The sequence below is a fragment of the Silene latifolia genome, chromosome Y (assembly GCF_048544455.1).
Source record: "Silene latifolia isolate original U9 population chromosome Y, ASM4854445v1, whole genome shotgun sequence".
Classification (NCBI taxonomy): Eukaryota; Viridiplantae; Streptophyta; class Magnoliopsida; order Caryophyllales; family Caryophyllaceae; genus Silene; species Silene latifolia.
The window spans coordinates 16,613,016-16,685,104 of record NC_133538.1 but is presented as its reverse complement, the minus strand read 5'-3'; the positions used below and the strand labels follow the sequence as shown (position 1 = coordinate 16,685,104).

The following is a 72,089-nucleotide window of genomic DNA, read 5'->3' as shown; positions in this document are numbered from 1 at the left end:
ATGTTCCAAAATTTACTGCCTAGTGCCAATATTCTCAGAATATACATTGATACCCGTCGTTGTGAGTACCAAAAATAAAATTTATAATCTCCTATTAAGACTAACCTAGGCTAGTGGTAACAGGGTCGAACCACAAGGAGGCAGTTGTAAACTCTAGTTGATTTATGATCAGTCAAAAGTAACAATTATGGGGGTTGGTTTGAATTGATCTATAGCTAATAGTAAATAAAGGCAATAAACTAAATGAAAGATTTAAACAGATAAAAGAAGGGTACTAGGATGGTCGGGTTATTATAGCTTCGGCGGCAGCAAACTAAGTCGGTCTGAATCAAACACAGGTAAGGCGGGAAATAAAGAGGTCCTCTCGGTCCACTCTTAACAGATAGCATCTCTCGATCTGGCTATAGTTCCCTAATGTCACTAATACTAACTCTCGTCCCGAAAAGTGACTAATGGTCTAAACTATACCTATCTTTCGATCTTAGCACAGTCTAGTCGATTTAATTGACGGTCTAATAACCTCCCCTATCTTTCGATCTAATGGGTCAGTCACAAAAAAGGTATCTAACTGGTCGCATGCATTCGATTTGTTAAATACAAGATTAAGAACAATTAAAACGAAGGATAACCTTACAAGGTCAGTCGATCGACCAACAATGTCAATCGATCGACTGACACGCGGGTTCAGTCCGTGTTCAATCTAATGCCGCCTATGCTACAATTCCCCTACATCCTAGCACTATAGATTTAGCTACTCATGCTAAGGGTAGAAACAATAACATAAACGATAAAACTAGCTACTGAATTCATGCTTAAAACAGGAAAGGAAGCAATTAACATGCAATAATGAAGATGGTTTCGGGAATCTACTAGCAATTCTAATCTATTAGCAAAATAAATGAACAGAAAGTAAACAGGAGAATACCGAATTGCAGGGGAAAGATTGATTAATAAGAACCGAAATTCCGATGCTCACAATAATCCCAAACCCTAACTATTCGATAAAGAACTTGAATGAAAACTTAATGCTAAAACTTGATGTAAAAATTCTGAATAAAAGACTTGATGTATAAACTGATGATCTAGGTTACGTTATATAGGACATATACGTAACATCTTCTTCCAAAACCTAAACACAATGGGCTTTAAGTTCCTCGATATTTTAATTCTCGTCTGAAGCAGCGATGTGGTCGATCGACTAAGCAGGGAGGTCGATCGACTGGATCTCAGCAACAGTAGCTTCTGGATCCCGATAGTTGGTCGATCGACTGATGGGTCTAGTCGATCGACTGCTTGAGCTGCTAGTTGACTGCTTTATTCTCGTGGATTCGTCTTTGGGCCTTGGATCGCGCACCAAGCTCGTTCCTTAAGCAATTCCTTTACGTCATTTGCAATGCAGATTACTCGGGGACGGATTTGGCTTGATTTCCCGTTAAATTCTCCATATTTCTGCAATAAAGACAAAAACACAAAAGTAGAGGAGAATAGGGAAATAATGGCATATATTGCACATTTGAGCTCTGAAATGCGTGTAGAATAAAGTGTGAAACATCATATTTTAGACACGCATCAAATCTCCCCAAACCAAACCTTGCTTGTCCCCAAGCAAGAACTAGACTCGATCTAATGACCTAATGGAACGAGTTCGATCTCAGAGCGAAATGCAAACTGTTAAGCCCAAACCAATTTAATGCACAACCAACAATCAATTAGTAATGTGAATCATGCAAGCGAGTTATGTAGTCGTCAAAGACATACTGAACTGCCAACTGTAAAGACTTATCAAATTGGACTCTCGCGGGTCGCTCAAATCACTCAATTAAGCACAGGTGATATATTTGTAAGATAGAAAGAATTAATCTTGTAGTGACTCTCACCTACTACGACCTATGAGGACATGCCAGCAATAAAGTATGAAAATGATCTCTATAACCGTACATATGCATTCCAACCAAACAGATGACCAATGACACATGCCGAGGTATATATGGGATATGTGAGGTATGGGTAAGAAGAGGCAAAACATTTTATGGTAAAGTGGGGGTACAGGTGATCAAGCTAGTACCAGAACGGAACCAAAGGACAACATCCAACTTCTTGCTCATAGGCAAACAACACGGTGCTATAGCAAGCACAAATCTCACAATCTCCAGATGTAAAAGTAATCAACTAACTCCCCATAAAATAAGAATAAAACATGGGAGCAAAAAATCGCCAAAAGATAAGGATTAAAGTATGCGAATTAATTTCTTCCTCGGATCTTGATCGATCGACCAAAAGGAGCGATCGATCGATGCTTTGAACAAGACTGAGGACATTTTTTCTTTTCTTTTTCCGAATCATTTTTCTTCCATCTTTTTTTTTTCTTTTTTTGTTTCTTTATTTACTTTTTTTTTTCATTCTCCCAACGAAATCTCATAAGAGCCAATGCTACCAAAAACGAGTAACAATCCCAAAAACTAGGCTACTAGCTTGACAAAGGCAAGCTATGTGTAGGATGTAGAAATAGGACAAAAAGGATATTTTTGGCAGTGAAGCTTATGGGTAAAATGAGAAAAGGAAACCTCTACCACATGTGTCAACAAACCACAGACCGAATGCATATAGGTATTAAGTAGATCAAATTCATAATTATGCAAATTAAGGAAACATGTCTCATAAGGAGTACTACTCACATTCCTAAATAAACTGGTCATGAATGTCACCAGTTATAGGCTCTAATAACTCAGAAATATGATGTAGGTTGCCAATTATTAAAGTCAAGTCTCAAGTTCAGCAAGATAACTTAACGAAAACTCGTAGACTATGCATATATGATTCTACTAATAACATGTTAATTAAACAAGGCTCAGGCAGAACAGGTGCAAATGCGATATCATCCTTGAAATACTACCGTTCCGACTCGACCTATATGCTAAAATAAACGTGCATTTTATGAGAATTTTTTTGAAATTTTTTCAATTTTTTGAAATTTTGTATATATGAAAGAAATGAAATAAACAATGCAAAACAAAAAGTAAACGTGAATGCAAGCAAGTGAATGAAGTGCGACGCAAAACCCTTCCCCAAACCAAATCGCACAATGTCCCCATTGTGCAAAATCATGTAATGAAAGAAAGGAGAAATGGGAATTTGCGATAAAGTAAATAAGCAAGACACAAAGGAAAGATATGGAACTCACAAGACTTTAAGCGCAGCAAAAAGGAAACCTCCCCAAACCAGCGTTAGCTAGGAGGTTTCAGTAGCTAGCAGTGCTACCGATAAAGACCTAAAAAGGCAATTGAAAACCACGCATAAGACCGAAGGAAACAATTTTGAAACGTAAAAGTTGTGCACAAATGAGACAAATAGAAGAAATAGATAAATCGACGGAAAATAGAGTGGAGTAGAAGACTCCCTTAGGTCCGCATATCGACCAAACACAGCAGGGGAGAGGTCGTAAACGAATATAGTAAGCGGCGGTGGTCGATCGACCAAGAAGGTAAGTCGATCGACCATATGGGCATGAACAAAGAGCTCTGTAAACCTGCAATTGAGTCGATCGACCAATGGTGCCAGTCGATCGACTGAAAACACTGCTGCAGCGTCTTATTTCTTCGTAATTGCTCAATGATTTGAGCTAACAAGCTCTAGATACCTGCAAAAGCACAATAATACGCGCCCAAAAATTGCGTAAAACCCATGGCAAAGTCTAAAGTACTTAAAAATCCTAAGCAAAAAGAATAAAAGCGAAGTTTCGCGCACACAAAAGCAATAAAAATGTCTTAACAAAGCAAAAAGAATGAAGTTTATAACGAGCATGATCAACTAGTAGTTGATCAAGAAGGACCACGGTATGGCCCACTTAGCTTCGGCTTCGGCTACTAGAGGTAGCCTCAATGGTGCTCATCTTATCGGTTGCACCCTTCTTAGTTTCAACGATCGGAGAGCTCGGTGATCGCCTTCGTCACCTCCCCAATCAAGGACTCCCTCGGAATCGTCGGAATCCGGATCGCCCCATCTCACCTAGGTTGGCTCATCTTCCACTTCCTCATCAGTCCCATAGCTTAGGCATCCAAGACCTCCTCTTTGAATGATAGGCTTTGTCGCAGCTGGAGCATCCAACGGCTCTTCCTTCCCCAAACCAGCTCCTGCATTATCTAAAATAGAAGATTCTTTCTCCTTCTTGCTCCCAATCCGGGGCGGAGGGGTTAACACAGCAGTAGTAATAGGGACAGTTGATTCAGGAAGCACAAAGTACGATCTCTTTTCGGAGACCGTATTACAAGTAATGTGAGCCACATGGCGTCCTTCTTTTTAGCGAGGTTGGGCAAAAATGATAGAGTGTTTCCCAACTTTGAAGGTCAAGGTTCCTAGACCGACATCAATAATCGCACCGTGTGTGAGAAATGGCCTACCCAAAATAATGGGAATATGGTCATCCTCGGGCATGTCAAGGACAACAAAGTCGACAGGGAAGAAAAACTTCCCTATCTCGGGACGGTATGTCCTCTAGGACTCCTATAGGCTCGACCGCAGATCGGTCGACCATCGAACTGTCATCTCGATTATTGCAAACTGGTCAACTTAAGCTTTCTAGCTAGACTCAAGGGCATGACACTTATGCTAGCTCCTAAGTCACATAATGCCTTTTCGATAGAAAAGGTACCTATGTTGCAAGGAACGAAAAAGCGCCCGGGTCTTCTAATTTATGGGGCGCGAGTGTGAGACAAGTAGGAGCAAGACTCTTTAGTTAACGCAACAATGTGAACATGTTCAAGAGATTTTTCTTTGACAATAATGTTTGTTTCATAAATTTAGTGTATCTTTGGCACTTGGTTAACTAACTCAAGGAAGGGTACTGAACATTTAAGCTACGAATAACTTTCTCAAATTTCTTTGAAAGATACCTGTTCCTTCGTCGGCACGAGTCTCTCCGGATATGGGGCTGTAAGGAGTACCTTAGCCCTCTCCTCTAAGTCGCGTGTGCCGGTATCCTTGGACTTAGGCTGAAAGTCTGTCACCTTTTCTTTGTTGAAGCTAGACCCCTCCTCAGACCGTCTCAAATGAGAACCATTGACCGTCATTGGATCGAACTTGAGCCCGGGATCGACCCATCGCATTCGGTGTCGCCCCAAACTTTTCGGGACGGTGGTTCCCGAAACAAGTGGTCTCGTAGATTATTTGGCATTAAAGGACGAAATTCTTCAACATCGTGAGTGATTTTGGTCGATCGACCAACATCCTCGATCGATCGATCAAGGTTTGCAGTTCTTAAGCTCCTGGAACCCGTGTTTCAGTCGATCGACTAGGTACTTCAGTCGATCGACTGAAATGCCTGGCAGACGTCTTTTTCTTTGATTTGTTCGTTGAAGCTTTCTCTTGACTTGTTTCCGGCTCATCTTTCTCAACAGCATCCTCAATCATGGCAGGACCATCAAGGGTGGACCCGCTCCTCAAAGTGATGGCATTTAGGGTCTCCTTTTGTTCGGGTTGAGTGGGTAAGTGTCCGGGAGCTCGAGTGTTACTTTTACTAGCCAGTTGAGCAATTTGGCTCTCTAGTAACTTCATCCCGGCCTCTCTTGCTTGGGACTCCTTTAGCAACAGATTCTTAAGCTCGGAGAACTCAGAGTTTTGTGATTGTTGCTGCTGCGGCACATAAGGAGGCTTAAATGCACCGCTTTGTTGCTTTTGATGAGGCGGGACATATGGTCTGCTTTGTGGCGGATGTTGGGTTGGATTTTGGACATTTTGGCTTCTCCAACTCAAGTTCGGATGCGGTGGCTCGTAGTAGGTGTTTGTCTGCCTATAGTGTTGAAAGGCAGCACAAGATTCAAAGGAGCTGGGGCAATTTTTCGAGACATGGCCCTCAACTCCACACCTTTCACAGACGAAGGGACCGTTCGACACAGCATTGACTTGGTATATCCCACCTTTAGAAGCTCCTCCTAGCTCATACTTGTCAAATCTCGCGGTGAGAGCCTCAAGTGCAGCAACAGAAGAGGATTCAGCAGCTCTCCTCTGGTTCCCTCTCGAATTCCCATATTCGGCCTTGTGGGTAGCTAGGTCGTCAATGATCTTCCACCCCTTGGTTGCTCCCAGATTTTCAGCGAATCTTCCATTGGCTGTAGCATCCAAAATGGCCCTCTGATCGTCGTACAACCCATTGTAGAAATGATTGCACAGACTCCATTTTGCAAACCCATGGTGCGGTATGGTTCGCACTAACTTCTTGAATCGGACCCATGCCTCGTGGAACTTCTCATCTGGCCCTTGTTTAAAGCCCGTGATTTGAGCTCTAATAGCGATCGTCCTTGAAGCAGAGAAGTACTTCTTGTAGAACGCTAATGCCAATGTATTCCAATCAGTGATCTCTTGAGCGGTCCGGTCCAAATCTCTATACCACTCCCTTGCAAAGATCACGAAGAGAGAAGATGAACATGGTCTCTTTGATTTGATCCTGGGTCACGCCGGTGGTGGGGGTATGGAGCAAGCATAGTCAATAAAGGTCTCCATATGCCTTCTTTGCATCTTCATTTGCAGCTCCCCAAACCGATTTCTCTCGACCATAGTAATGTAAGCGAGGCTTTGGTTCGAATTTCGGCATCTCCGTAATTCGAACCCCTTGTATAAATTGTCTGTCGGCTCGAAAAACTAGCTATACTTGCTTCCTCGGCCATGACTGGAATTTCCGGAGAAGCAATCTGTCTCGGGGTGAAGAAGTGGAAACGGGTGAAGACTGTGGGTCTTCTTCGAACAGATCGTTCTCGTGATAGCTTGACAGAGTACTCAGCTCTTCCTCTGTCGGTAATACTCTTCGTGTTCGCCTCAACTCGCGCAAGGATCTCTCAAGCTCAGGGTTCAACGGTACTAATTCTCCACCCTGTGACCTGCGCATAAGAAGAAACTACAAAAGAATATAAGACAAGTTTAAGGAACGGATGTCCCTTAAACTAAGAAAGACTAAAAATAAAAACTACTAAAGTTAGGACTATTGCCTCCCCCTAAGAACGGCGCCAAAATTTGATACCCGTCGTTGTGAGTACCAAAAATAAAATTTATAATCTCCTATTAAGACTAACCTAGGCTAGTGGTAACAGGGTCGAACCACAAGGAGGCGGTTGTAAACTTTAGTTGATTTATGATCGATCAAAAGTAACAATTATGGGGTTGGTTTGAATTGATCTATAGCTAATAGTAAATAAAGGCAATAAACTAAATGAAAGATTTAAACAGATAAAAGAAGGGTACTAGGATGGTCGGGTTATTATAGCAAGGCGGCAAAGCAAAAACTAAGTCGGTCCAATCAAACACGGGTAAGGCGGGAAATAAAGAGGTCCTCTCGGTCCACTCTTAACAGATAGCATCTCTCGATCTCGCTATAGTTCCCTAATGTCACTAATACTAACTCTCGTCCCGAAAAGTGACTAATGGTCTAAACTATACCTATCTTTCGATCTTAGCACAGTCTAGTCGATTTAATTGACGGTCTAATAACCTCCCCTATCTTTCGATCTAATGGGTCAGTCACAAAAAAGGTATCTAACTGGTCGCATGCATTCGATTTGTTAAATACAAGATTAAGAACAATTAAAACGAAGGATAACCTTACAAGGTCAGTCGATCGACCAACAATGTCAATCGATCGACTGACACGCGGGTTCAGTCCGTGTTCAATCTAATGCCGCCTATGCTACAACTCCCCTACATCCTAGCACTATAGATTTAGCTACTCATGCTAAGGGTAGAACCAATAACATAAACGATAAAACTAGCTACTGAATTCATGCTTAAAACAGGAAAGGAAGCAATTAACATGCAATAATGAAGATGGTTTCGGGAATCTACTAGCAATTCTAATCTATTAGCAAAATAAATGAACTGAAAGTAAACAGGGAGAATACCAAATTGCAGGGGAAAGATTGATTAATAAGAACCGAAATTCCGATGCTCACAATAATCCCAAACCCTAACTATTCGATAAAGAACTTGAATGAAAACTTAATGCTAAAACTTGATGTAAAAATTTTGAATAAAAGACTTGATGTATAAACTGATGATCTAGGTTACGTTATATAGGACATATACGTAACATCTTCTTCCAAAACCTAAACACAATGGGCTTTAAGTTCCTCGATCTTTTAATTCTCGTCTGGAAACGATGATGTGGTCGATCGACTAAGCGGAGGTCGATCGACTGGATCTCAAGCAACGTGAGCTTCGGATCCCGATAGTTGGTCGATCGATTGATGGGTCTAGTCGATCGACTGCTTGAGCTGCTAGTTATTTCGCTTTATTCTCGTGGATTCGTCTTTGGGCCTTGGATCGCGCACCAAGCTCGTTCCTTAAGCAATTCCTTTACGTCATTTGCAATGCAGATTACTCGGGGACGGATTTGGCTTGATTTCCCGTTAAATTCTCCATATTTCTGCAATAAAGACAAAAACACAAAAGTAGAGGAGAATAGAGAAATAATGGCATATATTGCACATTTGAGCTCTGAAATGCGTGTAGAATAAAGTGTGAAACATCATATTTTAGACACGCATCATACATTTTGTTGGATTATGTTCCAACTTGTTGATCTTTGAGAACTGATTGCTGGACTATTTTCTTGTGAAACATGGATCAAATTAACAGTAAACTACAAAAATTAGTTTTATGTTCTCATATGAATCACCAGCAGTAGTTATTACGTTATTTGTTGAGTAAATGTTTTCTTCTTTGATGTTTTTAGAGATGGACTGAAATTGGATGTATTATATGAAACGCTCTACACTCTTGAGTTTAGGATTTTAGTGAGGAGATATTTGTGAAATGTGATGCTGAGAATACAATTAAAAAAGGAGAGACACGTATATTATGCCCTTTATATTGATTGTGATTTGTAAAAATTTAAAATGTCAAAAGTTACCTTGATTACCTAGCCTTAATGCGGCCTGAGACAAAGGTATTTGAACTGTTTGAATTTGTACTCCCATTGATTTATTTGGTACCATATTATACACACAGGAATTGAGGGTCATTAATAGGTCGCAATATACTTTCTGAATTTTTGTTTTCCTGCAGACTAATAATCCGATTGAGCATTTTCTTTGTCCATAACTTTCAATATCTTGAATAATGCAGGCACTATAGTTACACACAGGAAGTGAAGTACTGAATTTTGTATGTTGTATTGATGATTTGGTGTTTGCCATTAATTAATTCATTTGTAAATTTGGTGATTGAATGAAGTTGTTACTTGTTATCTGCCCTGCTCATAAATCTTAATTCAAGTTGGTTAATTGTGTTAGTAAACAATTTACTCATTTGCAGAACTCCCACGCAAAAGACGGGATAGAAGGCGAAGAAGAAATGTCAGAGTCGTATCTTGTAAGTTGTATGTTCATTGCTTTTTCCCAAGTTCTTATACTCCTTACTATTTATCTAGATCTCAGTGAGTACAGTGATCTACAACTAGGAATTAGCATAAAATTTCAGCGGATTAACTGTTATGTGCATTATGGATACTACTTTTCAAGAGGGTAACCTATGTCTTGTCTCCTGCAGTTGGTTTGAGGTTTGGCATCTTGAGTTGATTGCAGGTTTGTTTGTGCTAATATCCGTATCCAGATACACCTTACTAAACACCTGGCCAGATTTTGCCAAATCAAGTGAATCAACCAACATGCAGGTACTCCCAATTCTCTCTAGAGAAAAGGGACTATTTCCCCTACAACATTGTCTCGTTACACCTTAATGGCTCCTAAAAATGATTGTATATTACTATAGCTCGAGTAACAGATGGAATATATGAAGGTACTTCAGTTAAACACGACGTTGTTAATTTCTCTCCTTCTCACATGGCTGTTCTTCCAACTTTCATTTTAATGATCTTCTGAAACTTTTCAGGAATCGCTATCGGAGGAGATGTCTTTCCTGGTTCAACTCTCTCAGATGACGTATTAAGGTTCAACATTATCCCACAGGTAACTAGGTTCCTACTCGCATAATCATTTTTCACTGTTCTATGGGTAGACTTGAAGTTGTTGAAGCTGCGGAAGGAGTTCTAATTACTTTCATAATTTGGACAGGTTAAGGCAGTAAGGCTTATGGAAGGGCTATGACGATTTATTGCTAATGAAGATCTATTATGCAAAATAAGTAGTACTAATTGCCGCCATTTGGCCGAGGAGCTATGTTTTATATCGAGTTATGTTACAACTTGGTTTCTATTTTTGTTGATAGGTTAGTTGTCTTAATATATTTGTATCTTTTCGTAATTGACTTTAGATAATCGATTGATTGTATAAACATATTTGTTGATTATTGAATCATCTTTTGCATTTGTGATCATGTGTAGTAATAATGTATTGGGTAATAATATAGTAATATAGTAATATAGTAATATATATATATATATATATATATATATATTTATAAAAATTAATAATTATAAACATCGGATTTTTATAAAAAACCGATGTCTATATTTTACAATAGACATCAGACTATTTAGATATCTGATGCCTATGGCAAAGAATGGACATCAGACTTCCAAAAAGGCTGATGTCTATATGTCATATGGACATCAGATATATAGAGAAATCCGTTGTGCAAATTTTAATGGACATCGGTTTAAAATCCGATGTGCATTACTCCATAATGGACATGACCAAACTCTACATCGGGTGTGTATCTGATGTCCATATACAAAAAAGTCCGATGTGCATAACAGGTTTTGTAGTGCTGACGGTAAATTATACCATGCACCCAGGAGTATGGTGCATGGTACTCTCTCCTTTAAACTTTTCTAATAATAAATAGTTATTAAATTTAATAAATTATAAAATTATAAAAAATATATTATTATTCATAATTTTTTTTTTTTTTTTTTTTGGTGATGAGGGGTTGAATCCCCCCGGGCACATGCAATACCCTGCAAACCACGTGTGCCATGTAAGACATCCTTTAGGATGACAGGTAACCGCAGCACTCCCGTGTAGGGAGTCGAACCCGGGACCTCTCAATTCGTTGCCATTGCAACGCTTTGAGGCACTCCAGCACTCCACTACACTCAAGCCCCTTTGGTTATAAAAAATATATTATTATTCATAATTTTTATTCCTCTACAAATAGATATCATATTTGATATATTTTGTTATTTATTTCAATTTTTCTCAGATATTCACATCACGTAATTGACATATTCATATCATATCACATAATTATTTTTATTCCTTTAAATTATTTTGTATTATGCGATTTTAATACGGAATAAAACGTTCAAGATCGTCATTGTTCAATATATTTGAACAAATAAAGTCATATTCACTAAACTATAATGCCATATTCACTAAACTAAAAGTAAATATAATAGAGGCATGAGATGAATATCACGCTACATAATACATATTCATCAAACTATACTGTCATATTCACTAAACTAAAAGTGAATATAATAGTGTTATATTGTGAAAATCACACTATAAAGCGCATATTCATTATACAATATTGTCATATTTACTAAAATTAAAGTGAATATGATAGTGTCATATCTTGAATGCAATACTACAAAACACTTAAATTGAATATGATAGTGGTAACTGCTTCTTAAAATTGGAAGTTAATTTATTTATTTTTTTTTAAAAAAGGAGGAAGTTGAGGTTGAGTGGGGAGTGGGAGGGAGTATAGAGTATCCTACACATGGGTGTAGGATATAAGAATTGCCTCACAGCCGCTTAAACCCTCTTTTGTCATCTCTCTCTCTGTTCGGTAAACTTTCTTCTATTTCTTTCTCTCTTCAAATTAACTAACTCACTAATTACTAATTAACTCTTCAAATTAACACAATATTTTTCAATTATTTTCATTGCTTAAGCTTTCAGGTACCAAGCTAATTGCATCAATGGCGACAACGCCATGGAGAGCTCTTGGAAAATGCATGTTATTGATGAACGCTGTCAAAGCCAAAGTCCCCGCCGCCCCTCCGACAAAGAAATTAACAGGGATAATGAAGCCGATGCCGGTTTCGCCCATTCGCAAAGATTTTCTTGGGGGTACTCCTGAAGCTTCTAGGGGTGAAGCTGTTAAGAAAGTTTGGGCATATATCAAGCTCCACAATCTCCGGGTATGTATATGTAAAGTATATTGTAAAACGGGTTCTGTAATAAGTACTTGCCCCAGTATCGTCATGTTTTATCGTGATTTATATCCATAAAACCGCCATACGCAAGACTAATTGATCTATTGAATGAGGGTTCTAGGGTTTTGGATATTTCTGGAATTAGGGTTTTAGGGGGTTTACTGTATTGGTTTTTATTCTTGTTTTTTTGTTGCAGATAGTTGCTGTTTAAGGTTGGGCGTTTTGCCGTAGTGTATGATGAATGATAGTATATGGTTTGGTTTTAAATGTTGGTTTTGATTAAATTAAAACACTGATTTTCTTGCTATTTATTGAATGAGGGTTTATTGATAATCGATTTTTGCTAATAACCGTTGTTAAGGTTAGGCATTTTTTTGTTGTGTATGATGAAGGGTTGCTTATGATATTGTTGCTTTCGGATGAGATGATACACTGTCGGTTTTCATTTAACTTTTCTGGGTGGTTTTAGAGATGAGAAATGTTTTATTATGGTTTTACCCCTTGTTTGGAATGAAAGGGAGTGGAGAGCAGGGTTGGCATGTGATTTCACTTGTTCGGGTAATAAATAGGGTTCGATGGAAGGATAATTTTGTCCTTGTACGAGGCGAATTTAATTATATTCCTATGTTAGGGTAGTTTGTTAGGAAAATACCCCTGCATTATTCATTCTTCTTTCCTCCCTCTGTTAGTTCTTAATATTCTATCCTTGCAATGGTCTTGTGTCTGGCATTTTGGTGTGTGTACTATGGCATTAGGGATTAAGCCATTTAGTTTTTTTAAGTATCGGCTTTCTTTCACATGTGGATAAGGCAGTTAGTTTTCGGAAATATTTATCAAGTTTATTGCACAAGTTGATGAAGCTATGGAGGCTCATGGACGGAAAAGGTGGACGCATTCCTAGTTGGTTATGTTTTCATTTTGAAGAATTAAGTGGTTCCTAGTGAAAGAATTTAAATTCTCATTCTTTTCAGCCTGAATGTAATTTGAAGTTGCACGTGGCTTCTAGTTTATCTCCCAATTAAAGGATGCAGTTAGTATACTATACCTCCTGTGGTATGTTGTTATTATACAACTAAGGCTAGTTTAGTCTTTTTCCTCTATATTTTTTGTTTCCCTAATTTATGTAACCTAAATCAAATATTCAACTCTCTCTCTCTCTCTCTCTCTCTCTCTCTCTCTCTCTCTCTCTCTCTCTCTCTCTCTCTCTCTCTCTCTCTCTCTCTCTCTCTCCATATTTTTCCAACTAACTAGTTTTAAACCCGTGCAAAATTGCACGGGTATGTATTTGGGCAGGTATTAATGTTTTTGGATGTATTTTTTTTTTTTTTTTGCTTTTCTATTGTACTTATCTAGTTGTTCTTAATCAGCGATCTACATAATTAATGTTTAAACATGTTACAAATACGTGTTCACATGCAATGGTTTAAGAGGAAATAACAAAGGATATTTTTTTAAAAAAAAAATATATCGTACTATCTAGTTTATAAAAATTATGCATGTAATTTATTCGCATTATATGTAATTCTATCCCGTTATTAAATGTAATTCCTTCTCGTAATTATGAAATTTTATTATTATTATTTTTTAAATTATGGAATTCATTTATTTGTAATTAGTTTCATTTATTCCGATTTGTAATTCATTTCGCTTATATGCCATTCATTTCATTTATTCGAAATGTATAAAATTATTTCATAAAATTATTTCATAGTATTTGTTCTAAGACGGAATTTGTCGCATGTTTGTATAGCCGGAATTCTGAAGAAATAAATACATTACACACTAACGGGTCCCACCATAACATGTATTTCCAAAAAAAAGGTTGAATTAATGACGTGGCACGCCCTGGATTGAGTATTGTCTTCTGAATTAATAAAGATAAGATTTCATAATATTAATTCATAGAATTTTTTCATAATATTATTTCATAGAATTTATTGCAAGACGGAATTTATCCCATGTTTGAAAAGACGGAAATCTGAAGAATTAAATACATTGCACACTAACGGGTCCCACCATAACATGAATTTCCAAAAAAAAAAGTGGTTGCATTAATGATGTGGCACGCTGAGGATTGAGTATTGTCTTTTGTATTAATATAGATAAGATTCTCAATTAAATTTCTCAATTATCTATTCCTTCAATATTATTTTTTCAGCTATATTAAATCACGATTTTTAATCAGAATCAAAGATCTATACAAGAATTACAACAATTTATGGATGATGAAGCTTTTGTACATAGTCATGATTTATTGCAATTTAGCGTATAAATTACAGTGCTCGATACCTTTCTTACGGAACTCGAATAGTTAAGTACGGAGCTCGAACTTTCTTACAAAAAATTCTACATAGTCTTGGTTGTATAAAATTACAGAGCTCGCAATCTTTCTTACGGAGCTCGAATAGTTACATATGGAGCTCGAAATCTTTCTTAAAAAAAATTTGTACATAGTCTTGCTTTATTGCAATTTTTGCGTATAAAATTACAAAGCTCTAAACCTTTCTTACGGAGCTCGAACAGTCACGTACGGAGCGCGAAACCTTTCTTATGGAGCCCAAATCATCGTCATCATCAGTGTCTTCTTCTTCACCATTTATTTGTCTTTTCAAAGGCTTAAAAGAGGGAATAGACAAGATGTCAAGATGTATAATTGTTCTGCGAAAGCGTTTATGAACTCGATGTTTTTGTAGATTACCTAGGGTTATGCCTTTAGATTTTTCTTGATTACCAAGGTTTACCAAAACCCGGAACGAAAAATGAAAATAATAACATAAGATATCATATTATTTCAGTAAAAACCCAAATCATCAAGAACATAAAACCTAAATATATTGTTGATTGCATATCTTTTTCCATTATAAAATGAAAGAACATAAAACCTAAATATATTGTTGATTGCATATCTTTTCCATTATAGAATGAATTAAGTTCAATTGTTTTTTAAGAGGTTTTTTTTTTAATAAATTAGATTGGATAATTGGGCCAGTTGTATAATGCTATTATACAACTGGTTGTAGGATGATATTTGTGTAAAGGATGTTGGGGGGGGGGGGGGAGGTGGGTGTTTAAGATCTTATGTTTTGGGGGTTTATGTAGTGGGTGTTTGTTATTTTATTGTTTTTTTCTATGATAATTGTTGTAAAGGTTGAGCATTTTGCTTAGTTTAATGGTAGTATATGATTTTGTTTTAAATTTTGTTTTAATTAAATTAACACACCCCATCTCTTGCTATTTATTGAATGAGGGGTTTATGGTTGTTTGCTAATAATTGTGAAGTTTTGGAGTAATACTTTTTTTTTAATGAAATGCTTTTAGATTTGTTGAGGTGACATTGTTGGTTGTCATTTATTCATTCTTGATGGTTTGAGTGATGAGAAAGGGTTTATGATTTTACCCCTTGTTTGGAATTAAAGAAAGTGGAGGGCAGGGTCGGCATGCGATTCCACATGTTTGGGCAGAAAATAGGAATGGACGGAAATTGAGGGATTCTGTTTTCCTCGTAAGAGGCAAATCAAAATCAAAATATTCCCTATGTTAGGGTAGTTTGATAGGAATACACTCTTGTTTTTTTCATTCCCCCTCCTGGCTTCCGTTCCCTTTATTCTATGTTAATATTAATTAATATCCTACCCAAACAAGGCCTTGGACTTGTGTGTGGTATTTTGGTGTATTTGTGTGCTCACTGCTCAGTAACTAGAAATGCACGTACAATGGTAGCTTAGCATTATGACATTAGGGCTTGATTCGTTATGACGCATTTAGTTTTTGGAACTATTTTCAACTTTCTTGAACATGTGGATAAAGCAGCTTTTTTGGAAATATTTATCAAGTTTCTTGCACGTTCTGATTAGGTTATGCATTTTCATGGGCAGAGAAGGCTGATACAATGTCTAGATTTATATGTTTTAACCGATGCTATAGCTAGATAGTTATGTTTTAACTATTATTAAGGAAGTGGTTCTAGTGGAAGGTTTTTATTTTGTCAATTATTTTGGGTCTGAATGTAAGTTGAAGTTGCATTCGGCTTGTACCCATCTCCCAATAAAGGATGATCATGGTAAGTCGGTGGAATATCAATATATTGTGACAACTTGTGGACACGGGGGCCCACGGGGGCGCTTGGAAAAACAAGCGTTTGTATTTGTGGAGTCGCCACCAATTTATTGTGGAAAATTGGAAACCGTTCGAATACCTCGTGCCATGTCAAGACACAAAGTAGTGACATGAACACTAAGAACTCGTTACTCTTAGCATTCTATGTCTAGAATGACTGTCGTGGATGCCAATGAACAAGGATGTTCACAGAGATCTGGAGTAAGGGGTGAGGGTACGTATTAGGAAGCTCTTTTGATCGAACACCTAATCCCGCCCGCCTCGATAGCGACCTCTACTAATGATTAGGGAAAATCATCTATACTTGATATGTTGTCGATTATATGCATGCAATGCAACAAACAACGTTTTAATCCTAGCATGTGAGAATTAAACTAAGTCGGTGAACAAATAATTTAACATACAAAGGGGGTCGAAGTAAGGATTCAGGGTTTATTACATGTGAGAACAAGCAAACAATACGATAATAAAGAGTATAATAAATGAAATACGATAATTAAAATTACAATAATTACAATGATTTGATGATTTACGTCGAAAATACGTTTAAAACGGATAATTTGAGAAAAGAAAAGGAAAATAATTAAGGTTAGAAAACGGACAGATTAGTGGTGATATTACGATTAATAGTCGATTAATACGTAAGCTAACGAACTAGGTCAAAGGAGAAACGGAAGTTCAGAGACAGAATTCACCCAAGAACAAAGAACAAAGTCGCGTCCCTTGGGAAGAGGCGCAGATGGTCCATTCTGCATTCTCGAGTTGAGTTCTGGTGTGAAGCGGAACTGCATATCGTTAATGTTCATTGGTAAATTTAATGATCGATTACTGACATTCGACTCAAGTTGAAGTGATTTAACAGGTTATTTCATGTAAATTGGTCATAAAAGTAATAAAGAACAAACTTAAATGAATTAGAACGAATTATAGACTAATTATGAGTGAATTAAGGATTAATAAGAGATTAATTACAACTAATTTAGGTCAAATTACTAAGACGGAAACGAATGTAAGACGCGATAAACTGATGAAAATATACAAAAGTCGAATCCTAGAGATTTGATATGAATGAATCGAATCTCCAAAATCCGGGTTTGATTTTAATGACGAAAACCCACAAATATTGATTATAAGGGATTTAAGTCGGGATTTAAAGGTGATATTTATACATATTATGAATATAATTATTATATACGAATGAAAAAGAAGAAAATAAGAAAGAAAAACGAAAGAAGACGAATTAACAGAAAGGCGAGGAAGAAGAAGAAAAGCAGGAACCGCGGCAGTCTCAAGAAGAGGCGCAGCAGTTGCTGCATTTCTTCTCGACGCCTGTCTTCTGTTAATCCGTAAAAATAGGTTTGATAAAAGGGGTTTGTAAATCGTTTTTAAACATGCTTTCGACGTAAACCTTACAACAATTTATACAATAATAAAATACAATAATAAAACATGGGATTTACACCCTCAGACTTTCGTGTTTGACGAAACGAGATTGACTAAGTTAACGATTAGTGATTTCTCGACTCGAATGTATGATGAAAGTGCCCTCGTAAGAGGAATTAAATTAAATTGATTAGATTGATTGAGTGGATTTGGTCAAATTGGTCGGTCATGCAAAACGAGGCTGGTACTCAGAAGGATCCGAGCTTACGTGGTCGAAAGTTCAAGCACCTATACACCAATAAGCAAAGAGCATGGTCTTAGAATGCAAAGGGAGAAGAGAACGGCGGACACTCGCGTGAGAAATATGAGGAACGAAGGTCCCTATTTATACTAATCACACGGAGGAATTAGGGTTTCGTTAAAACTTTGGAAACAAATCTCGAAAAGATCTTAAAATACGCAGAAAAGAGCTGGGGAAGAGGCGCAGCAACCACTGCAGCTCTTGGAAGAGGCGCAGCAGGTGCGGCGTCCTTTCCCCAAAAGTTTCCTCCTGCGGAAGAAAGATTTTCCGCGTTTCTGTTATGGAATTGCGGTAGATCTCAACTTCCTTATTGTTTAAAATATAATTTCGGGATATATTTTGCCAAAAGATGAAAAGATTAAAATTATGGAATATAAATATCCGGAATATTCCAGAACATTCCGACTCGGCATTTTAAACGGTTTATTAGAAAATGAAGACGGTTTTTGACCCGGACTCCAAATGAACTCTAATTACTGTCAAAACGACTGTAATGGCGCGTAGATGACGACGAAGGGTGTAATACTACGATTTTATGAGTCTTAGGGTACTATATAGAGTGGGGCTTACTCTATCGAGTAAGTTGGTTTTTACGCAAAACAGTAGTCCGCCTGTAGGATACTTGATCGAGTAAGCCTGGCACTCGATCGAGTAAGGGTCACTCGATCGATTAAGTTACTTACTCGATCGAGTAAGTCGGTTATCGGGTGATTTGCGACGGGTTTGTTAATAATGCGGATTAATATATAATGATTCGTCATCTTTTTCCTAAAACACTTTTACAAACCTAAAAGCACAAAAAGGAGAAGATCTAAGTTACGTTGCTTCATCTCATCGCATTATTAGCAAATCCCAGAGCTTGAGGTGTCGGTTTTCTTTGTTCTTTATAGCGTTGTGATCCTTGCGTCGTGGGTAAGTTCTACATATCATTTCTATAGCATTTGGTTAATGTTGGTTAAACCCTAATTTGGGGATTTGGTGGTTTTTATGATTATATGGTTAAGGTAGTGATTATATGTATGTGTGTATAAGAGGAGGCTTTGTTGAGGAGAGATTCTGAGTAGCTGCTTAGATCATCTGATTTCGTGATTGTTTTCCAGGTAGGGTTTCTCTACTCGGTATTAATTACATGATGTGTGTGGTGGTTGTATTGTGATTATTGATTAATTATATTGCTGTTGATTGTGACGGTTGTTGGTTTATATCATTGATTGTTGTTGTTGTATAATTGTCTTTGATATTTGGGGGGCATCCCTGGCTGAGTGGAGTCACTTGCGGGAGTGGCTTCACGCCCTTGGTTCGCCTCCTGTGGAACCCGTCATATGAGGGATGTGCACATTAAGGAAACTTGGATTATTCGCTCAGTGGTTGATGAGCGGGGATTTGGTGGGTACGGCTGCGGTCCCCAACTGGCAGTGTGAAGTACTTGTTACGATGGGTACTCTGGCAGGACTATACACTTTAGTGTGTAGTCAGTTGTGTGGATATTGATTATGGAGACCGGAGACTAATGTGTTGATTGAGCTATTTGGCATTTGTTTCACTGTGCTTTGTATCGTGTAATTAGTACTGACCCCGTTTAATTGTTTTAAAATTTGTGGTGATCCATTCGGGGATGGTGAGCATTTATTGAGAAGGTATGATATGACGCATATGAGATAGCTGGGATGAGTCATCATGTGGCAGTTAAAAGAGTCTTCCGCTGTGTCAGACGATGTCTTTTAGTTGTGACAGTTTTATTAGTAGTCAGTTTTGGAATTGATGTATTTCAGTTAACAGGTTTGGGTTTTGAACGTGTAATCGCTTAAACCGTTTCTACTTTTAAACTATGTTTCTTCATTGTCTTATGATTATCATTGCCTCGGGTAACCGAGATGGTGACGTTCTTATACCTAAGTGGTCCTTGTAAGGCACTTGGAGTATGGGGGTGTCACAAAGTGGTATCAGAGCGACGATCCTGAAACCTGTAACCAATGAACCTAATGAACATAGGGAGTCAAATTAAAATGAACTCGGGGTAGAAGTTGTAGGAGCTAATGGAAAGGCTTGGGAGACGTCCTAAAGTCGCGAACTCGCCCTACAATTTTGAACCGGTCACATGGGGTACGTGTCGGGATCGAATGTGTTATCTTCTTGTTTGAGTATCTATATAGTAACATGTGATGTGAATTGGTGGATGCATGAATATGGAGGATAGGGGCGTGGAATAAAGAAAAAGGAATGATGAGTATGTGATTTGTATGTTGGATGAATGAAGCATGTTGTTTGTCCTATAACGTGGCATGTTAGAAATACGGAAGTAGAGTTGTTTTGTTGAATATATAAAGAGTTTCATATATATATATGTATTGTTGTTGTTTTTATGTTGGTAGCATAAAAGTTGTATATAATGTTGGGAAAGGAAGATGAACATGCGGGTAGTGTTTACGAGTCTGCGTGGCTCGATCGAGTGGGTCTGACTCGATCAAGTGGGTAGTTTACGTTTTCTGTGCAGAAGCGAAATTTTGGGCGCTCGATCGAGTAGGTAGGGGCACTCGATCGAGTGGCGTCAGCTCGATCGAGTATGTGTTAGAAAAGTTTCTGGTCAGATTCTGGAGTCGAGGCACTCGAACGAGTAGGAGGGGTAACTCAATCGAGTGGCCTCAACTCGATTGAGTGGGTTAAGGAGATCGATCGAGTGGGTTTTATACAGGTCGTAAACATGTTTTGGGTTATGGTATGAGTGTTTATGTCTACCTTTTCTTATATAGTTACAAGATGCCGCCGAAAAGAACCGCCTTGTATACTAGAGCTGAGAGTATGACCGTGGATGACACAGTGAAGATGTTGTAGCACCAGTATGCTCTTACGGAAGCTTTGAAAAGAGTGGGGAAGGATAAGGATGTTGATCACTCTAAAATCAGCATTCACATAGCTAGGTTCAGTCCTAAAGAGTATAAGGGAACCGGGGCGCCAATTCTGCTGGATAATTGGCACAAAGAGATGGAGAATATCCTTGAGTTAGTTCATTGCCCAGAGGAGTTGAAAGTGGAACAAGTTGCGTTCTACTTGAGGGAAGCGACCGGTGAGTGGTGGGATAAGGTTAAGGTGGGTACTAGGGAGATGTATATGAAGCAGGGGCTACCTGCAATACCTTGGGATGAGTTCAGGAAAGCTATGAGACGTGAGTTTGAGCCGAAACATGTGAGGAGTAAGGTGAGGGAAGAGTTTGATGACTTTTAACATTACATCCGATATGACGGTAGCTGATTACTATCGCAAGTTTAATGAGAAGTCCAGATATGCTGAGGACATGGGGCTGAGTGAGGAGAACTTAGCTTTGAGGTTTGAGAAGGGGTTGACCCCCAAGATTATGGAGAAGCTACCGGTGGGAATCCTTACAGATGTAAAGGAAGTCTATGAGCGAGCTGGGAGGGCTGAGAGGTTGGTTGAGATGACCAAAGAGAGGGGTGCTGAGAAGAGGAAAGCTGAGAGCGAGGGTGGTGGTCAGTCCTGCTACAAGAAGAGTAACCATCATCAGGTAAGAGCATATTCATCGGGCTCGGGGTTTAGTGCTGGGGCTTCATACGGACGTGGTCGTGGTAGTGGTGGTGGTAGGGGTATGACCTGTTATAACTGTGGCGGTGTGGGCCACAAGAGACATGAGTGCACCAGTGCGATGAGGGAGGGTTCTCAGAGACCGTCACAAGGGAGTTTCTCACAGGGTCCTACATAGAGTTATGCTAGTAACAGGCCGGCTGGGTCATGGAACAACAGGGGAGTTCAGAGCAACAACGGTGGGGCTAACCGCAATGGCGGTAATTCTTATCAGAAACCGGCTACAAACACCAACAACAACCAGGGGTCGGGTGCTAAACCGACTACCTCAGCTAGTACTGTCCAGGGAGGTAGGCAGAAGTCCAGTGGCAAGCTGTTTATGATGGAGAAGAAAGAAGCTGAGGATGATGCTCATGTCATCACCGGTACATTTCTTGTTAATGGTGTTTATACCTTTGTTTTGTTTGATTCGGGAGCATCACAGTCGTTTGTATCATCGAGTCATGTTAAATGGTTGGGTTTGAGTGAGTATGAGTCTGTAAGAGAGGAAGTTTTTATACCTTCGGGTGAGTCTGTATCTTGTGGGAGGTTGTAAAGAGGTGTGTTCATGATAGTTGGGCAAGTTGATCTACCTGTGGACTTGTTGGAGTTTCCTTTAGATGGTTTTGAGATGATAGTCGGGATGGATTAGTTGGGAAACTACAAGGCTAAGATAGATTTTCATCAGAAGAGAGTTTCTTTGAGAGGTCCTAAGGGGATTAGTGTGTCTTATCGTGGGTTTGTTGTCAAACCCAAAGTTAAGTTGATTGCAGCAGTGACCTTGAAGTCCTATCTGAGGAAGGGGTGCCCGTTGATCTTGTGCCATGTGAGAGTTCATAGAGTGGAGAGTCCGACAGTTGAGCAAATACCAGTGGTGGGAGAGTTTCCAGATGTCTTTCCAGAGGAGATTCCGGGGTTGCCACCGAAGAGGAAGATAGATTTAAGTGTTGAGCTGAAACCGGGGACGAGGCCAATCTCTAAGGCACCGTACCGTATGGGTCCTAAGGAATTGGAAGAGCTAAGGAAGCAATTGGATGATCTGATTGAGAGGGGATACATTAGACCTAGTGTATAACCGTGGGGAGCACCAGTTCTGTTTGTGAAGAAGAAAGATGGGAGCTTGAGGTTGTGCATCGACTATATGGAGCTGAACAGAGTGACAGTAAAGAACAAGTATCCTTTACCAAGGATAGATGATTTGTTTGATAGGATGAGTGGTGCAGCAGTCTATTCTAAGATTGATTTGAGGTCGGGTTACCATCAGGTGAAGATTAGGGAAGAGGAGATACCAAAGACAGCTTTCACGTCGAGGTATGGTTATTATGAGTATGTGGTGATGCCGTTTAGGTTATCTAATGCACCTGTTGTGTTTATGGATTTGTTGAACCGGGTCTTCAGTCAGTTCTTGGATAAGTTTGTGGTGGTTTTTATAGATGACATCTTAGTCTTTCCTAAGACCAAAGAGGAGCATGAGGAGCATTTGAGGATTGTGTTGCAGACCTTGCGAGATCATGAGTTGTATGCCAAGTTGTCCAAGTGTGAGTTCTGGTTAGAGGAGGTTGCTTTTCTGGGGCATGTGATTTCAAAGAAAGGGGTAGCTGTGGATCATGTGAAGATTGAAGCAGTTACCAAGTGGGAAACACCAAAGAATGTGGCTGAGATCAGGAGTTTCTTAGGTTTAGTAGGGTATTATCGACGGTTCGTTAAGGATTTCTCCAAGATAGCTTTGATGAGGAAAGAGAACAGATTTCGTTGGGATGACAGTTGTGAGATGGCGTTCTAGACATTAAAGGAGCGTTTGACCACAGCTCCAATCTTGGCATTACCTGAAGGGAGTGCGAACTTTGAGGTGTATACAGATGCCTCAAAGAATGGGTTGGGTTGTGTGTGATGCAGAATGGGAAAGTGATTGCTTATGCTTCTAGGCAATTGAAGCCGTATGAGGAGAACTACCCTACACATGATCTAGAGTTGGGTGCAGTTGTGTTTGCTCTTAAGATTTGGAGGCATTACCTATATGGGGCGACCTTTAAGGTATTTTCAGATCACAAGAGACTAAAGTACATCTTCACTCAAAAGGAGTTGAACATGAGACACAGGAGGTGGATGAAGTTGATTGGTGAATATGACATGGACATCATCTACCATGAAGGGAAAGCCAATGTGGTTGCAGATGCTTTGAGCAGGAAGAGTGTGCATTCCTTATGCACAGCTATATCTTTGATGAGATTGAGAGATGAGGTGGGGAAGTTCGGGATACATATGATCCAGAAAGGGGATGCTATGGGAGATTTGACAGTGCAGCCAGACCATTATGAGGAAATTCGCAGTAAACAGGCATTGGATCCCAAGATTGAGGAGTGGAGAGCTGGAGTAGAGAAAGAGACGGTATCTAGATTCTCTATTCATACAGATGGTAGTGTAAGATTTGATGGAAGGTGGTGTGTTCTTAATGATGAGGAGTTGGAAAAGATGATCATGATAGAAGCTCATTGCACACCATACTCGATACATCCAGGCGGTGACAAGATATACAAAGATTTGAAGAAGACTTTCTGGTGGCCTGGGATGAAGAAAGAAACATCTGAGTTCGTGGCTCATTGTTTGACATGTCAGAGAGTGAAAGGGGAGCAGCGACGAACACAAGGTAATATTCAGTCTCTTGAGGTACCTGAGTGGAAGTGGGAGTCCATTTCTATGGATTTTATCGTGGGTTTACCGAAGAGTCAACAGGGTAATAACATGATATGGGTTATAGTGGATCGACTGACCAAGTCAGCTCATTTTGTGCCAATGAAAGATATATGGCCTAAGACACAGTTAGCTATGGCTTATCGGAAGAACGTGGTTAGACTTCATAGGGTGCCTAAGGATATAGTATCTGATAGAGATTCGAGGTTCATCTCACGGTTTTGGAAAGAGTTGCAGGAGTCTCTGGGAACTACCTTAAAGATGAGTACATCATTTCATCCTGCGACAGATGGCCAGACAGAGAGGACCATCAAGACTCTAGAGGATATATTGCGAGCTTGTGTTATGGACTTTGGTGGTAGCTGGGAGTAGAGATTGGATTTGATTGAGTTCTCCTACAACAACAGCTATCACACCAGTATTGACATGGCGCCATTTGAGGCTTTTTATGGGAGGAGATGTAGGAGTCCGATTTGTTGGGATGATAGTGCTGAGGCAGTGGTTTTAGGACCAAAGATGGTACATGAGATGGTGGAACAGACTAAGCTGATCAGACAGAGAATGAGAGCGGCCCAGGATCGACAAAAGAGTTCTGCAGATCTACATCGCCGGGATATAGAGTTTCAGGTTGGGGACAAGGTTCTTTTGAAAGTGACTCCTATGCGGGGGGTCATGAGATTTGGTAAGAAAGGGATGCTGAGTCAGAAGTTCTTAGGACCGTATGAGATCTTGGATCGTGTGGGTGATGTTGCTTATCGGTTAGCTTTACCGTCTGCTTTGGATAGGGTACATAATGTGTTTCATGTATCTCAGTTGTGAAAGTATGTTAGTGATCCGTCACATATGTTAGAGGTAGAGAACATAGATCTGGATGAGTCCTTGTCTTATCTTGAGGTACCTAAGCAGATTCTTGATCGAAAGGTTAGGAAAACTAGACATGGTGAGACAGTGTTGCTTAAGGTTCTTTGGTCTAACCATGAGGTTGAGGAGGCTACATGGGAGGCGGAAGAGGCTATGAGGGAGCGGTACCCGTCTCTTCTTGATCAGGTATGTATGGTTACGGAGACGTAACCTTGTTTCTTTTAGGGGGGTAGGAGGTGGTCGCATAGAATTTTTACATGTTTTATATTGGTTTTGAGTCGCATAGAGTTGTTTTGAGTCGGGTTGTGTTGGTTTGGAAAGTATGTTTTGGAGTTTTATGCTGAATTTTGTTCATGTTGTTGTGTCGGGAGGATGTTAGTGTGCCTTTGTTTTGGTTGTGGTTTGAACTTCGGGGACGAATTTATTTTTAAGGAGGGAAGACTGTAATACTACGGTTTTATGAGTCTTAGGGTAATCTATCGAGTGGGGCTTACTCTGTCGAGTAAGTTAGTTTTTACGCAAAACAGTAGTCTGCCTGTAGGCTACTCGATTAAGTAAGGGTCACTCGATCGAGTAAGTGACTTACTCGATTGAGTAAGTCGGTTATCGGGTGATTTAAGACGGGTTTGTTAATAATGCGGATTAATATATAATGTTTCGTCATCTTTTTCCTAAAGCACTTTTACAAACCTAAAAGCACAAAAAGGAGAAGATCTAAGTTACGTTGCTTCATCTCATCGCATTATTAGCAAATCCCGGAGCTAGAGGTGTTGGTTTCCATTGTTCTTTATACCGTTGTGATCCTTGCATCGTGGGTAAGTTCTACATTCATTTCTATAGCATTTGGTTAATGTTGGTTAAACCCTAATTTGGGGATTTGGGGGTTTTTATGATTATATGGTTAAGGTAGTGATTATATGTATGTGTGTATAGGAGGAGGCTTTGTTGAGGAGAGATTCTGAGTAGCTGCTTAGATCGTCTGATTTCGTGATTGTTTTCCAGGTAGGGTTTCCCTCCTCGGTATTAATTACATAATGTGTGTGGTGGTTGTATTGTGATTATTGATTAATTATATTGCTGGTGATTGTGACGGTTGTTTGTTTATATCGTTGATTGTTGTTGTTGTATAACTGTCTGTGATATTCGGGGCGCATCCCTGGCTGAATGGAGTCACTTGCGGGAGTGGCTTCACGCCCTTAGTTCGCCTCCTGTAGAACCCGCCACAGGAGGGATGTGCACCTTAAGGAAACTTGGGTTATTCGCTCAGTGGTTGATTAGTGGGGATTTGGTGGGTATGGCTGCGGTCCCCCACTGGCGGTGTGGAGTACTTGTTGTGATGGGTACTCTGGCAGGACTACACACTTTAGTGTGTAGTCAGTTGTGTGGAGATTGATTATGGAGACCGGAGACTAATGTGTTGATTGAGCTGTTTTGCATTTGTTTCACCGTGGTTTGTATCGTGTAATTAGTACTGACCCCGTTTAATTGTTTTAAAATTTGTGGTGATCCATTCGGGGATGGTGAGCAGTTATTGAGTAGGTATGATATGACGCATATGGGATAGCTGGGATGAGTCATCACGTGGCAGTTAGAAGAGTCTTCCACTGTGTCAGACGATGTCTTTTAGTTGTGACAGTTTTATTAGTAGACAGTTTTGGAATTGATGTATTTCAGTTAACAGGTTTGGGTTTTGAACGTGTAATCGCTTAAACCATTTCTATTTTTAAATTATGTTTCTTCATTGTCTTATGATTATCATTGCCTCGGGTAACAGAGTGTAGATACCCAGTATCTGCTGAGACTCCAACAAACACCCGATGATTATCGGACTATAACATGTTTTGTAATCGCGGCGTTTGATCGAATTTTTGTGTATAACTTTACGTCGGAAAACTTAAAACGATTTCGAAAATAAAACATTTCAAAAATACCTGGAGTGTTTAATGCACGACGACGGGGTCGCAATGACACTAACTAGAGTCAAAACCGACACCGGACCAAAAACCGACTCAAAAAATCAAATCTCGACTCCAACAACGAGTCAAACCGAGTCAACCACCAAAAACAAAACATTTCAAACCTTCTACTATAAGTTTTCCCGGATTCATGAATGGTCAAGTACCAAACATGTGACTACAAAACCTAGGATAGAACAAATCATGATTGCGTTTGTTGTGAAAGTGACAAGACAACTCGAAGAACCGCGACGTGGCTCACGCCTCTTTGAGCAGCCCATGTGGCCACGTCGCTCAAAACTCACACAACCACTCATTCTCCTATAAATACCCCTCAAATGCTCCCCATTTGAGACTTACGCGAATGTCCGCCCCCTCTTTTCTCCCTTAAAATTCTCGACTCGACTTCTTAAGTCACAATCCGACGCGTGTTTACGACCTACCGATCGTAAATACAAGCCTTACACATTATTTGGTACCGTCATCGTGCATTAAATCACTTGACCGACCACTTCGACCACTACACCGTCACTAATCTTAAAACACTCATTTTACTTACCAAAACGGTTTTAAACCGAGTTTTTTCCGACCAAACGAGTTGTTACACTTACGTCGGCCACTCGCCATAACTAAACATGTAAGTATGAGGGTGTAAAAATCCTCTTTTATTATGTTTTCATTTGTTTCATGACTATAACATGCTAAAACGTGCATAACATGAACCAAAACATGGGATAAATGCGCCAAAACTGATTTTTGGCCTGAGACAGAAGCCCCTTGGTTCGCCGGCTTGCCCGCGCCTAAATGGGGTGTCCAGGTCAGAGATCAACCGTGTTTGTTCTCGTCTTTCCCCTTTAATTCATTTCCATATTTGGAATTGGTTTTTTCCATTTCAAATATTTTTAAACCCCTTTTTATTTTATTTTATTTGTTTAAACCATAAAACATTTTTCACTCTTGGTTCCTCATACCATGACGGTTAAATCCGTGTTTCGGTGATAATATTTGGTTAATGACATTTAAAAGGTATTTAAAACCCTTTTATTTCATTTCTTTACATTTTGGGAGGTATTTTAAAGACTTTCATCATTTCTTCACATTTTATATTAGTCACCAACACAAAGTCATCCTTGGTTCTACATACCATGCCGGATTTCAACCCGGGTACGATGATGAGTACCGACTAATTACATTCAAATGAACTTAAAACCATTAGTTCATAATTATTTTCAAAACTATTCATGTCAAGTTTGTCAAATCGAACCCGACACCGAATATTATCAAAATAATGATGATTATTCGAGTCTAATTCTTCAAATAAGCAAATGCGGTCTAAACGACCCTTTCAAATTAAATCGGGTTCAAATACCCATTTTTTATACGTTTTATAACGTTTTTCAAATAGTCAGAATACGGCATATGACCGTGGGCTGACTCGCGCCTAAACAGGCCTTTCGTTTCTCATTTCCAAAACCAGGGAGAGGCCCCTTACCCCGCTGGCTGGCTCGCGCCTCATGTAGCCGTCTGGTACAGGGCCTGTTCCCTTCTAGCATTAGTCTAGGACGATCCCGACTCCGGTTAGCCCGGATATAGGACGGATCAGATGACTATTTGTTCATTCAAAATCACATTTGCAAAATGTTTTACTAAGACAAATGGATCACGTTATGCACCATAAACCTAATACGGTAAATGGATGTTTAATTTCCGTCTTGCATGCAAATCAATCATTAATCCAACTCGACATCTTATACTTGATACTTGGATGAAATCAACCAACTTACAAAGCTCTCACATGTTAGGTTTAAATTATTGGATGCACATTCATGAATTTAAACCGTTTTATCAACTTTTGCATTCAACCAACCAAGATCGATCAGTAGAGGCCGCTACCGCGGGCTGGATTGGGTGTCTGATTAAAGGGCTTCCCAATACCTACCCTCACCTCTTACTCAGAAATTTTGGATGGTGGAGGACCTTATCCTGGGCGTACGAGAGTCATTCTAGAGATAGGATGCTAAAGAGGGATGATTCCTTATCTTTAGTACCTATGTCAAACCCTACTTTGTGCTTCGTTTGACCGAGGTATAAAGTGGATTCGAACGGTTCCAATTATCCCACAAATGCTTGGTGGCAACTGCGAACATCTCTAATCGTTTCGAGACCCTTACCGAGACGAAACCGACCGATCTAAAACGATCTGGTCGAAAGCATTTTTACGCCGCCGAGCGTGGCTTTCAAAAGACCGCTGCCATTGTCCACAGATTAAGCTGGGCATACGCAGGTGGGCCCATGTCCACAGATTGGCGACTCCGCTGGGGAAAACTAGGACACTTACGTCTTTGTGATCCGTAGATGGTGAGACTCGAACGAAGTCTTGGTTGGAATGCATTAATTGATATTACTGTCACGGTAGGTTTCCTTGTCCGGGCCCATAACCTAACCTTTTTCGACCAATTGGCACGTCTCGTCGGCGTGAGTTTTTCTCATCCCCGAGTTTCGAATCCCGATTGAGTCAGGCATACCATTGACGTTACACATTTCTCTTTTGTCAAAGAGCTTTCATCACCTTCGATCACGAGACTAGGGCACCCTCCTTACACATTTTGTTTGGTTTGGTATCCCTCTCACAAATCGGGGTTTGATTGCTTGGTGTGTAACCCACCCTTTTAAGCCAAAACCCTTGTCAGCATAATGCATAATATAATGAACTGTGAGTGCTTATGTGCTACTTTAGCGTAAGTCCTTCCTTGTCATTTTCAAACTTTCAAAATCACCTTTTTGCGCCGTTATAATGGCCGTTTCAAACCTCGGTCTTTCGTCGACCGTTGCACGCCTTTCGAGGCCGTCGTAATGACCGGTTTTCAAACTCGGTTTTTATAACCATTTCAACACGCCTTTCTAGGCCGTCGTAATGACGATTGTCAAACTCGGTTTTTATAACCATTTTCAACACGCCTTTCTAGGCCGTCGTTATAACGATTTTCAAACTCGGTTTTTTATAACCATTTCAACACGCCTTTCTAGGCCGTCGTAATGACAATTTTCAAACTTGGTTTTCTACAACCATTTCAAATCACCTTTTTACGCCGTTATAATCGCCGCGTCTAGACACGGATTTTAATCCGTTTCGGGCCGACAATGGCTCTTTCAAAACCCGAGAAAAGCACACACCCTTTTCTCCAGACACATTCGAGATCCCGAGGACCATGCACCGTCCCCGAGACCTCTTCAAACATTTCAAACCCGATTTTCAAAACATACAATTTTGAATTTCAAAAACCGTCTTGGGAGACGATACACTGTTTTCCGAGCCGATTCAAACTCAAAACCGTGTTTTGCAAAAAAACTTAAGACAAGTTTTTCAATTAATCGACTTGCGGAGATCTCTATCATCGGAAGCCGTCCATTAAAGCGACAAACGAATCTTTTTGAAAATTTCTATTTTAGAAAACTTCAATCCACCATTCCAATTCCGCCTCGTGTCTATCAAGGCGAAACAAACGTACTTATGGGTCTTTACTTATGAGTCGTCTCATCACGAGACCCGTCCAATGGCGTCGCGCCGTCATGTTGGACTCGTGTCAAAGGTTCGGTCAACACCGTCACGTCATAAATCGAGTAAGCACCAAGGAACCACACACGGTCACCCTCGTCTTGTCGAGTCTGGTCTCTGTCTCGTCCTTTGTGTTGTCTGCGTTCGGTCTTTGAACCGTGTCGGATTGAGTTGTAATGTGAGCCGTTTTCTTCCTCTGAGCCATGGCCCCCTCTTCAACTTCATCTGTCAACCACCACAACAATGATAACAACAGAGATGTCACGACTGATCAGCTAGCCAGCCTGCTCACCGCTCTTAAGGTCACCCTGGATCGCGTCGAGACCCGTATCGATGGCCTTGTGAACAAGGAAACTGGGGAACATAGTACCCCACCTCTGACTGAAACTGAGAAGAGGCTAAAGCTCTTGGAAGAACAGCTCCTAGCCCGGGGCAACAATATCCATCTCGAGAACAACCGAAGGTTTGAACCTGTTGGGGATCAATTACCCGACAACTTTACCCTAACTGATGTACCTAAGTTCAAAGGAGTGGAGGACCCGCTCAATCATATCCGTGCTTTCAAAGACTACATGGCCATTAAAGGGGTTAAACAGGAGCTTTTTACCCGGATCTTCTCAGCCTCCTTGGAACCAATCCCTCGACAATGGTACTACTCCCTTGATCCGAAAAACCTTACTACTTGGGATGAGGTCGCAGTTGAGTTTGCCAAACAATATGCCGACAATGTCGAAATCCAGGCCAATACCCGTACTCTCGAGGTGCTAACTCAGAACGATAAGGAGGGGTTCACCGAGTTCTTAACCCGTTGGAGGAGGGTGAGTACTCAATTGGTCAGTAAGCCGAGTGAATCAACTTTGGTGGAAAAGTTCGTCAACAATCTCCGCCCAATTTATGCCAACTTGCTAAGGTACCAAAATATCAAGACCTTCTAAGACCTGCAAATTCTAGGGACACGTATTGAAGATGACCTCCGGAAGCGTGTCTTGGCCAAGACCACTGGAAGAGGCTACCAAGGATCCACGTCAACCGGATCTCGCCGTTACGGCCAAACGAACAAGATCGAAGAGGTCAACCTCGTCGAACCATCCACTAAGAGAGCTGAGTGCCCCCAGAGAGTGTTCACTAATATAGGGTCAACTTATGCAAGTGCTCTGAAGAGGCTCATGGATCAGGGGAAACTACAACCGGTCGGACCCACCCCGGATCCGACCGATGCTAAGAAATCCCGCTTTTGGAACCCGAACGCCTACTGTCAATACCATCAAGGGAAAGGGCATGATACCGAAACCTGCTTCAAACTCAAGCACATCATCCAAGACATGATTGAGAAAGGGGATTTGCCTCTACCCCCGCCTACTAAGCCGAACAACAAAAACAATCCTCTAGGAATCCACGCCATCTCTGACAATGAGCCGACCCTGGACTGCTCTCACCTCATCCTGCCAGTCGATGATGAGGTGAATGCCTTGGAAAAAGATCCCTCGGACGGGGTATTTGTGTTCAGTGTCGCCACTATGCTCACCATATTCCAGCAGGTCGAGGAAGCCATAGCCAGTCTTTCCGAAAGGATCACCCGACTTGACGATGCCTACCGTTGACTTATCTTCAATCCTCCATCACTGCGCCCAAGGGAGAGTCCCCCGAGCGCCCAAAACTACCCACACCAGGATGGATTGCTCCCGCGACCATTCTGGCATGCACCTCACGAAAATCACCCTCATAATAACTACCCTCACAATAACTACCCTCATAAAAATCACCCTCACAATAATCACCCCCACAAAAATATACCTCACAAGAAATGCCCACCGAGGAATACCCCTCCAAGGTACCCTCAAGACTCTGAAATTAATGGCATCTGTAGAGATGATGTTGAAGACGTCTATATCGTCCCGGGGAAAGAGAAACGGGCGAAAGAGATTGGACACCTCACCCGGTCCGGATGCCCCTATCAAAACCCGAAAAATCCAACGGTCGTTCCAACAATGAATGACCAAGTCGTCCTGGAAGTAGACACTTAACCAAAGGCTCCTGAAAATTTGATCCTCAAACAACTTTAGAAGGCAAAAGTTGAAATCTCAATCTGGCAACTAATCGCAACATTTTTTGAGCATCGACAGGCTTTGCTACAGGCCTTGGAAAAGTTAACCGTGCCCTCCACCTCTTCCCCAGAAGAAATAGTGGCATATATGACGAGGGACGCCCCTGATTTGAACAACCCAATCGTCTTCTCTGACGAGGATATCCCTCCATTCGGAGCCAATCATAACCTGGCCCTGTACATCACCGTACAATGCCTCAAGAAAAATATACCCATGGTCCTCGTAGATGACGGATCCGCAGTGAATGTCATCCCTCTCAAGACTGCTCACAAGCTGGGTATTAAGGAAGATTATTTGGTCCCGACAAACCAAGGAGTACACGCCTATGACGGAACTCGTCGCAGGGCTTATCACTTTGACCGTCGCAACTGGACCACTGGAAATGCAAACCGGTTTTCAAGTGGTCGACATCGACGCCTCTTTCAATATGCTCTTGGGACGTCCCTGGATTCACGCCGTCAAGCCAGTTACCTCGACTCTCCACCAGAAAATCAGGGTCCCCTTCAACGGGAAAACAATCACAATTCCTACTTCCCCGATCAAAGATGTCATGAGAAAGGGAATAGCCTCCCAAACCATTGAGGAGGATGATAACGAAATGTGGGATTCCAAGCTGTGAATGCCATAACTGATGAATCAACACCCTTCGATTGTGACCCGTTTGGCAACCTCACAGTCAACCGCATCATGATGCGCCAGGGTTACTTCTCTGGCTTACCCCTCAATCCACTGAAGGACCCATTGCCTCCCTTGAAACAGGCTAAGGTCCCCAACATTCCCTTTAGATTGGGATATGAACCTACCGATGAAGATATCCAGGAAATGAACCTTCTAGTTCGAAAACGCAAGAAGCACGGAGTTATCCTTCGTCCCTATCATCTGACCCTCAATGGATACTTTGTCCCCGAGGGAGAGTCTGAGTTCTACCATGGCTTTCTGGAGCCAATCTATGACTTTGTGGCCAAGGCTAGGTACCCGGGTGTGGAAGTCTTCCAGGACTGCTACTTCATCCCCGACAACATCGAAGCTGCATCAACTGAGTCTAAACCGTCGTCATGCCTCGATGGACAAGCTGTCACGCTCCTCTTTGGGGAAGATAACATCAAGCACCTCGACTATGAGGACATTATCAACATCGCCCTGAAGGATAATCAGTTTGACCCAACGGCCTTGATCTCCGACACTGACCCGGAGAAAGCTACGCAAGGCTTGAGGAAGACCGTCAAGTGGACCGATCGCCAAGGCCGCATTCTCAATATCACAACTGGAGAAGGCCCTATGTTCAAAGAGGTAAGCGAAGAAGAACCTGAATCTGAGTCTGAGTCGGAGTCAGAGTCTGTCATAGCTCCTAACACTCCTAATGTCCCAGTCAAGGTCCCCTTCCCACTGTTTTATCACAAAGTCGTGGCTGATTGAGAGGCGGAGTCTGCTAGGGCCACCCTCACTCCTATAAAAGGTGACAACCTGGAGCCTGTTCCAAGGGCTGCCTCCTCTGCTGTGTCGCCTCTGACTGACCACGAAATGTCTGTCCTCTCCGAGCTTTTCGCTCGTGTCAACTTAATGAACGCTAAGTTTGCTTATGACTCGTCTCAATTTAACTGCAATGCAATTCTGAATGACTCTGAGGAATTTGACTTGAGTGACTACCCACCTCATCTAGCCAAAGAACTTGATAAACGGGATACCGGAACCGCCATCATTGAGGAGACCAAACCTATTAACGTAGGAACCAAAAACATACCTCAAGAACTTAGGATAGGGACGACCTTGGACTCCTCGGAAAGACAACAGTTCATTGACCTCCTACACGAATACAAGGACGTGTTCGCCTGGTCCTACAAAGATATTCCTGGGATTGACAGGGAAATCGCAGAGCATCGGATACCCATTAAAGCCGGAGCTACCTGTGAAACAGAAGCTTTGCCGGATGCGTCCTGAATGGGCCTTGAAAATCAAGGAAGAAGTGGACAAACAGTTCAAGGCTGGAATCATCAAAGTGTCTAAATACTCTAATTGGGTAGCCAACATTGTGCCCGTACCCAAGAAGGACAGAAGAATTCGGGTTTGCGTCGACTTCAGGGATCTAAACAAGGCGAATCTAAAGGACGGCTTTCCTTTGCCACATGTTGACATTCTGGTTGACAATAATGCCAAACATGCTCTCCTATCATTCATGGACGGGTATGCTGGGTACAACCAGATTAAAATGGCTGAGGAAGACATGCACAAGACTGCGTTCACTACACAGTGGGGTACATATTGCTACACGGTCATGCCTTTCGGTCTCATCAACGCCGGGGCTACTTATCAAAGAACCGCTACTACTCTCCTACATGATATGATGCACAAATAGGTAGAGGTATATATCGACGATATGATTGTCAAATCCGGAGAACGGGACGGCAACATCAACGCCCTCCGGAAGTTCTTCGCTCGTCTGCGGAAATATAACATGAGACTAAATCCTCAGAAGTGTGAATTCGGGGTCACCTCCAGAAAACTTCTGGGACATGTCGTCAACAAAAGAGGCATTGAGATTGATCCAACCAAAATCAAAGCCCTTCAACAAATGCCTCGGCCTAAGAACGAGAAGGAGATTCGGAGATTTCCCGGTCAGGTTCAATACATCAGCCGCTTCATTGTCAAGCTCACTATGATTTGTGAACCAATATTCAAGAAACTGCGCGCCTCCGATCACACCGATTGAAACGACGACTGTCAAAAGGCCTTCGACAGGATAAAGGATATCCTATCCAAACCTCCTGTCCTCATGCCACCTCAACCAGGGATTCCTCTATCCCTATACCTGACTGTCAGAAACATAGCCATGGGAGCTATGTTGGCACAAACAATTGGCAACGAAGAACGAGCCATCTACTACATCAGCAAAAAGTTCATCGAGTACGAGACGAGGTATACCCAGCTGGAGAAGACATGCCTTGCCCTAGTATGGTCAACAAAGAAGCTGCGGCATTACATGCTCAACTACACGGTCCACATCTACTCCAAGATGGACCCGATCAAATACATCTTCGAAAAACCTGTACTAAACGGAAGGCTGTCTAGGTGGACACTCATGTTGTCCGAGTTCGATCTCAAGTTTTTACCCCTTAAGGTTATCAAGGGAAGAGCAGTTGCCGATTTACAAGCAGAAAACCCCGTCAACGAGGACTCAACGACCGACACATGGTCACTTCCTGACGAAGACATCCTTTATGCCGATTCTGACGCATGGGACCTATACTACGATGGTGCGTCTAATCTGAGAGGCTTCGGGGTAGTAATCCTTCTAATATCACCGGAGGGAGAACATGTTCCGATCTCGGTCAAGCTGGACTTTACCGTCACCAACAATGCCGCTGAATATGAAGCATGCCTCATCGGCCTACAAGCAGCCATAACACTTGGCATCAAGAGACTGAGGGTCCACGGCGACTCCTCGCTCATCATCAATCAGGTGTCCGGATCATGGAAAATCTTATCCGACAGCTAAGCTCCCTACCGAGCAAAGATCAATCAAGAGGCCGAGTTCTTCGACCAAATTGACTACTTCCACTTGCCACGAGAGGAAAATCAATTTGCTGATGCCCAACCAAAACTTGCCGCGCTCGTCAACACACCTGATGACATGACATCAATGCCCCTATGTGTTGAGAGAAGGAGCGAGCTAGCTCACATTTGTGCCATCAACGACGATGAGGAAAGCTATGATGAACCTTGGTACCAGGCCATCCTTAACTACAAGACCAAAAACGAATTCCCTCCCAACTCTGATCAAAGAGGACAAAGAGCCATCCGTTTGCTTGCATCACAATTCGTGATGAACCAAGACCAACTATACAAAAGAACACCCCAAGGAATTCTCCTACTTTGCAATTATCATCACAAAGCCAAAAAAGTCATGGGAGAGGTTCACGACGGAGAATGTGGCCCTCACATGAGCGTAATGATGCTTACCCGGAAAATCACACGGCTAGGCTACTACTGGACCACCATGGAAGCCGACTGCCGTAACTACGTCAAACGTTGCCACAATTGCAAAATCTTCGCCAACACACAACACATACCACCATCTCTTTTATACACAATGACCTCACCCTGGCCTTTCTCAACCTGGGGCATCGACATCATCGGGAAAGTCAACCCGGTAGGCACCAAGGGGCATTGCTTCGTCCTCGTCGCCATCGACTACTTCACCAAATGGATGGAAGCACAGTCATATGCAGTCTTGACCGCAAAACAAGTGGCTAAGTTCATCCAGAACAACATCATCTGCAGATATGGGGTACCCCATGAAATCATCAGCAATCAAGGCTCTCATTTCCGGGCGGAAACTCAAGCTTTGCTGGACAAATACAAGATCAAGCGACATCGATCATCCCCATACCGTCCCCAAACTAACGGAGCGGTGGAGGCAGCTAACAAGACTCTTGTCACCATTATCAAGAAGATGCAAGACAACTACCGCGATTGGCCAAGCAAACTCCCATTCGCACACTGGGGATACCGAACCTCCATTCGAACACCGACAGGCGCCACACCCTTCTACCTAGCATATGGTATGGAGGCAGTTCAACCTGTAGAGTTAGAGGTCCCTTCTTTACGCATCCTACTAGAGAGTCAAGTCCCTGAGGCGGAATAGACCCGTCAAAGGTACGAGCAACTCACTCTTCTAGACGAACGGCGACTCAACGCCTTGCGCAACGTCCAGCTATACCAACGACGTATACAACGGGCATTCAACAAGACGGTTAAACCCAAGAATATCCAGGAGGGCGACTTGGTCCTCAAATCAGTTCGAGCACCGCTAACCGTCGATCCGAGGGGGAAATTCAAACCCAACTGGGTCGGGCCATACCTGGTCAAGAAAATACTTTCGGGGGGAGCAGTGAGACTGAGTTACCTAGATGGGGAGGATTTTACAAACCCGACCAACCTAGACCAACTCAAGAAATACTATCCTTGAACCGTAGCAACCAACGACCTAGCCTAGTTTTACAACTAGCAACCACATCAACCCCTTTTCAAGTCAAGTTCCTCAACATGTTCTGATTTGAAACTGCATGTTTTATCGAGTCTAACCTGCGGCACCTTGCCCGTTTCAAAGGTCTTTTGATCTGTCAAAGGCAACATCTATTTACACTAAAACAAAAATAACCCTGAACTACGAGCATGGTTTGATTTCACCTCTTCAGGTGGATACATAGGCAGTCCCTCTTATACATGAGGGATACAACCACAAAACCCAATCAAATTTACAAAACATTTCGAACTACGATCATGGTTTGATTTCACCTTTTCAGGTGAATACGTAGGCAGTCTTTTCTTACACAAGAAAGATACAACCATTCCCACAATAAAAAAAAACAACCATCCCCATAATAAAAAAAAACACATCACCCACATACAAAACAACATCCCCATCAAAAAAGAAAGGGAAACCACTCCCCTTTCCCACAAAATACAAAAATAAGCCTTTCTCCATTCCTCACAAAATACCACTTTCCCAAGTGCAAATGTTTAGGATGATTCAAATTGAATTGCCTTTACAAAATGGATGGAAGAAACGAGCGTTCACAATTTTCGACACGGGCAATCCTCTTATTTAATTAATAATGGGAGGGATTATATTTTCAACAACAAATAGAGCTCGACGAGTCTACAACTTGTCAAAGCTAAGGTGTCGACTAAAACACCTCACATAATAAAACTAGCACAAAACACACAATAACTAGCTAGTACAACATAATAAAAACTCACAACACTAATACAACATAATAATAAAGTGGGTAATGGAGGTCTTCACTCTTCCATTCTACCCTTGCCTTTTACCTCGGGGTACATCTTCCCCTTGTTCTTCTTGTTGGCCCGCCTAACATGGACTTCCTCCTCGGAACGGATCCTCAACGGAGCTAAGACGGCGATGGCCTCCGGTCTAGCACAAGACCTCATGTTCGACCCAAAACGAGCCAATCCACGGCTAACCATACTCTTGGGACCCGAACTCCTCATCTTTGGTGGTCTCATCACATCCGGGCTAAGTCCATCAACATACTCCTCAAAGAAGGCACGGTTGGCTTTGCCAACCTCTCGGTACTTCAAGTCGACGACCTCGTCCTTACGAAATTTGGACCTCTCTTCCAAGGACGGAGCTCGTGACCACTTGACATATGCGGGAGTCACCCATGTCGTGGCAACGGGGTAAGGTACCTCCCAAAGTGGCCGAGTGGCCCACCATCTTTCAAAGATCTCCACAAGCTCGGAGTTCCGGAAAACATTCTCTTGGACAAGAGTATCTTGAGCGGGCACCTTTTGTTGACGACCCATTTGCCTCATGAGCCTTTCGGGATAAATGAAGGAAACAACCTTCAAGCCCACCACCATCAAAGAACGAGGACTAGCACCCGAAGCAGGCAACCCCGTGAAGGACCTCAAGTGCCACCACGGCACCACCCAACGGATGTGAGGACCACCCTCCTCCGCCAATCTTGCGGCCCAATAAGCCTCGGTAAAAGCAAAGCTATCCGGGTGCAACTTCTTCCTCATGGTAAGATGACGGAAGGAATAAGAAGAAGGATTAACCGGAGGCTCTACATACCTTAGCCTCTCTAATAGCCACACTTGAAGGATCCTTGGAGACCCGAATGAAGGAGCTTCTCCACAAGAGCCTTCCTTGTCCAAAGCTTGGACGATCTCTCCAAACACCAACCATGATGGATCTCTACCATGCTCCATTTGCTCAACCACATGAATAAGGATCATGCTACCATAACATTTTGGCCCCTCCTTCTTCAAAACATCAACAAAGAGGTACACATGGACAAGACAAAAGGCAAGAGCCCTTCTCCTAGCCACCTCCGAGACATTGGCATCTAATCGGTTTGAAAAGATGTTGATAAGAGCCAACATATCAACATCATGTGGAGCAAGAAAGGAATTGATTTGGCTTGTTGACAAGCCCAACATGGAACGGAATTTCTCCTTGTAGCACAACCGAGTCGGAGGAAGCACCGGAACACAACCCGGCCACCCACCAATGGCTCCAACTTCTACGGCAAGAGGACAAATCTCACCTTTTGGGAAAACGAAAACATGGTGTTTCGAATCCCAAAACCGAGAACATGCTTCAAGAAATGAAGGTTGCACCTTGACTTGACGGAGCACCAACAATTGACCAACTCCCATGCAAACGAGTTGATACTTTTCGGGAGGCGACAAATCCCGGCACCATTGTCGCAATGCGTTCTCAAAAGCATCCATGAAATATTTTTGTGGAAGAAGAAGAAGAAGTTTTGTCGAGATGTTTTTTTGTTTTTCGGATGATGAAACAATGAAGCACAAACATAGTTACTTATACAAACTGATCAGCGCGTTTTTCAGAAAAAAGGGGAGAGTCGGCTTCTATCGCCAGGCAGCTCGCACCTCTTTGAGGCTTCCCCAGGATTCCCGCTGTTGACTTGTCTCTTTCAACTTGTGTTTTCTCCTACACCTCAAACCTCCCGCCAGGAAGCTCGCGCCTCTTTAGGATGTCCCAGGACATTTTTGTGTTTCCTCACACTCACATTACCTTGTTTTCGCGTTTTACGAAATCCGACACGGTTTCCATGATGCAGCATTAAACATACGGATTTTTCTTTCTTTTTTTAAGGGGGGAAGGGCTAGTCGCCCTGATCCGCGACGGATCGTTTCCATGTTAGTCGAAATTCCGAAAATTTTTCACTTTTTCGCAATTTTCCATCAAAATAAAAATCGAAAATTGATAACACGACATCAGTTTTCCTCAAAATTTCAAGCACTCACCAATTCGAGTCTTGACCTCACAAAAATCAAATCAAATATACTCGTAAAAATCTCTTCCTAAAATTCATCCGGACGGTTTGAGTTTGAACTTTTTCGAGTCACAAATCAATTTCAACAATTCTGATGCAATTTAATTCAAGACACGAGTTAATTGCTCGATTTTCAAATTAATTCCTTTTGGGAATCCAAACGCGACGACTCGTCGCGGAATTTTCAAAATTCATATCATTTTAAATTTCAAATTTTAACTTCAAGTCATCTTGGTTAATTTTGTTTTCAATCAAATGCTTTTACGTGTTTACGTTTATGCATATGTGCTACATGTTACCTGTTTTTCTATACTAACGATGAAGGAACTGGTGCAAAGCAAAAGGAGAATCGACAGCCGACAACGCTCCTCTGAAACACAAAAAAAAAGAAGCCAAAAAACACAAAATGAACCACAATCCAAAAACACATATATACAAACCGCCTCACGCAAAATGTAAATATGTACAGACAAGAGTCCAAGACACGGACAAACTACAACAACTACTCAACGTCTCCCGTCGGACCAGTCCTGGTCTCACTAGGAGTCGCCGCCAACGCAGACACCACCACCACCTGCTCAGACTCCCTCTCCGAAGAACTCTCCAGCGTCTCCTGCTCCATCACGACACGAAGCTCACCCGCCGCAGCCAAGTGAGCCCTGAGAGAGGCAATCTCCGCGTCTCGGTCCCGCAGCTCGTCCTCATGACGCCTCAAATCCTGGTCCCGACGGATGATCCCCAACTCCTGGGCCTTGATCGTCGACCTGGCTGCCTCCAACTCAGCACAGACCCAAGCAAGCTCCGCCGGATCAGCGGTACCCTGCAAAACACAACACAGATCATCAATATCTAAAAACGTGAAATGCAACACAAAATACACAAAAATAGCACAAAAAGTACTTGAGAGAGCCGAGCCTCCCTCGCGGCCAGGTCACCAGCAAGCGCCCTCCAGCGGTTAGCCATCCGCCACAAGTCCTGATGACTAACGGTCGTCACCTGCAAATCAGAATGTCCTTCAATACAATGTAAGGCGAAGTATGACCGAGGAAAGTGTTCGAATCAGGAACTCACCCTCAGAACGATCAACCTCCACTCCATGTATGTCTCGGTCACCTCGGCTACCACAGGCTCCGGTAAGCGCAGCTGAAGCTCCTCGCCACCCGGCCCCTGAAAGGTGGTCTCCATCGGGAAAGCTAGGGGCTGAGTCCTCATCAGCAAATCGAATCCCTACCATTTGAATCCATATCAAAGATGACAAATCCTCTTATTAAAAGGGGAACGAAAACAAAAGAATGAAAGAAAGCATACCTCGATCGGGTACCAAGAAAGCCTCGACAACCGGAAGGTGTCGTAGTCGGCGTCCCGTAACAGCAGCTCCTCACCTCCCTGGCCGTGAAGGTGCTCCTCAACCTCATCCGGGGTCGACTCCTAGAACAACACCCTAGGCGGGTTGACTGGTACGACGAAAGTCTCGGTGAAGCACTGACGAGTCAAACGCTTGCCCAGGTACCAAACCGGCTCAATCACCGTCTCCAAGTACAAACGCAGGGAGCTGCGAGGCCGCAAACGCTCCCTAATGGCAGCCGGTACGCCCGTGTAGTGCTCCCAAGGCCGCCCAACAAACTGCATTCAAGACAAAGCTACTTAACCAACTGGGGGCTTCATAAGCTACCTAGTTATCCTACCTCTATCTATTTCTATAAAGGAGAGGGGGAAGAGAACAAGAGCTTACGTCAGCAATCCGAAGCTTGTTCACGCGACGCCTGCAGTCCTCGTAAGTCTACTTAATCGACTTCTTCCGAGCCACCGTCCAACCCTTCACAGCAGGGTAGGTTGAGGGAACACCGCATGTGGTCCCCGGACGCAGAGGAGTGAAGTAAGCATACAACCAAGCCTGTAATCAAACACAGCAAGCACAAATCAGCCAATTTCTCAAAAATTGCCAAAATCAAAATCAAAATCAAACTAAAAAAAAACTACTACAAAAAATGCTCGTACCTCAAAGATGAGGCCGGGACCAACCAAAGCAGGGGCACTACCGTCCTTCACTGACTCCGGGCACACCGCCGCGTACAAGTACCGGGCAAAACTCGCCAGAGCCGGCGTGACCCAGTCAAACTGGCCCAAAGTGTCGAGGTCGGTAAGGAGAGGAAGCACTTTGGTCGACAAGCGCTCACCCTTGTCACCAAAGTACGTAGCACCCAAGAAGTACCACAACCACAACCGTGCCTCCTTCGTGTCAGCCTCAACCTCTGCCTCCGGACTCTCCAACGGCGCCGGAGTAACACCGGCCACCCTCCCAGTAAAGTGGTCTTTCACGTACGAACTCGCGATCAAGTACGGAGTTACGTCAGAAGGCTCCGGCAAAGCAGTACCGATCAGATCGGTAACCGCGGGAGAGGACACTCTCTCCGGCGTCTCGGTAAAATCAATAGGTAACTCGCCGCAGGGAAGGCCGGATACAATGGCGAAGTCCTCTAAAGTCACGCCGACCTCCCCAAACTCCATGTGGAACGACGACGTCGTGTCCCAATACCGATCCAACATGGCGCGGATCAAACACAAGTTCCACCTAATCGAAGACCTGTGAATATCTCGCCAAGCGGCCACCAACGGCCCAAAAGCCGACCTCTCTATCAACGCCCTCGTCCCGGCTTGGAGAACGTCGTAAAAGCCTAGGCAGGTAGTGAAGCCCGAGAAAGTCCTCATGGTGTCGATCTCCTGAAATCGAAAACAAACAACGTCAGAATTCCTATTCAGGCCTGACACTTCAAAAGTGACAAAATTTCAATCGAGGGACACGACTCACCAAGCCCTCGTGAGCACGGTAAGAGATGTGTCTGTCCAGTCGAAGCAACAACTGGCTACCGTCAAAACCCTCGGCCCAAGCAGGCGCCGCCCGCAAGTGCAACCCCCGTGGGGCTGTAGCTCGTCTGGCTCTCCAACTCGCGACGTTGTCATCGTCTTCGAATATCTACGCCCTCCGTCTCTTATGGCCACGAGACTCAACATGACGGATGGGACCCATCTCAACGACCCTGGTGACATTCTGTAACGTCCGTCTGGTCGATTGGGGACGACGCTCCCTCGTAGAAACCCTCCTCCCGGAGGTACCAGCCACAGTGTAACACCCCGACCCAAACCGGGTCGGGAGCGGTTACTTATGATAGCTCACCAGGCTGTGTACATGGCCCACAGATCAACACGGGTCCTTTATAGCGCATTTTATCCTCACTCATGCGCATCCCGGAAACCTTCCCATGAGGTCACCCATCCTAAGACTACTCCCAGCCAAGCACGCTTAACTTTGGAGTTCTTTCACATGGATGACCATAAAACAAAGTGCACTTTGTTGATATGAGTAGTACTTCCAATCCCTTTAAGCACTAGTCATTTAAGCCTATCACTGGACCTCTTCAATTACCGTGGGGTGTTACACACAGACCCAGTCTGAGCTCTCCCAGTGACAATAGCCCCAACAACGGGCACTTCACGCTCCTCAACGGCCCCTGTGGCCCCAACAGTCTGCTCAAGAGGTCCCTCCTCCTTGGTAACGTCCTCCACTACCACGGCAGGTGTACTAGCCGGAGTACTAACCGGCCCCGCCCCGAACAACTCCTCAAGAGTCGCAGCAAGGGACTCAGCCTGTCCCGAACACTCTCCTGCAAACAAAGAACGTCAGCCGAAATTTTGGCATTATGACGGCGTGAAATGGACAAACCCAAAACAAACACAACCTGCAAAACAAAACAAGGGCAATCCCGCCCAAAATCCAACCAAACAAAATAGTCACAAAATAATTCACAAAAAACGACTCGCCCCTCTTTTCAAGCAAAAGACGAGTCAAAACCACCAAAAAAAACGGCATTTCAAGACCCATACAAGGTCCGCCAACAAACCAAAAATACATTCCCAATGCAAGGGAAAATTTTTCTACGGCTCGAAAAGGCAATTCATGCGCCAATTTGAGCACAAACCGGTCAAAATTCAAAAAATTACCGCAAAAAGGCAAACGTGATTTTATCACGCCTCAGGGTGACCTAAACTACCAATAAGGTCCATTCCAAGGCAAACTGACTTAATTCAAGCCCAAACAAGCGCTTATTTTGTCAGACATAAGACCGTCACAAAAAGCAAAAATTCCAATTTTGCCCACAATACCCAACGAAGGTCCATAAATGGCGGATACGGGTTTTCCCAACTACAATGCAACCTAGTGGGACCCCCTACCCAAGAAAATAAACTTGGCATTGCGAAATGAGACGGTTTCTCACCTCACTCACGTTTTCGAGCATAGGGAGCGGGAACGGGGACCAAAATTCAAACTAAAAGCACCCCTATACTCCTAAACAGGTTTCTAACCTAATGCAATCATCAATTTCGCTCGAAATGGGCTCAATCAAAAATGCCCAATTCGATTGTCTAGGGTAAAATTTTGCCCTAATTGAATTAAGCTAAAAGGCCAACAAATTTAAATGGATTCAAGAGGAAATACATACCTTGAGATGACATTGTTGTTGATGGCACGAATGGAAGCAAGCTTAAGGACCAACAATGGCGTTCTTGAGTTTATTTTGTGTCAAAGGTTGAAGATGGATGAGGAATAAAATGCAGCCTGAACTCGCGTCTTTTACAGAAAAAAAGGGAAGCCCCTTTGGTTCGCAAGATGGCTCGCGCCTCAATCAGGCCTCCCCTTGCTTTTTCACCGAAATTTGGGCTTTGGCCCAATTTCACATATTAAACTTAGAATTTTCATTGACGATATTAAAGATCGTCATTTTCTCAAAGACAAAAACAAATAGTGAAAATTTAAATTCGCTATTTTCGATAATTTCACACAAACGGCGATCAAAACCGCCAATTTCAAAAATAATAGTGAATATTCAAAATTCACTGTTTTCGCCAAATTCAAAAATAATAGTGAATATTCAAAATTCACTGTTTTCGCCAATTTCAAAAATAATAGTGAAAAATCAAAATTCACTATTTTCTTCAATTTTCAAAAATAATAGTGAAAATTCAAAATTCACTATTTTCTTCAATTTTCAAATATAATAGTGAAAATTCAAAATTCGCTATTTCTTCAAATGTTAACGGCGGCACATAAACTGTCACTTCGATCAATAGTGAAAATTCCAAATTCACTATTTCCATCAAATGTCAACGGCGGCACATAAACCGTCACTTCAAAACGTAATAGTGAAGATTCTGAATTCACTATTTCCATCACATATCAACGGCGGCACATAAACCGTCACTTCAAACGTAATAGTGAAGATTTCGAATTCACTATTTCCATCACATATCAACGGCGGTACATAAACCGTCACTTCAAACGTAATAGCAAAATTTAAAATTTGCTATTTCCTTCAAAATTCAAACAAACGGCGATCGAAACCGCCACTTCAAATTCAAAAAAGAACAAACGAGTAGTGGAAGTTCAAATTCACTATCCCTTCAAAATATCAACAGGGGGCTTCCTCGCGGAACCCGCTCATTTCAAAAACAGTGATGGTGAAAATTCGACTTCACTATTTCCACAGCGGCATCACAAGTTCGCTACTTTCATAACAAGCCCATTTAACGCGGTTATTCTCACGGTCCATTAACCGAAACCACCATGGCTGGCGAGCCTTACTACGCACCATGGCTGGCGAGTCTTACTACGCACCATGGCTGGTGAGTCTTACTACGCACCATGGCTGGCGAGCCTTACTACGCACCATGGCTGGCGAGCCTTTGTCCACAAACACTCAAGGACACATCCCGAAGATGCCTCGGGTACATTTCCTTATCACAGCTGGCGAGCCTTTGTCCGCAAGGACACATCCCGAAGATGCCTCGGGTACATTTCCTTATCACAGCTGGCGAGCCTTTGTCCGCAAACACTCAAAGACACATCCCTGAGATGCCTCGGGTACATTTCCTTATCACAGCTGGCGAGCCTTTGTCCGCAAACACTCAAGGACACATCCCGAAGATACCTCGGGTACATTTCCTTATCGCAGCTGGCAAGCCTTTGTCCACAAACGTGCAAGGACATATCCGAAGATGCCTCAGATATGACTCCTTCCTATGGCTTGCGATCCTTTGTTTGTATTCTAATGGAATTTAAACGACCCGGGCGGACAGTCGGCAGACTCTAAACTTTTCCCGACGACAGGTCATTGGCTCATACCCTCGAGTCGCCTTGGCGTCGCCGTTCCCGACGGCAGGTCCTTGGCCCAAATCCTTTCGAGCCGCCTCCACGTCGCTTGGCTCTCCAGGTTGTAATCTTCGATTGACCTAGGGGCTCTACTTTGACTTTCGCCCTGTCTAAGCCTCAGTCAAAGTGGGAGCTCTGTATACCCAATATCTGCTAAGACTCCAACAAACACCCGATGATTATCGGACTATAACATGTTTTGAAATCGCGGCGTTTGATCGACTGTTTGTGTACAAATTTACGTCGGAAAACCTAAAACGATTTCGAAAATAAAACATTTCAAAAATACCTGAAGTGTTTAATGCACGACGACGGGGTCGCAATGACACTCACTAGAGTCAAAACCGACACCGGGCCAAAAAACCGACTCAAAAATTCAAATCCCGACTCTAACAACGAGTCAAACCGAGTCAACCACCAAAAACAAAACATTTCAAACCTTCTACCTTAAGTTTTCCCGGATTCATGAATGGTCAAGTACCAAACATGTGACTACAAAACCTAGGATAGAACAAATCATGATTGCGTTTGTTGTGAAAGTGACAAGACAACTCAAAGAACCGCGACGTGGCTCGCGCCTCTTTGAGCAGCCCAAGTGGCCACGTCGCTCAAAACTCACACAACCACTCATTCTCCTATAAATACCCCTCAAATGCCCCCCATTTGAGACTTACGCGAGTGTCCGCCCCCTCTTTTCTCCCTTAAAATTCTCGACTCGACTTCTTAAGTCACAATCCGACGCGTGTTTACGACCTACCGATCGTAAATACAAGCCTTACACATTGTTTGGTACTGTCATCGTGCATTAAATCACTTGACCGACCACTTCGACCACTACACCGTCACTAATCTTAAAACACTCTTTTTACTTACCAAAACGGTTTTAAACCGAGTTTTTTCCGACCAAACGAGTTGTTACACTTACGTCGGCCACTCGCCATAACCAAACATGTAAGTATGAGGGTGTAAAAATCCTCTTTTATTATGTTTTCATTTGTTTCATGACTATAAAATGCTAAAACGTGCATAACATGAACCAAAACATGGGATAAACGAGGCAAAACTGATTTTCGGCCTGAGACAGAAGCCCCTTGGTTCGCCGGCTTTCCCGCGCCTAAATGGGGTGTCCAGGTCAGAGATCAACCGTGTTTGTTCTCGTCTTTCCCCTTTAATTCATTTTCATATTTGTAATCGGTTTTTAGCATTTCAAATATTTTCAAACCCTTTTTATTTCATTTTATTTGTTTTAACCATAAAACATTTTTCACCCTTGGTTCCTCATACCATGACGGTTAAATCAGTGTTTCGGTGATAATATTTGGTTAATGACATTTAAAAGGTATTTAAAACCCTTTTATTTCATTTCTTTACATTTTGGGAGGTATTTTAAAGCCTTTCATCATTTCTTTACATTTCATATTAGTCACCAACACAAAGTAATCCTTGGTTCTACATACCATGCCGGATTTCAACCCGGGTACGATGATGAGTACTGACTAATTACATTCAAATGAACTTAAAACAATTAGTTCATAATTATTTTCAAAACTATTCATGTCAAGTTTGTCAAATCGAACCCGACACCGAATATTATCAAAATAATGATGATTATTCAAGTCTAGTTCTTCAAATCAACAAATACGGTCTAAACGACCCTTTCAAATCAAATCGGGTTCAAATACCCATTTTATATACGTTTTATAACGTTTTTCAAATAGTCAGAATACGGCATATGACCGTGGCCTGACTCGCGCCTAAACAGGCCTTTCGTTTCTCATTTCCAAAACCAGGGAGAGGCCCCTTACACCGCCCGGTGGCTCGCGCCTCATGTAGCCGTCTGGTACAAGGCCTGTTCCCTTCCAGCATTAGTCTAGGACGATCCCGATTCCGGTTAGCCCGAATATAGGACGGATCAGATGACTATTTGTTCATTCAAAATCACATTTGCAAAATGCCTTACTAAGACAAATGGATCACGTTATGCACCATAAACCTAATACGGTAAATGGATGTTTAATTTCCGTCTTGCATGCAAATCAATCATTAATCCAACTCGACATCTTATACATGATACTTGGATTAAATCAACCGACTTAGAAAGCTCTCACATGTTAGGTTTAAATTATTGGATGCGCATTCATGCATTTAAACCGTTTTATCAACTTTTTCATTCAACCAGCCAAGATCGATCAGTAGAGGCCAATACCGCGGGCGGGATTGGGTGTCTGATTAAAGAGCTTCTCAATACGTACCTTCACCTCTTACTCAGAAACTTTGGATAGTGGACGACCTTATCCAGGGCGTACGAGAGTCATTCTAGAGATAGGTTGCTAAAGAGGGACGATTCCTTATCTTTAGTACCTATGTCAAACCCTGCTTTGTGCTTCGTTTGACCGAGGTATAAAGTGGATTCTGACGGGTTCTAAGCATCCCACAAATGCTTGGTGGCGACTCCGAACATCTCTAATCGTTTCGAGACCCTTACCGAGACGAAACCGACCGATCTAAAACGATCCGGTCAAAAGCATTTTTACGCCGCCGAGCGTGGCTTTCAAAAGACCGCTGCCATTGTCCATAGATCGAGCTGGGCATACGCAGGTGGGCCCACGTCCACACCTAGATGGTGACGTTCTTATACCTAAGTGGTCCTGGTAAGGCACTTGGAGTATTGGGGTGTCACAAAGGGGTAGACACAAGTATTTGAGCTATCAATTGACGATAAACTTACGAATTGTCATAAATCGTTCTTTGTACCAAACATGCGGCCCAATCATCACCGGGTGATTTGCCAGAGGTGCAGAAATGAGGTATGTACAAAGCCCCCACTTTAACTGAGGCTTGGACAAGGAAATAGTGAAAGTGTAGCCATCAGGTCAATCGAAGATTACAACCTGACAACTATGGCAACGCGAGGTGGCTCAAGGGGTCTGAGCCAAGGACCTGTCATCGGGAACATTTTAGAGTCTGTCGACTAATGGGGAGGGTCGTTTAAAGTCCATTAGACTACATAAGGAAGCTCGCCAGCCATAAGAAGAAACCATACCTGAGACTTCTTTCTCGAGATGCTTCCGGAGGTGCGTAGGAGCTGAGGTTAAGCGTAAGAGCTAAGGCTAGGATCTAAAGGATATATAAAGGTTGTGCTTGGGCCTGGGACCCTAAAGGAAAACATCGGCGAGAAGGTGGCCTAAGGGTAACTATGGTTTTGGGCGTATGAACCCGGAAAAAGGTGACTTCGAAGGAGTGCGGTCCTATCGGTGAAAGCTAGGTATGGGAAGATAGGTAGTTTGGGAACCTACGAGATAGTTGGAATGAGAACATCTAGAAGGAACAAAGCGTAACATAATAATGAAGGCAGCAGGACGTTGGTAGAAACTGCTGGGGGAATCTGCTCGCGTCGGTTTCGGGCGAACTCCATATCTTGAGAGGTACAATTGGTTGTCATGAACTCTCGCTGGGAAATAGTTGAGGTGTGTCGAAACACCATCGGAGAAAACCTGCTCCTTGTTGCAAGCAAAGTCTTGATAAATTACTAAGACAATTCACAGTCTGCTCGAAAATACGGGTCCGGACGAAGAATGAACATCAAATAGACCAAATATACGATATATGGTGTTGGAGAAGAGGCGCACCAAAGATGGGCCCACGAATAACGAACTTGTAACGAATTTTTGAAAATCGAATTGGAGGGAAGCTGAGGAAGAGGCGCAACAAGAGCTGCGACTCTTGGAAGAGGCGTAGCACCTGCTGCGTCTTTTCCTGGGTTCGTCCCTGTCTGAGTAAAAACTCGACGATACCCGTGTTTATTCATAATAACAAAACTCAAAATCCTTTAAAACTCTCTCAAATTCCGTCGACATTCCGCCAAAAATTGATCAAAATCTTGCATTTATTATGACTAATCGAGGTATGTGTCTCATTCTTGCTTTAAATATCCGCATTTTGCTTAATTTGAGTCGAGAAAATTAGGGTTTTCAATCCTAATATGTCGAAAATTTGGGGCTTTTCCCCCAAATAAATTTGCCTTGTGAAATTGACCTTAGAAATGGATAATTGGTAATTTAACGAACATAACCATGTGCTCTCTTCGAATTTTCATTGAGTATTTGAGCATTTGAGTAGAATTGAGACGGTTTCTCGGCTGTTTCGTAAATTGCTTCGAAAATGGCCCTAGGATTGCCCATTTGTGTTGAAATTTGGTATTTTGGAATCCTTGTATGATGGGTAAACTTCCTACCATCTCGGATTTTTGATTTGTGACGGCTTTTTTTAGGACACTTTTTTAGGGCATAATCGTCGTTGTAGCGAAATGCGGCCGAAATTTCGGCTCAAACCCATGACTAGGCTCGAACTTAGACTTGACTTGACCCATTTTACCATGTGAGCGGCCGGGTTTCGAATGAAATGGCCAAAGATGGTGAGAAAAGCCATTCTTGGAGCTTGAAAGGCTTGAAAACACCTTGACTGAGGCTCGTCGTCACTTGACACGACCTAATTTACTCTAATTTTGCAGGTGACATGGCTTCTACGTCGGGGAGGGCTCCTATGGACGTGGATACTGACTTCGACCCTTCTCTTACTTTTGAGGAGGTGTTAGAGGAGGCGTTCGTTGAGGAGGAGGCCCCGAGGCGGGCCAACGTCGGACGAGGTGGTCAGCAGCTAGCAAGGGCACCCCAGTGGGCTGAGAAATAGGATGGCCGACATCTCATTTGGGCAGCGGAGAGTCACATGTCTTATAGGATGGTGAAAAGCATGGTAAATCTCAAACTCGTCATTCCCTCATCATCTTTCTTTACTTATTTATTTGCCATTTCATTTCTCTTTCACTTCAAGCTAAAGATAGCTTTACGTCGAATTGATATAGGAGGCTGGGAACATGAGGTCCTTTTTTGGCTACACGACGATGATGGAGGCCTATGGAAGACTGTCGGAGGAGGAGCAGGCCATCATTGAGCTTGGAGCTTTCGGAGCTTTGGTGGGAGCGTGGAGGGAGATCAAGGGAAGGAAGCTCCGGGCTAACCTTTGCCTGATTCGAGCCTTCCTTGATCGGTACTGGGACACGACCTCAACCTTTCACATGTCTTTTGGCGAGGTCGGGGTCACATTGGAGGACTAAGGCATGATTTCTGGTCTGCCGTGTGGAGTGGTGGATGTGGTGTGGCCGTCGACGGCCATGAGGGTGGACTCGGCTGAGGCCAGGAGGCTAATCGGCTGGAACCTAGCGGCGAGTGCTGCTACAGTTCCCGGGTTAGTGCCGAGCTCCTACGTCAGGGATTACTTTGCGGGTAAGTCCCCGACGGTGGTGACGATAGATGGCAGGGAGGTGGCTCCTCCTCCTTGTACTGCGGAGCAGAGGGCTCGTCTGTGGCTCTGGTGGTTCTTGTCTTCACTCTACCTTGGAGATAACGTGGAGAGGCTGTCGACGAAGCTTCTTCCCTTCCTTTCTGACCTGAGTGACCTAGGTCGCTGGGACTGGGTCACTCCTGACTTTGCAGTTCTCACTCGCTACATGAGAGCCATGGTTCGTCGTGAGATGCTGTAGAAGGGGACTTCTCCTGCTACTGTCGGTCATGGAGTGCTATTAGAGGTATGAACCTTCATTTCGTATCATAAAAGATCATTTATTCTTCTTATCGAATCGTGAAAGATCGTCATCGATTATCTTGTTTTGCAGGCGTGGGTGTACTCCTACTTTCCAGGCTTCGCGCCCAAGAGGACGGAGCGTGGGCCGAGAGCTTATCCCGTTGTGAGAGATTGGGTGATGTGTCATAGGAAGAGCCAGCGCTCTTCTTACGATGTCTGTCGACGGGGCGTGAATGCCCTGAAGCTGAGTGATGTACGTACTTTTTAATCACTTTTCCTTCATTTGTTTATTCGTTACTTCTTTAGAAGCGCTCATAAGAATAACCTCTCGTTTGCTTATCCTAGTGGGTGCCTAGGCCTTGGGTGGACTACCTTGACGCCCCTCCTTTCGTGGCTGAGGTCCTACGACCTAGGAGCTCGAGTCGGTTGTTGTTGAGGACGTCGATGGGTCCAGTGTGGTATCTGGGCGAGCTCTTGACTCGTCAATGCTCTCATGATGCTTTCACGGTTCCCATCGATCCTCCTCGGATGATGTTTAGGGAGCCTTCTGACGCTGAGAGGGAGGCTGACCTGGCTGACGTCGGTGGCGACGCACTTCTTCTTCCTGGTGAGGAGTACTCTGTGTTTATTCGCCAGAGGTTGGCGTACTGGCTGGTCGTCGTAGATTCTTTATTTTCCCTTTTTGAGTTGACTTGATAAAATGATGAATGATCATCAAATAAAGAATTCATTTGAATTTTCAGGAGGTTGAGGAATTGGGCGTCGAGCTCCCAGCGTACTCCGAGCCCCTCGAGTACACTGACGCAGCGGGGATGACGACGATCTCCGAGCTCCGCGACTTTGGCGAGGCGGTGACAGATGCTCGCCTAGAGGTATGGCAGCACTTGGTCAGGAGGGTAAGCTCCTGATTCAGTTGGCTTTTGTTGTTGTATAAGAATACATTTGTCCATTTTACTGAAAACCTTTGTTTATTAAAATGCAGGTGGCGCCGTCTCGGCACATGGCATTGTGGAGGGTGGCCAACCGGTTACGGGCTACTGCCATTGAGGCACTTGCTGGTGGTCGAGGACGACAGGTATTAACCTTCTGTTTACTTCATTTTGAATTCTATTCTAATTTTCTCGCATTTGAAATGATTAAAATGAGGCATTTTTTTTGTCATTTGCAAAGGGAGTGCGACCTGGAGCGTGAGCTAGCGCAGTCCCAGGAGGAGACGGCTCGCCTGCTGAGGGAGTTGGAGGTTAGAGATGCCGAGATTGCCGCTCTCGAGGCCAAGGTCACCGAGCGAGGTAGTGACCCGGAGTAGTTGTCTTTTTTTTGTTGCTTCTGTTATTGTCGTCGGTTGTACTGCACACATTTTGTACATTTAGGACTTCATTTTGGACTTGTTTTGGACTTGTTTTGGACTTGTTTTGGGCAAGAGCCCCCAATTTGATGTACATATAACATTTTGGTTGTATATATGATGGCCTGAGTGCCTTTTATGCTGGGTTGTACGTTCGTTCCTGCAGGTTAGCTTTGAACAGGTTTGGTAGATGACAGTTTACGCCGTCATGCTGCCGAAATTTACATAGAAACTGCACATAGAACACATATTGTACATATGGCTTGAACTAGCGCAAAACAAAGAAAAGACCTAAAAAAATGCAAAAACTTGCCCAGAAATGAGCGAAAAAATTTGCTAAAAATTTGCCAAAAATGACTTGACGGTAAGGAGGGCTATCCCCTAAAAAAACGAAAAAAAAGAAATGTACAAGTTTGAAATGAAATGCGAAACGGGAGTGAAATTATTCCTCCAAAAAAGAAAATAAAATGAAATGGGTAAGTGTGCCTTTTTGACGAAAATGTCGATTTTGTCTCGAAAGGCGTGCCCGTAAAAATTAGGAAACATGAAATATGGTAATTTGACGGAATTACCAAAATAATAGCCTATTAGGAATAGGAAATTGTATCAAGAGGAATTAGGAAAGATCCAACGCGGAAAAATCACAGAAATCCTCTGAGGAAGAGGCGCAGCACGAGCTACGATCCTTCGAAGAGGCGCAGTAGGTGCTGCGCCATTTCCCTAGTTCGCCAGTTCTGACGGATTTTAGGAAACAACTTTTAGTATAAATATAAACGTCGAGGGAGCTTTTATTCACATAATTCTTCTGGCCTTCTTCCGTCTATTATATAAAACTCTCCTATTACATAGAAAAAATTACAAATCATGGATGCTTTGGAAAATCGTCTCAAGGAATGGACAAACGAATTTATAAACGTCGAGAAGCATGATATGGGTGCTTTCAATTTGGGGTCAATCTTGAGTCTGAAATTGGTGAAGGTTGTAAAACCATTTTTGGATGCTTGTCTCGAATATTGGGACCCTAATTTCCACGTGTTTACCTTCCCTAGAGGTGACATCTGTCCTTTTCCTGAGGAAATTGCTGCAATTGGAGGATGGGACCCAGAAAATATGCCTGCTATACCCTCTAGCTCTCAAGGGTACAAGAACAAGTTTAGAGATTTACTTGGACTGACTAAAGCTGAGGTTGCCCGTCTTGTAACCTCAAAAGGAGTCCGTATGCTCGATTTTATTGATCGATTTATAAACAGGGAAGACCCTTCTATCTCTTATGTGGCAAGGCGTAGGGTATTCGGGTTTTGCCTACTGCATGGTTATGTCCTCCAAGGGCACGTTGATAAGGAAATGAGAGAGGATCCTCGTTACTTGAGTTTGATTGAGCAAATGGCGCTGCGCAGGAGTCCAGCTTGTCTGTGCCTAAGAGAGATCATTTTGGGGTTGGATAACAGGAAAGCCAACCGCGAGCTTCCTTATTTGGGAAGTCCTATCATTTTGCAGGTAAGAACGCAACCTTTCTTTTTTTTATTTTTCTTTTTCGTTTTTTTCTTTTTTCTTTTTTCGGTTTTTTTTTTTTGGTTTTTTTTTTTGGGTTGGACAATAATTCCTGTCTTTGGTAGGTTTGGCTCATAGAGCGTCTGCGGTTGATCGAGCCCCCAGCTAATGTATTCGGATACCATGCTCGGTCGATTGCGATGAGAACCAAACTCTATACGGTGGACTTCACTCGGGTTTGCAACTATTGGGAGAACAAGCTGAAGAATGAAGGTGGTCCCCTGATCAGATGGGTTGTGCCATGGTGGCATCTCAAGTCAGTTACTGGAGTATCATCCTTAGACCCTACTCGGTCGGTATGCATTCCTGGCTTGGAATTCATGGTATGCATCTTCCCGGAGATATTGATGAGGCAGGTGGGCCTTAAACAGAAGATTCCCAAGCTTGATACCGTTCCTCAGACTGCAGTGGCACATACTGCCGAGAGTCGTAGAGAGTGGGACCTCAAGTGGGCTCAGAGAAACATGCGGTTCCTACATTCTTTTGTTAGTTCATTGTGGGTATCAGATTCATATTTGCAGTGGAGGAAGGCTACCACTCCCGAGGAGCGCGAGAAATTGAGGAAGCGTGAGCCTATTGACTACAAGATCTGTGAGGTAGCAAAGGAGAACCAGAAATATTTGACTGAGGGGGAGGAAGAATCTGGATTCCGAGTTGTTCATCCGTCGAAGAAACCGAAGACTTCTCCTGCCGCAGAGATGGTGGTTGATCAAAATGGTAAAGCTAGACCGCGAGAGAGACCTTTTGTGATTAGGTCCGAGATAGCACAGGAGCGTCTGGCTCGTGGTCGAGATAAAAAGTATGATAAAAATGACAAAGGCAAGGGAAAGATGGAAGAATAGCCTAAGTCGTAGTATTATTTTTTATTATTATTTGTACTAGATGGTGGGGTTTTTAAAATCCTAGCCTATTTATTATTTTTATTATTTTTTTAGCATATTTATATTATGTGGCGTATTATTATTATTTATGGAGGAAAAATGAATAAAAGATTACTTAGTTATGAAACTATTGCGATTTCCCTTTTATTATTCTTGTCGAATTTGAAATGCGAATGCAAATGTCCTATTTACATTTAAAATAATGGGTTGTATCCTGTGAAGGATTGCCTACGTATTCATTTTAAAAATAAAATCAAACCCTTGCGTGTAGTTCGAGTAAATGTAAAAGAATAATTGTTCTAAGCAAGAGCTTGTAGTGAACTAGAAATTGAGCATGAGCCTTACTTACTCCTAAAACACAATTCGATTAATTTGATGATATGAGGATGACGAATTGTCAAAATGCAAGAGCAAGGTGACATGAGCTTTATTTCAGTGGGCCAGGGGCCATTTTTATTTCGTGTCGCATGACCGGCACGTCGGTGTTATGCGTGGCCCGTTTTTTGTCCTATTCTAGGCATAATATCGTTTTAGTTGGTCAAGGTTAGTTGGGTTAGAAAATTCGTTACCATCTAGGTCTGTGATTCTAACCGCACCCCCCGGGAGTATGGACTTAACCAAGAACGGTCCGGCCCATTTGGGTTTGAACTTTCCTCGTGGATCGACAGGTAGAAGAGCTCTAACTAATTTGAGGACTAAATCTCCTTCTTTGATGTTTCTAGGCTTAACCCTTTTGTTGAAGGCTCGTTTGATACGTGCTTGATATGTTTGCACATTATATAATGCGCGCAATCCTCATTCATCTAAGAGAATGAGTTCTTCATATCTATCTTTCTTCCAATCGGCTTCTGGAATTTAACTTTCGAGTAGAATGCGTAAGGATGGGATTTCTAGCTCAACTGGTTGTACAGCTTCCATGCCGTAAGTCAAATAGGAAGGAGTAGCCCCAGTGGGCGTCCTAACGGATGTGCGATATCCCCATAAGGCGAATGGTATCTTACTTGGCCAATCTCGATAATTATCGATTATTTTCTTGAGGATTGTGACAACATTATTGTTGGCTGCCTCCACTGCGCCATTAGTTTGTGGTCTGTATGGCGAGAAATAGTGGTGTTTGATTTTGTACTTGGTTAGCAATTGTTCAATCTCAGCCTGAAAATGTGATCCATTGTCACTGATGATTTTGTGTGGGCAACCATATCGACAGATGATATTGGTTTGTATAAACTTTGCCACGTTCTTGGCTGTGAAACTAGTGTAGGATGCTGCTTCTACCCATTTGGTGAAATAGTCGATAGCCACCAAAATGAAACAGTGACATCCTGCTCCGGCAGGGGTGATCTTCCCGATGATGTCGATTCCACAAGCCGAAAATGGACAAGGAGATGTCATGGTGTAGAGTAGTGAAGGAGGGACGTGTTGCACATTCCAGAAGATTTGGCAGTTGTGACAATGTCATACATATTTGATGCAATCGTATTCCATTGTGGTCCAGTACTATCCCAGGCGCGTGATTTTCTTTGCCATCATTGGTCCACTCATGTGAGGGCCACATTCTCCATCATGGACTTCTTCCATCACTTTCTGTGCCTGTGAATGATTAAGATAACGCAAGACTACACCAAGAGGTGTTCTTTTATACAATTCTCCTTGCATAAGGATGTATTGAGAGGTGAGTAGGCGTATAGCACGTTGTCCTCTCTTATTCATGTCCGGCGAATAGGTGCTATTGAGCTTGAAGTTTAGAATGGCTTGAAACCAAGGTTCCCCTGGGTTTTTCTTCTTTATCTGTGATTTGGTGCACGTAGGCAGGTTCTGACCGTCATTCGATGCATAAAGGCATTTCCACCATATTGTCTGCCTTGTTAATTAGAGATGCATGTTTTGCAAGAGTGTCTGCAAACTGATTTTCTTCTCGAGGTAGGTGTAGATAAGTCACTTGATCGAAGAATTGGGTAACTTGGTCTATCCTGGCCTGATAGGGTGTTAGACTTTCACTTCGAATTTTCCAAAATCCCGTAATTTGGTTGATGATCAAGGATGAATCTCTGTGAACTCGAAGATTCTTGATGCCTAAACCTACTACCGCTTGTAGCCCAATGAGGCAAGCTTCGTATTCTGCTGCATTATTTGTCACCTCGAAGTCGAGTTTGACAGAGAGTGGTGTATGCTACCCTTCAGGAGAGATGAGCAATACTCCTATTCCAAATCCTCTTAGATTCGATGCTCCATCAAAATAAAGGTCCCAAGAGTCTACATTGGTTTGGAGTATATCCTCATCTGTAAATGACCATGTGTCCACTACTTGGGTGTCGTTGATGAGATTATCTACGAAGAACTCGGCGACGGCGCGCCCTTTTACAACCTTCAGAGGTACGTATTTGAGATCGAACTCTGAGAGCATTAAGGTCCATCTTGCCAAGCGTCCGTTGAGAACGGGTTTTTCGAAGAGGTATTTGACAGGATCCATTTTGGAGTACACCTTGACGGAGTAGCTAAGCATGTAATGGCGTAGCTTTTTGGTTGCCCACACAAGAGCGAGGCATGTCTTTTCGAGTGGTGTGTACTTGCATTCATATTCCAAGAACTTCTTACTAAGGTAGTATATAGCTCTCTCTTCTTTTCCGACGGTTTGTGCTAGCATAGCCCTCATGGCTGGTTCGGTCACTGTGAGATATAAACCAAGAGGTTGATCTCGTTAAGGAGGCATGAGCACTGGTGGTTTGGCCAGTGTCTCCTTGATTTTGTCGAACGCCTTTTGACACAGTCGTCATCCCATATGGTGTGATCTGTTTTCTTTACCTTTTTGAAGATGGGTTCACAGATCATGGTAAGTTTCGATATGAATGGACTTATATATTGCACCTTGCCAAAAAATCCTCTAACTTCCTTTTCTGTCTGAGGTTGTGGCATTTCGATTAGAGCTTTAATTTTGGAAGGGTCGATTTCTATTCCTCGTTGACTGACGACATATCCCAGAAGCTTGCCTGATGTTACCCCAAATGCGCATTTCTGAGGATTGAACCTCATGTTGTACTTTCGTAGTCTTAGGAAGAATTTGCGAAGGTTATTAATGTGCCCCTCTCTATCCTTAAACTTTACAATCATATCGTCTATGTACACCTCTACTTCTTTATGCATCATGTCATGTAGGAGCGTGGTTGCAGTGCGTTGATATGTAGCTCCAACATTGATTAATCCGAACGGCATAACAGTGTAGCAATAGGTGCCTCATTGAGTAACAAAGGCAGTCTTATGCATGTCTTCTATGGCCATCTTGATCTGATTATATCCCGCGTACCCATCCATGAAGGACAACAACAAGTGATCTGCCGTATTGTCCACCAATATGTCGATATGTGGTAGAGGAAAGTCGTCCTTGGGACTCGCTTTGTTCAAGTCTCTGAAATCAACACATACACGGATTTTCCAATCCTTTTTGGGTACGGGTACTATGTTGGCTACCCAGTCTGAATACATGGAAACTTTGATGAACCCGGCTTTGAATTGTTTATCGACTTCTTATTTGATCTTAAGAGCCCATTCTGTCCTCATTCGACGAAGCTTCTGTTTTACAGGTTTGAAACCTGGTTTGATTGGAATTCTGTGTTCTGCAATGTCCCTGTCGATCCTTGACATGTCTTTGTAGGACCAAGTAAAAACGTCTTTGAACTCGTACAGGAGGTCTATGAAACTAGCCCTTTTGGTTGGGCTTAGGATTGTCCCTATCCTAAGTTCTTGGGGTTCTAGTTCAGTTCCTACGTTGATGGGTTCAGTGTTCTCTATAACTGGTGCCCCTTCCCCCTCTTATAATATTTCTTTAGCTATGTAGGGAGGTAGTTCGATGTAGTCTGGATCTGGGTCATCCTCATTATCATCATAAATAGAATTGCATTCAGAATAACAGAAAGAGTAAGCAGAATCTGATTTATTCATATTAAATTTTGAAAAGAGTTAAAACAAAGAAGCCATCTGTTCAGTAGTCAGTGGCGGCAAAGGGACAGCTGTTGGGACATTTCCCAAACTATTGTTACTACTCGATACTATGCTAGGAGAAACAAGGGGATTGGGAGTGACGACAGAAGGAGACTCTCTAGGGACTTCTCTAGACTCCGACTCTGATTCCGACCCCGACTCTCCGACTCTGACTCTGACTCGAATTCGTGGTCTTCTGGTTCTCCTTTGAACATCTCTCCTTCTCCAGTGGTGAGCTTGAAGAGTCTTCCTTGGTTGTTTGTCCATTTGATCGATTTTCTCCATCCTTTTTGCTGATTTGAACTGGTTTCGGTGATTAACGTGGTAGGGTTAAAATGGTCGTCTTGAAGTATCATGGTAATGATCTCGTCCTGCACAGCTCTAACAAACCGATCTTCTCCAAACAGAAGGCTAACGGCCTGTTCGTCTAAGCAAGGTGCTTGACGAGTCTTGACGGTAGGAACCGTTTCTGAAGGAATGAAGTAGTAATCGTGAAAGGTCTCGATTCCAGCTAGTTGCCTTCATTTGTAGTGTCAAGGTTCGGGGAACCCATGAAAGTATTCTTGACTCCCTTCTCTAACGAAGTACCCATTTAGGGTAGGGAGGTAGGGTCGCATTTGGATTCCTACGTTCTTACGGTTTTGGAACTGTGAGAGCATCTCTAGAGCTTCTTCTTTCGTGAGTTTATATCCCAATCCTAATGGTATCCTTTGAGAGTTTCCTTATTTGTAAGGTGCAAAGGTATTTCTTCGGACAGGGTTCAATGGCATTCCCGGGAAGTATCCCTAAGACTTGAGTATGTGGTTGACCACTAGATTAGAATATGGATTGAAGTACAAGGGTGCCAGTTCACTTTCTACAAGGTTTATGCAATGGAAGCCCCCAAGCTCGTATACTGGATCTGTAACTACTTAGTTGCTTGTCATCTTTTCTATCACTGCATTAATAGGTGACGAAGTGATCGTCACTACTTTGCCATCTAGTGGAATCTTGATTTTTTGGTGGAGGGTGGATGTTACCGCTTTGGAAGGGTGAATCCAAGACCTTCCCAGAAGTATGTTGAAGGATGCTTCGATATCCATTATTTGAAAGTTAATTTTTCGCTCAATCGGCCCCGTGGCTATGGTGAGATTGACTAATCCTACTACCTTGCGTCGTGTACCGTCGTATGCGCGAACACCTTGGTTAGTAGGGGTCCAATCCGACTCTTTCATGCCCAACTTATATGTTGTTTTTAATGGTATGACGTTGACCGCAGAGCCATCATCCACCAAAGTCATTGGCACATTCTTCTTTAAACAAATGACAGTAATGTATAGAGCCAGGTTGTGACTAGCGCCGAAAGGTGGCAAATCCTCATCCGAGAAAGTAACTAGGTAACTTAGCTTAGTTGAATCTTGGAAGACCAAATTGACTACGTCATCAGGCGTAGCGTTGTGTGCCATGTTTAATTTAGCCAAGGCTTGCAGTAGAGCTTGGCGATGAGGGAATGAACTTGCAACTAGTTGCCAGACTGAAAGATCAGCCTTTGTCTTTTGTAATTGCTTTAACAAGTGGTCAGTAGACGTATCTTTGCCATCATTTGGTGTGACGACATTGGTGTTAGTAACTGGACCATTAGCTATGGGACCATTCTGAGAGACATTTTGATACGGACGTCCTAAACGAGTAAGGTGGTCTATATCTTGGTCTTCACCATTTTTGACTATGTCCTCACTAACCTTGACTAGGTAATGCTCAGTGAGGTATTCATCCTCATCGTTATCGGCCCATATTTCTTTGACTGTAGCAAGTTCTCTCAACCTGATGATTTCGGCTTCTGAGTGGATTATTTGATCGATTAGGTTATCAACCACAGTTATCACTTCTTGCATCGTAGAACTTCGGGAAAGATTTAGTGGCGTACTTTCCTTAGGTGTAGTGCTTGGATTGCGAAGGGATGCCACTATATTGTCTAGTTCTGAGACTTGTCTATTCACACTTTTTGCCCATGCAATAAAGTCGGCGACGGTAGGAGAAACGGTGGAATAACTCACCACATATTCTAGTGCATGAATCCCATCTTCGATTGGAGAAATGAGGTATGAACAATCTAAGGTAGATTCTTCATTTGTAATCATCAGAACTCTAAGAGGATTCTGAGTATTGTTAGGCTTACCTCCAGGAGGTATGGGTAGGTGACCGTCTTCGATCATATCTTGAAGGACATGCTTTAGCTTGTAACACTTTTCTGTATCGTGTCCCTTACCTCTATGATATTCGCAGTATGAATTTTCGTCCCAGAACTTGGACTTCTTTTCTGGATCAGGTGTAGGCCCTATGGGTTGGAGCTTACCTTGTTTCATCAGTCTTCTCAAAGCATTGGAGTACGTGTCACCAATGTTTGTGAAATTCCTTTGGGGGTTATTCTTCTTTGATGATTCAAGAAGGTTAACCTCATCAGTCTTGCTAGTAGAGCCATAATAACGACTCGTCGAGCCTTGATATCCACGACCCACCGTTTTGGACAAGTCCTTTACGGATGTCATCCTCAATTCTTGTCCCTAGCACAGTTAAGTCTTTGAAGGTCTTAATGTTTTGGTACCTCAAGTGATTGGCGTAGATGGGTCTTAAATTATCCATGAACTTTTTCACAAGGGTAGCTTCATCCGGACGCTCGACAAGTTGTGTACTAGTCTTCCTCCACCTACTTAGGAAGTCGGTGAAGCCTTCTTTCTCATTTTGGGTAAGAACCTCTAGAGTGCGCATATTGACTTGGATTTCAGCATTATCCGCGTATTGCTTAGCGAACTCGATTGCGGCGTCATCCCAGGTGGCAATCTTCTTGTGCTCTAGAGAATAGAACCATTGCTTAGGAATGGTGACAAGAGATGAAGGAAAGATCCTTAAGAACATCTCGGGTTTGATGCCTTTGATAGACATGTAGTCTTTGAAAGCACGAATGTGGTTCAAAGGGTTTCCATGTCTCTTGAATTTTGGGATGTCAGTCATGTTGAAGTTGGTTGGTAATTTGGCACTCACGGCCTCATACTAGCGATTGTTTTCCCTATAGATATCGTCTCCTTTGAGGTACATTAGTTGCTCCTCCAAGTATTGGAGTCGCTTTTCAGCTTCATAAGACCTACTGGAGGGTTGACTTCTGCTTGTCCAACATAGGGTGGAAGGTTGTCATTCACAACTTCATTAGGAATTTCATCTTCTGCAGGAAGTAGCCTAGTTTCTACCGCAACAATCCAGCTTTCAATAGCATTAAGGCGTTCATAAGCTTGTTCTTGACTTGTTTGGAGATGAGCGAGCGCAGCTAGGATTTGATCATTACCCTTTTGGGGTTGTCCATTATTGACACTTGCGTGACTAGTTCCAAGACATCTTGGAAACTGGATAAAAGATCAACGACAAATCAAAACACGACGACCACTCTAGCACACTTACTCAAGAAAAAAAAATCGAATTATAAAGTGGGAGTGCGCCACTTGTGTCAAGTGAGGTTTGAAAATGACAAAGTTTTGAAATGTTTGTCCTAATCAACTGTAGTGTAGTTGTAGGAGTGTTGACTCGAAGTGAGGTTTTGAAATGGGCTTTTGAGGCCCGACTTTTGACTCGATATTTGGACAGAGTTTCGACTCATTTTTGCGCTAATTTGGGCCATTTCTCGAAAATATTTACATTTTGAAAGAGGTTTTTGATTTTACAAAATTCGTCATGGTTTTGTTTAGAAAATGGGGATCACATATGATACAAGCATTCAAACAGGCATTATAATGGTATGCTGAGTGCATTTAAAGGGTTTTGGCTTAAAAGGGTGGGTTGCCATACCGAACAATCAAACCCGGGTCTGTGGAGAGGCCCGTGCCAAACATAAGTAAGGCCGGTTCCTAGTCCATTCCCTCGAGTAGTGAAAGCCCTTGATACAAACATGAGTAAGCATCATGGTATGGTTGACGTCAATCGCTATCCATCCTTAGGCCCAGATAAGAATTTGGACCGTCCAGACGGGACGATTGGTCGAATGGGTTGGGTTGGGCCTAGGAAGGCCGAATAAAACGATCTAAGAAGATCGAGTAATGAAAACCGACAACTGTCTCATATAAACTATTCCCTAACCTTGTTCAAGTTTCACCCTTGGCAACACGTAAGTGTATTAATCCCCAGCGGAGTCACCAAACTGTTGACACGGGGGCGCTTGGGAAAACAAGTGTTTGCATTTGTGGAGTCGCCACCAATTTATTGTGAAAAAATGGAAACCGTTCGAATACCTCGTGCTATGTCAAGACACAAAGTAGTGACATGAACACTAAGAACTCGTTACCCTTAGCATTCTATGTCTAGAATGACTCTCGTGGATGCCAATTAACACGGATGTTCACAGAGATCTAAAGTAAGAGGTGAGGGTACGTATTAGGAAGCACTTTTGATCGAACACCTAATCTCGCCCGCCTCGGAGCGGCCTCTACTAATGATTAGGGAAAATCATCTATACTTGATATGTTGTCGATTATATGCATGCAATGCAACAAACAATGTTTTAATCCTAGCATGTGAGAATTAAACTAAGTCGGTGAACAAATAATTTAACATACAAAGGGGGTCGAAGTAAGGATTTAGGATTGATTACATGTGAGAACAAGCAAACAATACGATAATAAAGAGTATAATAAATGAAATACGATAATTAAAATTACAATAATTACAATGATTTGATGATTTACGTCGAAAATACGTTTAAAACGGATAATTTGAGAAAATAAAAGGAAAATAATTAAGGTTAGAAAACAGACAGATTAGTGGTGATATTAAGATTAATAGTCGATTAATACGTAAGCTAACGAACTAGGTCAAAGCATAAATGGAAGTTCAGAGACAGAATTCACCCAAGAACAGGCGCAACAGAGCTACTGATACCCGTCGTTGTGAGTACCAAAAATAATATTTATAATACCTATTAAAACTAACAGAAGCTAGTGGTAACAGGGTCGAACCACAGGGAGGCGAATGTAATTAATAATTGTCTATTTCTAGTCTTAAGGTAACAGTATGTGGGGGTTGATTGATTTGAGTGATCTATAGCTAAGGCAATAAAAGTAAAATAAGCTAAACAGTAAATGAAATCAAGGATTAAAAGGGTGCTAAGATGGTCGATTCACTATAGTTTCGGCGGCGGCAGCATACTAGGTCGGTCTAAATCAAACGCGTGAGACGGGAAAATAAGAGGTCCTCTCGGTCCACTCTCACAAGTAGCATCTTTCGATCTCGCTACAAGTCCCTAATATCACTAATACTAACTTTCGTCCTGAAAAGTGACTAAAAGGCTAAACTAACTTATCTTTCAATCTCATTAATCTAGTCATCTTAATTAGGTAGGCTATCTCCCTTCCCTATCTTTCGATCTTCATTGGGTCGGTCAAAACCTAAACATTCAACTAGTCGCGTGCACTCCATTCGTCAAACAAAGAAATTAAATTAATTAAAACGAAGCATATCTCACGAGGCCAGTCGATCGACCACGGTACCCAGTCGATCGACCATGGCGCGATTCAGGGTCCCCTATTCTAATGCCGCCTAATCTACAGTTCCCCTACATCCTAGCACAAGCTATTTAGCTACTCATGGTATTGATAAAAACAACAACAATATTAATGAATAAAACTACTGGATTCATGCTTGAAATAGTTAAATAACAAATAACAATAAACGATAATCGGCTTCGGTAAACAAACTAGCAATTCTATACTATTAACGAAATATTCGCAATGAAACTGAATAAGAGCAGGAGAATACCGAACGGAATTTGCAGAGAATAAAGATCCAAGAACTCGAATGCCAAAGTAACTTTTATTGAATGGAAAAGATTATAAACTAAAGAACTCTAAAGAATTTCTGATAATAAAACTAGATTAAAGCTTGATAAAAACTGAATAATCGTTCTCAAAACCTAGCATACGTTATATAGAATACAACGTATTTCTTATTGCCAAAACCTAACTACTATGGGCTTGCTATTCCTCGATCTCTTAATTCACGTCAAAGTAGCGGTGTGGTCGATCGACCACTGAGGCCGGTCGATCAACTGGTAAGCTCTGAACAGTGGCTCCTGGAAGTCGAGGTATGGTCGATCGACCATAGGTAGCGGTCGATCGACTGCTTTAGCTGATACTTGACTTCTAAATCCTCGTGGATGTGTCCTTCGGGCCTCGAAATGCGCACCAAGCTCGTTCCTTGAGCAAATACTTCACGTCAAATGCAATGCAAGATACTCGGGGACGGATTTGGTTCAATATCTACTCATTTCCGCATAAATCTGCAATATCACATAAAAATACAAAAGTAGATGAAATGGGGCAAATAATAGCCTTAAACCACATAAATGAGCTCTGAAATGCGTGTAAAATAAGGTGTAAAACATCATGTAATTGACACGCATCAGCTACGTCCCTTGGAAGAGGCGCAGTGGTCACTGCGTCTGTTCCTGAGGTTAGTTTTGGCTATGAAGCAGGAACTGCATATCGTTAATGTTCATTGGTGAATTTAATGATCGATTACTGACATTCGACTCAAGTTGAAGTGATTTAACAAGTTATTTACATGTAAATTGGTCATAAAAGCAATAAAAAACAAACTTAAATGAATTAGAACGAATTATAGACTAATTATGAGTGAATTAAAGATTAATAAGAGATTAATTAGAACTAATTTAGGTTAAATTACTAAGACGGAAACGAATGTAAGACGCGATAAACTGATGAAAATATACAAAAGTTGAATCCCAGAAATTTGATATGAATGAATCGAATCTCCAAAATCCGAGTTTTATTTTAATGACGAAAACCCGCAAATATTGATTATAAGAGATTTAAGTCAGGATTTAAAGATGATAATTCTACATATTATGATTATAATTATTATATACGAATGAAAAAGAAGAAAATAAGAAAAAAAAATGAAAGAAGACGAATTAACAGAAAGGCGAGGAAGAAGAAGAAAAGCAGGAACCGCGGCAGCCTCAGGAAGAGGCGCAGCAGATGATGCTACTCTTCGAAGAGGCACAATAGTTGCTGCGTTTCTTCTCGACGTCTGTCTTCTGTTAATCTGTAAAAATAGGTTTGATAAAAAGGTTTTGTAAATCGGTTTTAAACATGCTTTCGACGTAAACCTTACAACAATTTATATAATAATAAAATACAATAATAAAACATGGGATTTACACCCTCAGACTTACATGCTTGACGAAACGAGATTGACTAAGTTAACGATTAGTGATTGCTCGGCTCGAATGTATGATGAAAGTGCCCTCGTAGGAGCAATTAAATTAAACTGATTAGATTGATTGAGTGGATTTGGTCAGATTGGTCGGTCATGCAAAACGAGGCTGGTACTCAGAAGGATCCGAGCTTACGTGGTCGAAAGTTCAAGCACGTAGACGCCAATAAGCAAAGGGCACGGTCTTAAAATGCAAAGGGAGAAGAGAAGAGCAGACACTCGCGTGAGAAATATAAGGAACGAAGGTCCCTATTTATACTAATCACACGGAGGAATTAGGGTTTCGGTAAAACTTTGGAAACTAATCTCGAAAAGATCTTAAAATACGCAGAAAAGAGCTAGGGAAGAGGCGCAGAAACCACTGCGACTCTTGGAAGAGGCGCAGCAGGAGCTGCGTCCTTTCCCCAGAAGTTTCCTCCTGCAAAAGAAAGATTTTCCGGGTTTCTGTTATGGAATTGCGGTAGATCTCAACTTCCTTATTGTTTAAAATATAATTTCGGGATATATTTTACCAAAAGATGAAAAGATTAAAATTATGGAATAGAAATATCCGGAATATTCCAGAACATTCCGACTCGGCATTTTAAACGGTTTATTAGAAAATGAAGACGGTTTTTGACCCGGACTCCAAATGAGCTCTAATTACTGTCAAAATGACCGTAATGGCGCGTAGATGACAACCAAGGGGTAGACACAAGTATTTGAGCTATGATAAACTTACGAATTATCATAAATCATTCCGTGTACCAAACATGCGGCCCAATCATCACCGGGTGGCTTGCGGGAGGTGCAGAAATGAGGTATCTACACAACTGATGCAACTTCTCCTTGCAGATAAGGCGCAACTAGCAATTTCCATATTTTTTCCTTATATTTCTTTATCAGACCCTCTCTTGTCCATCTCTTTAAAATCCAATCATGAGCTGTTCACAAAATTTACTTTAAAAATACAAATTTGTTTGCAAAAACAATGGGCCTCGCCTATGAGGCTTAGTCACCTTCTAAAATTATGATGTCTTGCTATTACCGTGATTGGGGAGTGAAATGTTATTAGAATGTAAGGAGAAAATACGTGAGCATGTTTATCATTGCATTGCCTTTGACAAGTATTTTCCGAATAATCTGATGTCATGAACTCTACACCAAATATTGTGAATTTTTTTGTTGATTTAAGTTCCTCAGGTAGAATAAACAATAGGGGTTTAGCTTTCGTGGTTCGTTGATTCTTTGTATGTGCTTATTTGTTTTTTCATTGGTACTGGCCGAGTGGGTATCTTATTTTTACTTGGCAGTTGGCAGCAGGCAACTTGTTATGCAATAAAAGCATGCATTCTACTCTGTGCAATGTTGTGCTATAGATTGTTTCTTTCATATTACGGTGGAAATACCACCAGTCCAGCTATTTGATTTCATGCTTATTTTACTTGAAAACAGTTTCATATGTATGCGTGTGTCTCTACCTTGTGCCTTCCGCATCATCACCTTATAAAACTAAGGTATCCATCACTATCCAACGTAGCTACTAATGTCCCCACAGCTGTTGTCTAAAACATTTACTCCGTAGTCCTTACATTAGTTTAGCCTAAACTGAAGTTTCCATGTGTACATTTCTTTGTTGGATTTCCTAACTGGACTTCCTACTGTGCTCTACTAGCTCAGGTATCGTCTTAGAGGCTGTGTCATTGATTATATGAAGTATTTTCTTGAATGTGTTCTTTAGATTGTGATATACTAATATACCATGTTTTTGGCCCATTTTTCTTAAACACTAGCTCATGGTGCTATTTCTTTGACAGAATCCCAGTGACAAGAAACAAATAATATGTGACCAGAAACTGAAGAAATTGTTCAGCGACAAGGAGACCGTTGGCTTTATGGAGGTTTCCGTTTTACTGTCCAAACACTTTGTAAAAACTGGTTGATAGACTCGTGACTAGTCTAGTCAAGCTGTCCTTATCTAGTGTTTTTTTTTCTCTCTCTTTGTTCCGAGAATTCTGGGTTAAAATTGGAACCACTTAAATAAGCTTTTATGCGTGGGTGTAGTTCTGTTAATATTCTGAATTATGTAGCTGAAGTCTTTTACATATCTCAAGACTGGATGACTCCAATAAAAGCTTAGTAGTTTGGAACTTCATGCTCTTAATGATCTGTGCTTCATTTTTATTTCCGAGCTTCATATATCGCGACATCCTGTACCCGAATAAAATATTAGCCGATTTTGGTGTTGGCGAATGCTGAAATTGCAAGCTCCTGGAGAGGTGCATAATTTTTCATTTGCTCTGCTCGTAAAATCCAAGCAAAACTACCAAACTTTTCCAACCCTACTTTCAAATTCGGAGCAGCATCATTATTTGTACTTCATACGAGAATACGACTATTCGAGCCTTCTATTTTTCAACCAGCTGTCATACTCGATTGCTCCATTTTCGTTAAAACATGAGAAACAGTTATTATTGGTAATATTTTTAGCACATTATGAAGAAATAAAAGTGCTTGCTTAAGTCAATGGAAATATACAAAAAATCTTATAGACCTCAATTTCACATAAATTTACGGTATGAGTCAGGCTAGGTTGCAAAAATTTTGAGTTCCTATGAGAATTTTTACTTAACTACGAGTTCCGTAATAGATAAGAGTTAGTCCCCCCCCCCCATTTTATTTTTATTGTCCCCATCCTCTACAAATTTATCGCATAATTATTGTGCCTTTTCTAAGTTTAGTAAGAAAAAGTTGTAAACCGTCCATATTGCCCCTGAATAATTTATCTACGACCATCTTCATTCCAATGTTGTTATCCTCATTCTCTTTAGTTCAAAGGATAAAGTAGTAATTTCACCTTATTTCTTAAATCCTTCCCAATAGGAAAATAAGGACAATAAAAATGGGATGGATGGAGTACTATTTTATCACAAGACCAACTATTGTGGTAGTCATATACCATTATACTAGTACGAAGTAGCATTTAAACATGTTCAAAACTGATCCGAATAATCCAAACTGGATATCTTGTATTGCGCCCAAACTGGGTACCGAATTTTACCCGTAACAGACTCTCTTCAAATCAACTCGAATTTGTACCGTCGCATACTAAGTTATCCCTAAACAACTGGATAACAATATAATCGAATAATCTAACCCAAAGCAATCTAACTCATATAGATGTCATTGATCCGTTTATCAAATCTAAATTAGTAGCTTTGTTGGTTAGGGAGAGGTTTGAGTAATCTACCGAATAATATTGTGATCAAATAAAGAATTAACACTAAGATAAGGACCTAATGATGTGTGTTTAATAACAGCAAGTGCACGGTAGTCAAAGTAGCACTTAGGGTGTCGAATTCCTCGAAGAGCAAGGGAATTATTAGTCGGTTTTAATAATATGTTTACCTAAGTCGATGGAAGGTTGGTTTAGTTTAACTAACTAGCTTTTGTACCCGTGAAAATCACGGGTGTGTTTGAGATTAATTGTTTAGGCCGTGATTTTTTTTTTTGTATTAATTTGTTTTTTATTGCAATATATTCTTTTTTGTTTCACTGGATAACATAGCTTTAGAAGAGTATATGTGACGTTCTCTATGTTATTCTTGTATTATGATATTTTAATTTACTAAGCTATATAATATTTGAAGTACGTTATATAAAAAAAATGTTATTTTATTTTTATAAGCTTTTTTTCTATGTAACCAATTCATTAAAATTAATGAGTATAATTATACAACATAATATTGCACAATTAAATTAATATGATGTTGTAACCATAAAATAATAAAAGCTTATTTATATGTTCTAGTAAGAGAGGATAACATTTATAAATGTAGTAAAAGTTATAGTGATGTAATGTGATTTTTTTTTGTACGAGATAACTTATTTTACAATAAAATCATAGAATTAAAATTTAGAATTTACTTTGACGTCTAATTGTTGTTTACGTCGTTTAATTTACTTTAAAGTTAAAATGACAAAATTTTTTAAATAACAATTAATAGTGTGACATGCTAAAACCTATTTAAAAGAGAGAATGGTGTTATTTAGTGCTTTTTTTTTATTGTTTTTTTGTCTTTTTTTAATAAGTGACTTGGTGATTGGTACCGTCGTCAAGTACCAAAAATAAATACCTAAGTACAACTAACAGAAGTCAGTGGTAAGTAGGGTCGATCTCCACAGGGAGGCGGTCACTATCTACTTGTCAATTCGGTCTGTCTATGGTCACAATTGGGGGTTTAAGTTGTTTGAACTAAAACTAAAGGAGATTAAAGTGAGAAAAGAGTAAGAGAGATTAACAGTAAAGGAAGAGAACTAGGATTTTCGGGTCATCAATGAATGTTAGATAATTGCAGCTAAGGTCACAGATCGATCAGTTGTATCAGTCTAAGGGCCAACGAATATCTCATTCCGGTCTCAATTCGTCCTAAAATACTATTAGCTTGGCTTCCGCCCTCACTAAAGCATCCTATTGTTCACTGCGGGTCTCACCCCTTCCAACCTTCTGGTCTAGGTTAAGGCTTACCAAGATTAATTAAGCTAAATGCATCGATTCAAGTAGCTAGTTACAGTTAATTGCAGTAATTAATAACATAAACATGATAACAACGAAAGATCTGTGAACCTAATTAGCAATTAACAACAGTTCATCGAATCCCCTAAATCCTAGCAATTAAATTAGCTAGACATAATAGTGATAGAACAAGAGCAAAAGAATAGAGGAATAATAAACATCACAAATTAAAGAGAGAGTAAAAGAAAGAGAAAGAGTAAAAGGAAGAATTACAGATCAAGATATCCGGGAAAAAGAGCAGAACAAAGTAGCAGCCATTGA

The 72,089-nt window shown here is 41.9% G+C and overlaps 1 protein-coding gene and 1 long non-coding RNA gene across 2 annotated transcripts; both read left to right on the top strand.

Moving 5' to 3' along the window:
- Positions 1-9,071: 9,071 nt before the first annotated feature.
- On the top strand, positions 9,072-10,307 carry LOC141626374 (uncharacterized). Its single transcript, XR_012535959.1, has 4 exons — positions 9,072-9,354; positions 9,567-9,655; positions 9,874-9,950; positions 10,056-10,307. It is a non-coding gene; the product is annotated as an uncharacterized LOC141626374 (long non-coding RNA).
- Positions 10,308-11,847: 1,540 nt separating this feature from the next.
- Positions 11,848-69,407, top strand: LOC141626973 (protein TRI1-like). The gene is made up of 2 exons (XM_074440517.1): positions 11,848-12,091; positions 69,070-69,407. Exons 1-2 carry the CDS (start codon positions 11,870-11,872, stop codon positions 69,193-69,195), a joined length of 348 nt encoding a protein of 115 aa, XP_074296618.1. The 5' UTR covers positions 11,848-11,869; the 3' UTR covers positions 69,196-69,407.
- The last annotated feature ends 2,682 nt before the right edge of the window (positions 69,408-72,089 follow it).

Excerpts from the sequence above, each read along its gene's own strand:
- LOC141626973 (XM_074440517.1), top strand. The coding sequence starts at position 11,870 with ATGGCGACAACGCCATGGAGAGCTCTTGGAAAATGCATGTTATTGATG. Across the intron at positions 12,092-69,069 it reads TCAAGCTCCACAATCTCCGG|AATCCCAGTGACAAGAAACA; the intron begins GTATGTATATGT and ends TTTCTTTGACAG.